The following is a 51,485-nucleotide window of genomic DNA, read 5'->3' as shown; positions in this document are numbered from 1 at the left end:
AACCTTCGGCCCAGCTCAACCTTTGGCACAGCTGATCCTTAGGCCCAGCCCATCCTTCGGCCCAGCCCATCCTTCAACCCAGCCCATCCTTAGGCCCAGCTCAACCGTAGGCCCAGCTCATCCTTTGGCCTTTTCCACCCCCATGTGGGAACCCAGCTCCAGCCCCCAGGTCAAGGCCTGGCTTTGGACAAAGCCTTGGGATCCTTTTCCTTCCTGGAGCAGAATTTTTGTTCCTGATAACCCCAAAACCTGCCCTCCTTAAAGCCAGGCTGGAGCCTCAGCTGGGAACGGAGCTCCAGGCACAAAAGGATTTTATTTTGGGGCTAGAACTCTAGAACTGGAGAGATTAATATATCTAATATCTAATATCTAATATCTAATATCTAATATATAATACAGAATACAGAATATAGAATATAGAATATATACTAACATATTACAATAAATATAATAATAAAGATAACAATAAATATAATATACAATTTTACATAAAATATAACCATTAAAATAATAAAATTATATCTATCTATTATATCTATTATAACCATTCAAGTAATAAAGTATAAATATGTAATATAAAAAGGATATAATATATATTATATGACAAAAATAATTATACAGAATATTATAATAAATAAAGTAATATTTATTATATAAAATTATATATAATAATAGAGTAATAAATAGGAAAATTTGGTTTGGAAGGAGCTAAAAATAAATCCTCCCTGTCCTGAGTCATTTCCTGTTTTCCATTTCCATGGATTGGTTTAATCCATGGAAATCCTAGCTCTTGTACTTGCTGCCTTCCCTGGACAGCAGGGATATATATAAATATATATATATAAACACGTTATTATATATTGTGTAATAACATATTGAATTAGATCCATTATATATGAAATATTGATAATATAATATTATATTATCATCTAATATAATTTTGTATCATTATGTGATATAATACTCGATTATAATATCACATATATAATATTGTATTCTATAATTTAAATATATTATACATAATATAGTATTATAGAATATACTTATACCTACGTTATTACATGCTAATTAAGATTTAGTTATGGTATTATACATTAACAAAAATTTTATTATAAACTTTATGCTATATGTACATTATGTTATAATACATTTATTATTATTTATTATTATATGTTATGTATTCATTATAATTATTAATAATATAGAACTATGATTATAATAATTATAGCATTATAATAATATAATAATATAATAATATAATAATATAATAATATAATAATATAATATATAATGATAAGAGAATATTGTAATATAATGTGATATAATATAATCCTATAGATGATATAATATTATATAATATAACATAATATGATCTATTAATATTATTTAATATAGTAATAGTATAATTAGTAGGTAATAATGATAATGATAACGATATTCAGAATGATGATGATGATGATGATGATAATAATGTTTAATGATGAAAGATAAAAATATATATTTATTCTGTATATGACATAGATGGGAAATCTATACTATATATATAATTATTATATATAGTCCCGAATAGTCCAAGCCCCGCCCCCTCGCCAGTGGCCTTGACACTTTTGTGACATCCATATATGACGTCACACTGACGTCACCCCACGGCGATTGGGGGCGGGGCCCTTGACCCTCTCCGGGCCGTACCACAGCGGGGGCTGTGGGGGGGACGGCGCTGCCCACCCTGAGTGAGGCGGGGGGGGCGCGGGGGTGGCACCGCGCGTGCGCCGTGCGCGTCTCCCCTGAGGCGGGCGGGCGGCCGGGCCGGGCGGAGGCCGCGGCCGAGCCGGGGGCTCGCGTAGATGTGCAGCCCGGGGGAGGCCCCCCCTGGGCCGGCCCCGGCCGGGGACCTGCCCCCGGAGTGGGAGACAGATGACGAGCGCATGGCCTTCCTGTTCTCGGCCTTCAAGCAGAGCCGCGAGGTGAACAGCACCGAGTGGGACAGCAAGATGGCCTTCTGGGTCGGGCTGGTTCTGGCCCGCGGCCGGCGGAGGGGCGCGGTGAGGACGTGCCTGAGGGAGCTGCAGAACGGCTTCGAGCGGCGGGGCAGCGTCCCCTTGGGGCTCGGCACCGTCCTCAGGGAGCTGCTGAGGTAAAGCAGGTCGGGCAGGGTGTGGGGGGTGCCAGGGGATGCGGCTGGCGATGGATCCGCGCTGTGCCCGCCCGGAGGGGGAATTCTGCCCTGGCACGGACTTCCCACAGCAGCTGTGGCTGCCCTGTGCCTGGAAGCGTCCAAGGCCGGCTTGGATGGGGCTTGGAGCAGTGTCAGGTGTCCTGGCATGGCAGGGGTGGCGCTGGGTGGGATTTAAGGTCCTTCCAAGCCAAAGCAGTCTGAGATTCTGTCAATTGTCGTTCATGGTGTGTGTGTGGAATTTGGGAGGCCGAGCTGGACAGGGAGTCAGAGCTCAGGAGGTGTGGGAGGACAGGAATATTCCCACAGGAATATCGCTGCTAAACAGGGAGATAATCCCTGGAATGTTTTGGTTTCGCGGCTGCTGAGGGCACCGGGGATGTGTTGAGCTGTGTTTGCAACCAGACGTTTTATGCTGTGAAATTGCAGCTCGGGATTGGTACCTCGAAGAGGTTCCAAACAGCAGGAGCTCTGTTGGTGACCTGAAAATTAAAACCAGTATATTTGAGAAGCTGTTGTTGCAATTTAATATAAAAACGGAGCTCTCCTGAAATGGCTGATTACCCCTAAAACTGACCCTCCCTGTTCATCCCCTCCTTTGATGCCTCATCAGTTTTGAGTAGAAAACTGGGAGAAACTTGAAAAACGGGAAAAAAGAGTAAACAAAAAGCACTTGGGATCCAGAGGAAGCAGGGGAGGAGTGGAAACCTGTGTGTTTCCAGCAATGAAATCTCAAACCTGAGCTGGATTTGGTGATAGAAAATGCCACTGGAGTGGAGGATGTGCAGGATATCCAGTGTTTAGACTGGCTGTGTTCAGTTCCACCTGAATTATCTCCTCCCTAGACGTGGGAAGCTCCAGAGGGAGTCAGACTTCATGGCCAGTGTAGACAGCAGCTGGATCTCGTGGGGTGTGGGAGTTTTCATCCTGAAGCCCCTCAAGTGGACCCTCTCCAGCGTGCTGGGGGACAGCAAAATCCCTGAGGAAGAGGAGGTTCTGATTTACGTGGAGCTGCTGCAGGTGAGTGTTGTGGAGAGCTTTTCCTGTGCATCTCCAGGAAAACCAGGAGTCATTTCCAGGGCTGGGCAGATCTTCCTTGGTGCTGCTGAGCCTGGAGAGGGATGTGGGGAGTGCCTTGGGGATGGGAAGGGATTTGGAGGTTCCTTGGAAATGATGGAGCTGCTCTAAGGGCTGGAGCCAGGCTGGGAGAGCTGGAGGTGCTCACCTGGAGATGAGAAACTGCAGGGAGAGCTCAGAGCCCTTCCAGGGACTCCAGGAGAGCTGGAGAGGGATTTGGACAAGGGATGGAGGGACAGGACACAGGGAATGGCTCTCACTGCCACAGGGCAGGGATGGATGGATGTTGGGCAGGAATTGTTCCCTGGGAGGGTGAGATGGAATTCCCAGGGAGCTGTGGCTGCCCCTGGATCCCTGGCAGTGCCCAAGGCCAGGCTGGAGCCCCCTGGGACAGTGGAGGTGTCCCTGCCATGGCAGGGGTGGCACTGGGGGGGATTTCAGGTCCTTCCATCCCAAACCATTCCGTGGCTCTGACAGTGACTTCTCACTGACTCCAGGAAAAGGGAGGGACACAATTCCCTGCTTGTCCAGGGAGGTGAGAACTGTGCTGGGGATCCCAGGCTGGAGCTCATTCCTGTGCAGGAGCTCTGAGCCCAGCTCCATTTGCTCCAGGGGTAAGCAGGGGATGGATCAATCCCAGCCTGGCTGGAGCTCATCCCTGTGCAGGACATGGGGCTCAGAGTTCCTCAGCTCCATCTGCCCCAGGGATGAGCAGGGATGGGACAGGCACAGCCAGGCTGGAGCTCGTTCTGTGCAGGAGCTCTGAGCCCAGCTCCATCTGCTCCAGGGATGAACAGGAGATGGGACAGGCACAGCCTGGCTGGAGCACATTCCTGTGCAGAACATGAGGAACTCTGAGCCCCAGCTCCATGTGCTCCAGGGATGAACAGGAGATTGGATGGGCACAACCTGGCTGGAGCTCATCCCTGTGCAGGAGCTCTGAGCCCAACTCCATCTGCTTCAGGGGTGAGCAGGGATGGGACAGGCACAGCCAGGCTGGAGCTGTGCTCATTCCTGTGGAGGAGCTCTGAGCCCCAGCTCCATCTGCCCCAGGGGTGAGCAGGGGATGGGACAGGCACAACCTGGCTGGAGCTCATTCCTGTGCAGGAGCTCTGAGCCCCAGCTCCATTTTCTCTCAGGATGAACAGGAGATTGGACAGGCCCAGCCTGGCTGGAGCTCATCCCTGTGCAGGACATGGGGCTCAGAGTTCTTCAGCTCCATCTGCCCCAGGGGTGAGCAGGGATGGATCAATCCCAGCCTGGCTGGAGCTCATTCTTGTTCAGGACATGAGGAGCTCTGAGCCCCAGCTCCATCTGCTCCAGGGGTGAGCAGGGATGGGACAGGCCCAGCCTGGCTGGAGCTCATTCCTGTGCAGGAACTCTGAGCCCCAGCTCCATCTGCTCCAGGGGATGGATCGATCCCAGCCTGGCTGGAGCTGTGCTCATTCCTGTGGAGGAACTCTGAGCCCAGCTCCATCTGCTCCAGGGGATGGATCGATCCCAGCCTGGCCCCCCAAATCCCCCCAGCCCACATTCCCTGGGCATTGTCGCAGCTGCTTTCCCATGGGCTTGGCTCCTGGCCCAGCCCCTCCTCTCTCTCAGTTACTCTGTGTCTGCTGAATGAGCCCCAGGCCTTGCTGTGCTGCTCTGGGTTACTGTGTCCAGCAGAAATGCAGGAAATCTTTAAAAGCAGGAGTTTTTATTTGTTTCAAACCTGGGGAGGGATTTCCAGGGAGTGCAGGGGAAGCCGATTGATTGCCTGTGTGGTTCCTGTGCTGCTCCACAGCTTTCCAGGGAATGTCAATAGCAGAGTTTTGGTTTTTGTGGGTGACTGTTTGGAGAGTTCCCTGTGGCTCATTGTGAAATTCACTCCGGAATAAAGCAGGAAGTGTCCAGGCTGGGAGGAAGGAGGTGTGGGAGGGTTTGGGAAGAGCAGGAATGCTGTGTGAGCATCCCTGGGATGCCTTGGGGTGGCTGCCTACAACAAAGGCTAGACAGAGCTAGAGAATAAAGTGGGTATTTATTAACAATAAATAATAAACTTATTAATAAAAATAATTATTAAAGAGAAATAACAACAAATCTATAAATATAGATTAACAATAAATAACAAATTGAGATATAATATTAATAATTAATTATAAGAATGAATATTTATGAATAATAAATAATATTAAAGGCTTCCAATAGCTACACCTTGGGCAGTCAGCAGCCTCCAGGATGCACATTGGTTATGAGTTTTTCAGACAAATGTGAGTTTGATTCATTTACATATCAGGGGTTAATTGTCCAATTACAGCTCCAGGTAATGAAGCAATTTACCCCCAGTTTGCTCCCCCAATTCACTTTTGTTGATGTTTTTTGGGGCCTGGGGCAGCAGAGTGTCCCTGGATCTCAGGGCTGGAGGGATTGTTCTGTGTGCCCAAAATGTGAAACCAGTAACCAACACTCTCTGTGGAGTTCAGAGGGATGCACTAAGGCAGGGCAGGATCTGGAAAACACCAAAGGTGGAATCCTAAGGCATCACTGTGATTTATTAAAAAGTTATGGATGTTGATCTAGTACCAATATCCAACTGTGACAGACAAAAACTCTGACAGTTTAAAGTTAGAAATTGTATGTTTATTGTGGGACAGCTCCCAAATACACACCATTTACAGGTGATTACAGAGTCCTTTTATCTGTACAGGTATTGAATAACCAAAATATAAATCCATATTGATAACTTTGGTACATCCCATTCCCAGTATGGATATTGATCTAGTACTGATACCCAAAAACTCTCTGACAGTTTAGAGTTAAAAAGTGTATGATTATTGTGGGATAGCTCCCAAATGCACACTGCAATTTACAGGTGATCACAGAGTCCTTTTATCTATACAAGTATTGAATACCCAAAATACAAATAGATATTGATAACTTCGGTACATCCCATTCCCAATATGAATATTGATCTAGTACCAATACCCAAAAACTCTCTGACAGTTTAGAGTTAGACAGTGGCTGTTTATTGTGGGATAACTCCCAAATGCACACTGCAATTTACAGTTGATTACAGAGTCCTTTTGGGTATTGAATACCCAAAATACAAATACACATTCACATCTTTGGTACATCCCATTCCCAATATGGATATTGATCTAGTACCAATATCCAAAAACTCTCTGACAGTTTAAAGTTATTGTGGGATAGCTCCCAAATACTGCCATTTACAGGTGATCACAGAGTCCTTTCAGGTATTGAATACCCAAAATACAAATACACATTCACATCTTTGGTACATCCCATTCCCAATATGGATATTGGTCTAGTACCGATACCCAAAAACTCTCTGACAGTTTAGAGTTAGAAGGTGTGTGTTTATTGCGGGATAGCTCCCAAATACACACCATTTACAGGTGATTACAGAGTCCTTGTATCTATACAAGTATTGAATACCCAAAATACAAATACACATTCATATCTTTGGTACATCCCATTCCCAATATGGATATTGGTCTAGTACCGATACCCAAAAACTCTCTGACAGTTTAAAGTTAGAAAGTGTGTGTTTATTGTGGGATAACTCCCAAATGCACACTGCAATTTACAGGTCATTACAGAGTCCTTTTATCTGTACAGGTATTGAATAACCAAAATACAAATCCATATTCACAACTTTGGTACATCCCATTCCCAATATGGATATTAATCTAGTACTGATATCCAAAAACTCTCTGACAGTTTAAAGTTATTGTGGGATAGCTCCCAAATACTGCCATTTACAGGTGATCACAGAGTCCTTTCAGGTATTGAATACCCAAACTACAAATACACATTCACATCTTTGGTACATCCCGTTCCCAATATCGGTATTGAACTAGTACCGATACCCAAAAACTCTCTAAGAGTTTAGAGTTATTGTAGGATAGCTCCCAAATACACACTGCAATTTACAGGTGATCACGGAGTCCTTTTATCTATGCAAGTATTGAATACAAATAGATATTGATATTGATACAAATACCCAGAATACAAATAGATATTGATAACTTTGGTACATCCCATTCCCAATATGGATATTGATCTAGTACCGATACCCAAAAACTCTCTGACAGTTTAAAGTTGGAAATCAAACAGCAATCAAAAAACAATTTACAGGTGTTTGGAGAGTCCTTTTATCCATACAGGTATTGAACACCCAAAATACAAATACACATTCATAACTTTGGTGCATCCCATTCCCTGCTTCCCATGGTAATTAGTTCCAAAGGTATTAAGCATGAGTAGTTTGAAATGGGTTGGTTGTCCCTTTCATGGGGAGGGGTCCCAAACTGAGGAAGTAAATGAAGTCTTCCTCATTCTGACCATTTTACCTTTTCAATGCAAATCTGACAAATGAACCCTTGGTAGAGCTCCCATTCCCCATCTTCAGTTGGTTTCAGAACAGAGGAGGCCACAATTGTCTGATGTTGCTAAAAACAATCATCTTATGTTGCTAAAAACAATTGTCTTATGCTCCTAAAAACAATTGTCTTATGTTCCTAAAAACAATTGTCTTATGTTCTTAAAAACAATTGTCTTATGCTCCTAAAAACAATTGTCTTATATTCCTAGAAACAATTGTCTTATGCTCCTAAAAACAATTGTCTTATGTTCTTAAAAACAATTGTCTTATGTTCCTAGAAGCTATTTATCATTTTCTATATTCTTCATTATAAACCCAGCTAACAAACATTGTGTTGACAAGCAATCAGTTATTAGTTAACTACTGACTCTTAATTAAACTAAATGGGTAGCCTGGATGAAGTGAACTCCAGTGAAGCTTATCTCTGACTAAACTCTTCACTATTACAGCGACCTGAGGAGGTCGCTTGGGGTGAGAGAAAGACAAGAATCTTGTTTCTTGATCAGAAGGCTGGATTTATTGATATATGCTATATAATACATTATAACTATACTAAATAGAATAAAGAGAGAAGTTGCAGATGCTTGCTAAGCTAAGAATAGAAAGAAAGAATTTATAACAAAGTTGTGTCTAGGGACTCTGTCCCCAGCTTGCTCCTGTGATTGGCCCTTAATTATAAACATGGGAACATGAACCAATCACAGGTGCATCTTATTGCATTCTACAGTAGTTGATAACAATTGTTTACATTCTTCTTCTGGGACCTTTTGCTTCCCAGAAGATACACAACTCTAAAAAAGGATTTCTGTGAAAAAATGTCTGCGACACTTTGCTCCTCTAAAACTATTGGAATATGAATCCCAATATTACCAGGTAGATTGTGCCTGGGCCAGTCTGACCCTCGCTGCTGGGCCAAAGGCAGCAGCTGTGGTGTGTCACCCCAGAGACACCTTTAGCTTGCTGGAGGTTGCAGCTGGGCACTGAACAAGTCCAGGCTTGGTAGGAACTCCGTTTACCTCAGGAGGAAGGCTTCAGGTGATGGTGAAGAGAAAAGGAGATGGATTCTGCTGGAGGGTTTAATCCAGAGGTTTATTCCATGGTCACACAGGTCTGAACGCGAGCAACAGCTCCAACAGAATCCCGACCGTGTGCTCTGAATACCTTTTTAAGCTCCCGGGGCAGGGGGAGGGGAGGGGACAGGTGAGCCACCCAACCAGGTGAGAGGGGCAGGGTCTCAGGGGAAGATGACACCCAGACAGGCCAATGACCCCCAGGCCTGAGGGGCATCCTTTGAACTTGACCGACGAGCCTGATTGACAGGACTCACTCAGCAAGGGGCGAGGGGGAAGGGAGAGGGGCATTGCCACACCTGGGAAGGGACCCGGAAGTCTAAAAGAGGCAATTACAACACACTGCAACAGTGCATCTTATTGCATTCTACAGTAGTTGATAATCATTGTTTGCATTCTTCTTCTGGGGCCTTTTGCTTCCCAGAAGATGCACAACTCTAAAAAAGGATTTCTGTGAAAAAATGTCTGTGACACTTCTCTCCTGTAAAGCCCCTGAATCCCCTGAGGTTTGTGTGTGCCTGCTCCCTGCAGGAGAAGGCAGAGGAGGTTTACCGGCTGTACCAGAGCTCCGCCCTCTCGTCGCACCCCGTGGTGGCGCTCTCCGAGCTGCGCTCCCTGTGCGCCGGCCTGTGCCCCGACGAGAGAACCTTCTACCTGCTGCTGCTGCAGCTGCAGAAGGAGAAGAGGGTCACCATCCTGGAGCAGAATGGAGAGAAGGTACAGGGTCCAGGTGACTGCTTTGGGGTGGTGTCATCCCTGTCTTGCTTCCATCTGCCTGGAGTATTACAGCGGCCTGATTGTTGCCCGATTGATAAAGGACACAAAACTCGGATAAGTTTTGTGGGTGCTTTATTAAGGGCCCGGGAGCCTGTGGACTAGCGTCCCAAGTCAGAGCCCCAACTTCACACACAGGTGCTTCCTTTTTATACATGCAATTCATAACAAGGTCTCCAAGAAACAGTTCCCCTTGACTAGCAACAGACCCCTTGTGATACATTCCTTAGTTCACAAACAAAATCATAAATCTTCTGCTTATCTTATTCTAAGAACATTGTATGCTGCCTCCAGACAGGTTAGCATTCTTACTTTCTTACACTAGTTTAAATATTTATTAAGTTCCTAAGACTACCTGCTAAGTTACACACGAAACCCAACACATACTATCGACGGCTACAGAACTGTTTTTAACAAACCAATTCGCACACAACTCATACCTAAACTGTAATTAAACATTTCACTAAATTTCATTTCTTTTTCCAACATGATGAGGTTGCTGGGGTGAGAGAAGGATGAGAATCTTGTTTGATGATCAGAAGGCTGGATTTCTTGATATATGATATATAATACATTATACTAAAAATGTTAGTGTTCAAAAACACATAATCACGGGGGATTATATGCGGTGCTTTTTATTAAGAGCTCTGGGAATCGGGGCATATTCAACCCAAATCTGACTCCGACCATACATCCCAAATGATCCTGTTTTATACTCTATCGTTACATAACTTTCATGTTAATTATTAAACTTATATTGTTCTATTGCATACATAAATTTAGCCCCTCTCTGAATTTCCAACATAGTTTCTCACTATTCTTCTTATGGTTATATAATAATTACATTTAATTACTAAACAATCATCACATCTAACAGTTATATAATTTATCATACTGCTTACGCAGGTGCAGTTGATCTGGGAAAGCACAAAGCCTAACATTTTAGATTCTATCTTTAACTTTTTCCAGGGTTCCACTATCAAAAAGAGTATGAAGAGAAGTTGCAGAGGCTTGCTAAGCTAAGAATAGAATAGAAAAGAATCCATAACAAAGTTCTGTGTCCAGGGAATCTTTCCCCGAGCTTGCTCCTGTGATTGGCCCTTAATTGTACACATGGAACATGAACCAATCACAGGTGCATCCTATTGCATCTCACAGCAGCTGATAACAATTGTTTACATTCTCTTCTGGGGTCTTTGCTTCCCAGAAGATGCACAAATCCCAAAGAAAGGATTTCTATGAAAGAATGTCTGTGACACTGGAGAGGAATGGATTGTAGGCGTTCTGGTGGCTGAAATGGGTGTGCTCTGGCTGGAAAGGTAAATTCCACGTGCTTCAGTGTGGGTGTAGGTGACAGGAAATCCTAATTGTGGCATGGCAGGTGGTGGTGTGAGGCCCCCAGGATGAGGTGAGAGATGAGGATTTGACTCCATGTCCTCAGAAGGCTGATAGAATGTTATGCTATATTAAATTATATGAAATCCTATTATATTATATCCTATTAAACGATATCCTATCATATCCTATAATATTATATGAAATTATATCATATTATATTATATGAAATAATATCCTATCATATGAAATTGTATGATATTATATAATATATTATAAGAAATTACATTATATCATATGTTATTATATTATATTATATTATATTATATTATATTATATTATATTATATGAAATTATATGATATCCTATTATATCATATCCTGTCATACCATATCCTGTCATATCCTATTATATCCTGTTATATCATATAATATCATATCATATTCTATTCTATTCTATGAAATAATATCATATCATATGAAATTATATGATGTGATATGATATGATATGATATGATATTATATTATATTATATTATATTACATTCTATTCTATTACATTCTGTTCTATTACATTCTATTCTATTATATTATATGAAATTATATAATATCCTATTATATCATATCTTGTCATACCATATCCTATCATATCCTATCATATCCTATATCATATCCTATATCATATATCCTATATCATATATCATATATAATATCATATAATATCCTATCATATCATATAATATTACATCATATTATATTACATTCTATTCTATTATAATATATTATATGAAATTATATGATATGAAATAATATAATATAATATAATATAATATAATATAATATAATATGAAATTATATTATAAGAAATTATATGGTATATGATATTACATTCTATTCTATTCTAATATATTATATGAAATTATATGAAATCATATAATATAATATAATATTACATTACATTACATCACATTATATTATATGAAATTATATTATATTATATGAAATTATATGTTATCCTATCATACCATATCCTATTATATCATATGAAATCGTGTCATATTATATTATATGAAATCATACAATATGATATGATATTAATTATATACTAAAACTATACTATAGAAAGGGAAGGGACACATCAGAAGGCTGGGAAAAATAATCATGAAAGCTCATGACTGACTCCTCAGAGTCCAACAAAGGGGATGGTGATTGGTCATTAATTGAAAACAATTCACATGTGTGGATAAACAATCTCCAGACCACATCAGAGGAGCAGGACATGGAGGAGCTGAGGTTTCTCATCTTCTCAGGAGAAGAAATCCTGGCAAAGGGATTTTTCAGAAAATATCATGGTGACAGTAGGTTTTTTAAACATTTATAACAATTCAGATTTAATTGAAGAGTTAAAACCATGGCAGACCCTGCAGGTTGACAATTCCCAGCCACACAAACTCCACACCTCTCGAATCAGCGTGGAATTCCATGGTTTTGAAAAGCTTTTCATATAATATCATATTATATGAAATTATATCGTATTATATTATATGATATGAAATTATATCATACTATATTATATGAAATCATATCATATCATATGAAATTATATGATATGATATAAGAAATTATATTATATTATATTATTTTATTTTATTTTATTTTATATTATAGGAAATTATAGGAAAGTATATTATATGAAATTATATGAAAGTATATAAAATTATATGAAATTATATTATAGGAAATTACATTGTATTATATGAAATTATATGGCATCCTATTATATCATATCCTATCATATCCTATCCTGTCATATTATATTATATGAAATTACATGATATGATATATTATAATTATAATTATATTATATTATATTATATTATATTATATTATATTATATTATAGGAAAGTATAGTATATGAAATTATATTATATGATATGAAATTGTATGACATCCTATTATATCATATCCTGTCATATCCTATCCTGTCATATTATATTATATGAAATTACATTATATGATATATTATATTATATTATATTATTCATATTATATTATATTACATTACTTGATAGGAAATCCTATTCTATGATATCCTATTATCTCATATCCTATCATACCATATCCTGTCATATTATATAATATGAAATTATATCATATATATTATATAATATTTTATATATATTTATATTTACATTTATAATATTATAAATAATAATATTATATATTATATTCTATGATGTTTGTCACTTCCTGCAGAGGTGCAGGCACTCAGCTCTGAGATTCCCCTTTCCCTGTAGTGTTCTGAAGCCCTTGGCAGTCTGACATTCCCATCCCCTTCCAGGGTCCAGGCACAGCTTTAAACCTCCCAGGTGTTCCCTTAAGGTATGATAGGATATGACATAATAGGATATCATAGAATAGGATTTCATATAATTTCATATAATACATTAGAATAGAATAGAATAGAATGTAATATCATATAGCATATAATTTCTTATAATATTATATAATATAATATAATATAATATAATATAATATAATAGCTTTTTGTTTCCACACTGCTGATCCTGATCCTCGTTTAACATTAATTCCTCTGGTGACTGGGACATCCTCATGACTCCAAGGCCTAAACTGGGAGTGCCAAAACTTCTTTTCCTTCCTTCCAAGTGAAATTATTCCTGCTTGAGATTTCTGGGGGGTGACTCCAGCCTGTGCTGTGCTTTCAGATTGTCAAGTTTGCCCGAGGCCTCCACGCCAAGGTGTCCCCAATGAACGACGTGGACATTGGGGTTTATCAGCTGATGCAGAGTGAGCAGCTGCTGTCACAGAAGGTGGAGTCCCTTTCCCAGGAAGCAGAGAAGTAATTTGGGGAAGGGTGGTGGGAACAACATCTGTGGGATGTAGAGCTCTGGGACACAATTAGAAGCTGCTTTCTCCTTGTTGTTGTTTCCTGTTCATAAACAAAACAGTCACAGCCGTGTGCTGGGGCAGCTTTCCCAGCCTTTGTTCCCTGTTCCCTGTGAAAACAAGGTGCAGGGAGTGTTTGCAAGGATTTGGAATGCAGTCAAGGACTTGTGGGAATCAGCAGTGGTTTGAGGGTGGTTGTATCCAAAATGCACCTTGTGGTCCCCTCAGACAGAGGGAGGGTGGTTGTGGGTTGTGAAAAAAGGAAGAAATTTCCTTTCCTTTCTCCTTTTTCCATCTTGCAGGTGTAAAGAGGATGCCAGGAGTGCTTGCAGAGCTGGGAAGAAGCAGCTGGTGAGTGGCATTGCCAGGGCAATGTCCTGGAGCTGCCCCAGAACTGCAGATCAACTTGGGGGCCTCATCCCAGGGGTGTTGGAGTCATTCTAGCCAAGTGTTAATACACAGACCACTGTTTTTATTTGTCCTTACTTTCTACACCTCATGTAACTTTTCTGCTGATAAATCTCATGGGTATTGCTTAGCTCCAGTCACAGTTCTGCTGTCTCTGAGGCCTGCCCTTTGCAGCTTTCCCAAACCCCTCTGATTTTAAGGATTCCCACACCATGGTGCCAGCAGGAATTATTGGACTCCCCAAAGTGGGAATAAGCCCAGGGGAGGGGAGATTTTCCAGATTTGTGGATGAGGCTGAGCTGAGGGCTCTGTGTGTGAGCTTAGGTGTATCTGTGTGTGTTTGTGAAGCTGAGGGCTCTGTGTGTGAGCTGAGCTCTGTGTGTGTGTGTGTGTGTGTGTGTGTGTGTGTGTGTGTGTGTGTGTGAGTGCAGCTGAGAGCTCCGTGTGTGTGTTTGTGAAGCTGAGCTGTGGTGTCTCTGTGTGAGCTGAGGTCTCTGTGTTTGTGAGCTGAAGTATCTGTGTGTGTGTGTGAGCTGAACTCTCTGTGTGTTTGTGATCTGAGCTCTCTCTGTCTCTGTGTGTGATCTGGGCTCTCTGTATGTGTGTGTGTGTGAGCTGAGCTCTCTCTCTGTGAGCTGAGCTCTGTGTGTGTGAGCTGAGGTATCTCTGTGTGTGTTTGTGAAGCTAAGCTCTCTCTGTGAGCTGAGCTCTCTGTGTGTGTGTGTGTGTGTGATTTGATCTTTGTCTGTGTGATCTGAGCTCTGTGGGTGTGATCTGAGCTCTGTGTGTGTGAGCTGAGTTCTCTCTGTGAAGCTGAGCTCTCTCTCTCTGTGATCTGAGCTCTGTGTGTGTGTGTTTGTGAAGCTGAGGTATCTGTGTATGAGTTGAGGTATCTCTGTGTTTGTGAAGCTGAGCTCTGTGTGTGTGAGCTGAGCTCTGTGTGTGTGATCTGAGCTCTGTGTGTGTGAGCTGAGCTCTGTGTGTGTGATCTGAGCTCTGTGTGTGTGAGCTGAGTTCTCTCTGTGAAGCTGAGCTCTCTCTCTCTGTGATCTGAGCTCTGTGTGTGTGTGTTTGTGAAGCTGAGGTATCTGTGTATGAGTTGAGGTATCTCTGTGTTTGTGAAGCTGAGCTCTGTGTGTGTGAGCTGAGCTCTGTGTGTGTGAGCTGAGCTCTCTCTGTGAAGCTGAGCTCTCTCTCTCTGTGATCTGAGCTCTGTCTCTGTGTGTTTGTGAAGCTGAGGTATCTGTGTGAGTTGAGGTATCTCTGTCTGTGTTTGTGAAGCTGAGCTCTGTGTGTGTGAGCTGAGCTCTGTGTGTGAGCTGAGCTCTGTGTGTGAGCTGAGCTCTCTGTATGTTTGTGAAGCTGAGCTCTCTGTGTGTGAGCTGAGCTCTCTGTATGTTTGTGAAGCTGAGCTCTCTGTGTGTGAGTTGAGGTATCTCTGTGTGTTTGTGAGGCTAAACTCTCTGTGTTTGTGAAGATGAGCTCTGTGTGAGCTGAGCTCTCTTTTTAAGCTGAGGTATCTGTGTTTGTGAGCTGAGCTCTCTGTGTTTGTGAAGCTCAGCTCTCTCTGTGTTTGTCTGCTGAGCTTTCTGTGTGTGAGCTGAGCTCTGTGTGTGTGTCTGTGTGATCTGAACTCTGTGTGTGTGTGTATGTGTGATCTGAACTCTGTGTGTGTGTGTGTGTGATCTGAACTCTGTGTGTGTGTGATCTGAGCTCTGTGTGTGTGATCTGAGCTCTGTGTGTGTGTGTGTGTGATCTGAGCTCTGTGTGTGTGTGTGTGTGATCTGAACTCTGTGTGTGTGTGTGTGTGATCTGAACTCTGTGTGTGTGTGATCTGAGCTCTGTGTGTGTGATCTGAGCTCTGTGTGTGTGTGTGTGTGATCTGAACTCTCTGTGTGTGTGTGTGTGATCTGAGCTCTGTGTGTGTGTGTGTGTGATCTGAGCTCTGTGTGTGTGTGTGTGATCTGAGCTCTCTGTGTGTGTGTGATCTGAGCTCTGTGTGTGTGTGTGTGTGTGTGTGTGATGTGATCTCTGTCTGTGTGATCTGAGCTCTCTCTGTGTGATCTGAGCTCTGTGTGTGTGTTATGTGTATGTGTGTGAGCTGAGCTCTCCGTGATTGGAGCTCTCTGTCTGTGTGATCTGATCTCTGTGTGATCTCTCTCTCTGTGATCTGATCTCTGTGTGTGTGTGATTTGATCTCTCTCTGTGTGATCTGAGCTCACTCTGTGTGTGTGTGTGTGTGTGTGTGTGATCTCTCTCTCTCTGTGTGATCTGAGCTCACTGTCTCTGTGTGTGTGTGAGATTTGATCTCTCTCTCTCTCTGTGTGATCTGAGCTCTCTGTGTGTGTGTGTGATGTGATCTCTCTCTCTCTGTGTGATCTGAGCTCTCTGTGTGTGTGTGTGATGTGATCTCTCTCTCTCTGTGTGATCTGAGCTCTCTGTGTGTGTGTGTGATGTGATCTCTCTCTCTCTGTGTGATCTGAGCTCTGTCCGTGTTTGTGTCCCTGGCAGGCCCTGAGGTGCCTCAAGGCCAAGCGGAGGACGGAGCGGCGCATTGAGGAGCTGCACTCCAAGCTGGATGCGGTGCAGGGAATCCTGGATCGGATCTACGCCTCCCAGACCGACCAGATGGTACCGAGGGCTCCTGCCCTGCTCCTTCCCTGCTCCTCCCCTGCTCCTCTCCTGCTCCTTCCCTGCTCCTTCCTGGGCTCCTCCCCTGCTCCTCCCCTGCTCCTCCCTGGGCTCCTCCCCTGCTCCTCTCCTGCTCCTTCCCTGCTCCTCCCCTGCTCTTTCCCTGCTCCTCCCCTGCTCCTCCCCTGCTCCTCCCTGGGCTCCTCCCCTGCTCCTCTCCTGCTCCTCCCCTGCTCTTTCCCTGTTCCTCCCCTGCTCCTGCCCTGCTCCTCCCCTGCTCCTGCCCTGCTCCTTCCCTGCTCCTCCCCTGCTCCTCCCCTGCTCCTGCCCTGCTCCTCCCCTGCTCCTGCCCTGCTCCTCCCCTGCTCCTGCCCTGCTCCTCCCCTGCTCCTTCCCCTGCTCCTCCCCTGCTCCTGCCCTGCTCCTCCCCTGCTCCTTCCCCTGCTCCTCCCCTGCTCCTCCCCTGCTCCTCCCGTGCTCCTTCCCTGCTCCTCTCCTTCTCCTCCCCCTGCTCCTTCCCCTGCTCCTTCCCTGCTCCTTCCCCTGCTCCTTCCCTGCTCCTACCCTGCTCCTTCCCCTGCTCCTGCCCTGCTCCTGCCCTGCTCCTCTCCTGCTCCTCCCCTGCTCCTTCCCCTGCTCCTGCCCTGCTCCTCTCCTGCTCCTCCCCTGCTCCTTCCTGGGCTCCTCCCCTGCTGCCCCTGGGCACCTCCCCTGCTTCTTCCCCTGCTCCTGCCCTGCTCCTTCCCTGCTCCTCCCCTGCTCCTTCCCTGCTCCTCCCCTGCTCCTCCCTGGGCTCCTCTCCTTCTCCTCCCCTGCTCCTGCCCTGCTCCTCTCCTGCTCCTCTCCTGCTCCTTCCTGGGCTCCTCCCCTGCTGCCCCTGGGCACCTCCCCTGCTTCTTCCCCTGCTCCTGCCCTGCTCCTTCCCTGCTCCTCCCTGGGCTCCTCTCCTTCTCCTCCCCTGCTCCTTCCCCTGCTCCTCCCCCTCACCCCTTGGCCCCAGGGCTGGCATTAACCTGGCCATGTCCCTCTGCATGAAGCTCCTCCACGTCCTGCTGTTTCTCCAAGGATCCTGCTCGGGAATCAGCTCTGGAGAGCAGCTCCCACTGTTTCCATCAGCACTGTGCATTTTTGTCTTTTATTTTGAATTTCCATGTATTTAATACCAACCAGGCTGAAGTTCATCAGCACTGTGCATCTTCATCTTTTATTTTTAATTTCTAAATCTTTAATGCCTTTCAGGCTGGAACTCATCAGCACTGTGCATCTTTCTGTATTTTATTTTGAATTTCCAAGTGTTTATCCTCTGATTTATTTGAATTTCCAGGTGTTTATCATCAGTTTTATTTGAATTTCCAGCTGTTTACCCTCTGTTTTATCTGAATTCCAGGTGTTCAATGCCTACCAGGCTGGCGTGGGGGCTCTCAAGCTCTCCATGAGGGATGTGACCGTGGAGAGGGCAGAGAACCTGGTGGATCAGATCCAGGAGGTAAAGAGACCTGCCCATTAATTAATTAATTATTCATTCTTTGGGTGCTTTTAATTATTTAGTTTTTTCCCTCTAAAGCAAACTGAGTTAATTTTGAGCTAAAGCGTCAGCAAGATTTCTGTGTCTTCTGCTTTTGCTGCAATGTATTTTAATTTATTTTAAATTTTCTGGGGTTTTTTGATCAGCGATATTGGGGAAGGACCCAGCTTTCCTGGAAAGGCTTTAGGTGGATTAAAAATACAAATTAAACATTTGGAAGCTGGAATGAGCTGTGTGCATGAAACAGCCTGACATTTTATTTTATTTTATTTTATTTTATTTTATTTTATTTTATTTTTTATTTATTGTACTTTATTTTACTTTATTTTATTTTATTGTATTTTATTGTATTTTTTAATTTTAATTGTATTGTATTTTATTTTATTTATTTATGATTTTTATTTCATTTTTAAAATTTTATTCTATTTCTTTTTAATTTCTAATTTTATTGTATTTGTTTTAATTTTATTTTATTTTTAAAATTTAATTTTATTTCTTTTAAATTCTTTATTACTTTGGTTTTTAATTATATTTTATTTGTTTTTATTTATTTATTCTATTTTATTTCCGTTCTATTTTTATTTTATTTTATTTTATTCTATTTTATTTCTGTTCTATTTTATTTCTGTTCTATTTTTATTTTATTTTATTTTACTTATTTTAATTTTATTTTATTTTTAAAATTTTATTTTATTTCTTTTAATTTTTTAATTTTATTACTTTGGCTTTTTATTTTATTTTATTCCTTTTTATTTATTTATTCTATTTTATTTCTGTTCTATTTTTATTTTATTTTATTCATTTTTTGCTTATTTATTCTATTTTATTTCTGTTCTATTTTTATTTTATTTTATTTTATTTTTAAAATTTTATTTTATTTCTTTTAAATTTTTTATTTTATTACTTTGGTATTTTATTTTATGTTATTCCTTTTTTATTTATTTATTCTATTTTATTTCTGTTTTATTTCTGTTTTATTATTTTATTTTACTTTTACTTAATTTTTTTTACTTCATTGTACTTTATTGTACTTCATTGTATTTTATTTTATTTTATTTTATTGTACTATATTGTATTTTTTTATTTTATTTTTTTTATTTATTATATTTATTTTTAAAATTTTATTTTATTTCTTTTTAATTTTGAATTTCATTTTATTACTTTGTTTTATTACACAGTTTTACTCCCACTGTGAAATCCTGCTTTGGGTTTGATCCTCCAATGAGCCATCCTTGGTGGTGTTGTTTATTCTGAAATAATCTTCACGTTCCTTGTGAAAGCCAAGGTGGAAATTTTGCACTAACTCCTGCTGCCTTCAGGCCAATTTCTGATTTTGTTTTTTATTTCTGCTTTTGATAAAGCAGCCGCAGCAGGGCACAACATGAATTTCTGATCTGGATCTCGTTGTGTTTGTTTTCCCTCAGCTCTGTGACACTCAAGATGAGGTGGCCCAGACCCTGGCTGGAGTGGGGATCAACGGGCTGGGTACGGCCGGCTTGGCCTCCTTTGCTTCTCCTTTGCCTGCTCCCTCCTTATCCTTACTCCATTCCTTCCTGCTCCCTCCTTTCCCTTACTCCTTCCTTTCCCTTCCTCCCTCCTTTCCTTGCTCTATCCCATCCCTGCTCCCTCCTTTGCCTGCTCCCTCCTTATCCTTACTCCATTCCTTCCTGCTCCTTCCTTTCCCTTCCTCCCTCCTTTCCCTTACTCCTTCCTTTCCCTTGCTCCATCCCATCCCTGCTCCTTCCTTTCCCTTACTCCTTCCTTTCCCTTACTCTATCCCATCCCTGCTCTATCCCATCCCTGCTCTATCCCATCCCTGCTTATCCCATCCCTGCTCCCTCCTTTCCCTACTCTCTCCTTGTCCTTACTCCATTCCTTCCTGCTCCCTCCTTTCCCTTACTCCTTCCTTTCCCTGCTCCCCCCTTGCCCTTACTTAATTCCTTCCTGCTCCTTCCTTTCCCTTACTCCTTCCTTTCCCTTCCTCCCTCCTTTCCCTGCTCTATCCCATCCCTGCTCCCTCCTTTGCCTGCTCCCTCCTTATCCTTACTCCATTCCTTCCTGCTCCCTCCTTTCCCTTCCTCCCTCCTTTCCCTTCCTCCCTCCTTTCCCTTACTCCTTCCTTTCCCTTACTCTATCCCATCCCTGCTTATCCCATCCCTGCTCCCTCCTTTCCCTACTCTCTCCTTGTCCTTACTCCATTCCTTCCTGCTCCCTCCTTTTCCTTACTCCCTCCTTTCCCTGCTCCTTCCTTTCCCTGCTCCTTCCTTTCCCTTACTGCATCCCATCCCTGCTCCCTCCTTTCCTGCTCCGTCCCTTTCCCTGCTCCATCCCTATCCCTGATCCTTCCTTTCCCTGCTCCATCTTTTTCCTTACTCCCTCTTTTCCCTGCTCCCTCCTTTCCCTTTCTCCCTCCCTTCCCTTTCTCTCTCCTTTCCCTTCCTGCCTCCTTTCCCTGCTCCATCCCTTTTCCTGCTCCCTCCCTTCCCCTGCTCCCTCCTGTCCCTTACTCCCTCCTATCCCTGCTCCATCCCATCCCTGCTCCCTCCTTTCCCTACTCTCTCCTTGTCCTTACTCCATTCCTTCCTGCTCCCTCCTTTCCCTTACTCCTTCCTTTCCCTTACTCCATCCCATCCCTGCTCCCTCCTTGCCCTTACTTAATTCCTTCCTGCTCTTTCCTTTCCCTTCCTCCCTTCTTTCCCTGCTCCCTCCTTTCCCTGCTGCTTCCTTTCCCTTCCTCCCTCCTTTCCCTTCCTCCATCCCTTTTCCTGCTCCTTCCTTTCCCTGCTCCTTCTTTTTCCTTACTCCCTCTTTTCCCTGCTCTTTCCTTTTCATTGATCCCTCCCTTCTCTGCTCCCTCCCTTCTCTGCTCCTTCCTTTCCCTTACTCCTTCCTTTCCCTTGCTCCATCCCATCCCTTACTCCCTCCCATCCCTGTGCTTTATCCCATCCCTGCTCCCTCCTTTCCCTACTCTCTCCTTGTCCTTACTCCATTCCTTCCTGCTCCCTCCTTTTCCTTACTCACTCCTTTCCCTTACTCCTTCCTTTCCTTGCTCCCTCCCATCCCTGCTCCTTCTTTTTCCTTACTCCCTCTTTTCCCTGCTCCTTCCTTTTCATTGATCCCTCCCTTCTCTGCTCCTTCCTTTCCCTTCCTGCCTCCTTTCCCTGCTCCATCCCGTTTCCTGCTCCCTCTCTTTCTCTGCTCCTTCCCATCCCTGCTCCCTCCGTTCCCTTACTCCCTCCTTTCTCTTTTCCCTCCCATCCTTGCTCCTTCCTTTCCCTGCTCCCTCCCTTCCCTTTCTCCCTCCCATCCCTTTCTCCCTTCTTTCCCTTCCTGCCTCCTTTCCCTGCTCCATCCCTTTTCCTGATCCTTCCTTTCCCTGCTCCTTCTTTTTCCTTACTCCCTCCTTTCCCTGCTCCATCCCTTTTCCTGATCCTTCCTTTCCCTGCTCCTTCTTTTTCCTTACTCCCTCCTTTCCCTGCTCCATCCCTTTTCCTGATCCTTCTTTTTCCTTGCTCCTTCCTTTTCATTGCTCCTTCCGTTCCATGCTCCCTCCCTTCTCTGCTCCTTCCTTTCTCTGCTCCCTCCTTTCCCTTCCTGCCTCCTTTCCCTGCTCCATCCCTTTTTCTGCTCCCTCCCTTTCCCTGATCCTTCCTTTCCCTGCTCCCTCCTGTCCCTTACTCCATCCTATCCCTGCTCCTTCCCATCCCTGCTCCCTCCTGTCCCTTTTTCCCTCCTTTCCCTTTTCCCTCCCATTCTTGCTCCTTCCTTTCCCTGCTCCCTCCTTTCCCTTGCTGCTTCCTTTCCCTGCTCCTTCCCATCCCTTTCTCCCTCCTTTCCCTTTCTCCCTCCATTCCCATTTCCCTCCTTTCCCCTTTCCCTCCCATCCCTGCTCCCTCCTGTCCCTTACTCCCTCCTTTCCCTTATTCCCTATTTTCCTTCCTCCCTCCCATCCCTTTCTGCCTCCCATCCCTTTCTGCCTCCCATCCCTTTTCCCCTCCTTTCCCTTTTCCCTCCTTTCTCTTTTTCCCTCCTTTCCCTTTTCCCTCCTTTCCCTTTCCCCTCCCATCCCTTTTTCCCTCCTTTCCCTTTTCCCTCCCTTCCCTGCTCCCTCCCCACCTTCCTGGGGCAATAACTCTTCCCAAAACACCACAGTTGGTGCCTGAAGGGAATGGGAGCAGGGATTTCTGCCATCTGACAGTTTCTCCATCTCCAAATCCTCGTGGTCCCCATTCGGGGCTGGGTTTTAGTTCAAAGCTGGGTAATGTTGGTTTAAATTGGTTTAAATCTATTTTTAGGGCAGCTGCTGCTTTGTTTTGTTGAAGTGATGAGCTTTTTCCTCTGGCCTGGTTGCTGCTGCAGCTTGTTTGCCTCTGCTGAAAGGTGCCAGAGCTTCTTGGCCTCAGTGCCAAGGAAAAAATTCTCCTCCCTGAGATCAGGACTGAAATTTCAGTCCTTTAAAAGAAGTACAGGAAATTCCTTGTGAGTAACAATGGAGGGAAGGAATAACAGCTCAGTTTTGGGTCTCAGTCTGTGCTGTGAGGATGCCACTGAATTCTCCTTGGAGCTAAAATCTTTTTTCTTTGCTCAGCAGAGATGGACTCTGAGGAGCTGGAGCAGGAGCTGGACAGTCTCCTGCAGGACTCCAGCAAGGATTCCCTGGATCTGCCTCCGGTTCCCCAGAGGGTGCTGAGTGCCCCCATCTCTGATGCCGAGCTGGAAGCTGAGCTGGAGCAGCTCTCTGTGTCTGCTGGAGGTGGGAATGGCAGCAGAGGCCTGGCAGAGCTGGGAATCTGCCTGGATCCAGGCTCTGCAGAGCTAAACCCAATCCTGAGCTGGGAATTCTGCCTGGATCCAGGCTCAGGAGAGTTAAACCCTGTCCTGGCAGAGCTGGGAATCTGCCTGGATCCAGGCTCAGGAGAGATAAACCAAATCCTGAGCTGGGGATTCTGCCCGGATCCAGGCTCAGGAGAGATAAACCAAATCCTGAGCTGGGGATTCTGCCTGGATCCAGGCTCAGGAGAGTTAAACCCTGTCCTGGCAGAGCTGGGAATCTGCCTGGATCCAGGCTCAGGAGAGATAAACCAAATCCTGAGCTGGGAATTCTGCCTGGATCCAGGCTCAGGAGAGTTAAACCCTGTCCTGAGCTGGGAATTCTGCCTGGATCTAGGCTCAGGAGAATTAAACTCAGTCCTGAGCTGGGAATTCTGCCTGGATCCTGCCTCTGCAGAGCTAAACCCAGTGCTGAGCTGGGAATTCTGGATCCTGCCTCTGCAGAACTTAACCCAGATCTGGCAGAGCTGGGAATTCTGCCTGATCCAGGCTCAGCAGAGTTAAACCCAGCCCTGAGCTGGGAATTCTGCCTGGATCCTTTGCCAGGGGTGGAGGGAGAGCTGAAGGCTCTGTGAAGGAGCTGCTGCTTGGACAAATTGCTTTTTTACATTTAACAAAGTTGTACAAAGCCAGGCAGTGTTGGAAGGGATAAACCAGAATTGTCTAAACAGGATTTGTCCAGCACTCAGCTGGAATGCTCTTCATGTGGGACAGGCCTGCTTAAGCTGGGCTTTATTTACTGATAAGGAAATAAATCATAAGAATGATAAATAAATCATATTTTATGATTTATTAATGATCTTTTTGTGTCCCTCCAACTCAGGATACCCCATGATTCAGTAACAGTGAATGACCAGAGTTTATGGGCTTACACTGAGCTTTCCCTACACCTGTCCTGGACAGTTTATTTTCCTTTTGGGAATCTGTTCATGAGCAATTCCACAGGATTGGCCTTGTAGTTTTCCTTTGGGTTGAGCAGGTTATAACCCCAATTTCCAAGGCATTCCCTGGAAATTTCCAGGGCATGACATGCTCCGCATGGAACATGAGATTCCAGGGGGATGGAACATGGAATTCCAGGGGGATGGAGCAGAGCAGGGAAGCACCTGGGCACTCTGGAATGCTATTGGGTGGTTGTGGATGGATTTGATGAGTTCTGATCTCTACTCTGTTGCAATTCCCTTCACAGATGTGGCACAAAAGACTCCCTCTGCTTCTTCTGAACCCAAAACAGCTCTGGGACTGAATCTCTGAAGAGCCAACAGAATCCTGTTGCTGCAGCTTGGGAAGTGTCTCAATGTTCCTTAACTGATGACCAGAACTTCCAAGGAGAGGGGAGCAGCCCTGTCCTCCTGGATCTGTCTTTGCTCAGCAGCAGGAGCTCCTGCCATGACAATCCACTCTGGACCTGGCCCCAGCTGGTGTTTGTCATCTGTGCCAACATCTGGTCTCGAGCTGACTCGTGACCCCAAGTCACTGCCACATCCAGGCTTCCCTCTGGGAACACAACTCCAGCCAAGATAAAAACTCTTCTGTGTCCATAGCAGTGCTCGGTTTTGGGTTTGATTTTGGTTTCTCTTCCTTTGCTGTGGCTGATGTTGAGAATCTGAGCAGCAGCAGCGTTGCAGTGGCTCAACATTTGGCTGTTTGTGTGGTTGTTTAGAACACTTGGCACATCAGTCCTGCCCTTAAACACCTGGTGCTTGTTGTGTCCCTCCCTCTGGATCCTGCACTGACAGCCAGGCACTGGATCTGCTCAGTTTGAGGAGATTTTGGTGCTGCTCAGAGAGGGCAGCAAGGGCAAGCACAAGGCAAAAGAATCCCTCTCTCTGTAATGACATTAAGGCCTTAAAAGGGAGACCTGCAAAAGATTCCCCCAGAGGAGTTTCAGGCTCTTGTGGCCGAGGCTGCTCTTTCTGCTGGCACTTGAAATTGGAGCTGGTGGCTATTTTTGTATCACCCCTGTAAGCAAAACTCCTGGGGAGCTGCAGGGTGCTGGCTCTGAGCTGCCACGGAGGGATTTGGGGTGGGAAATAAATAAAAGGATCCCTTGGGAGGGCACAGCCCCATGGAACAGCCTTGGCTTTGCCTTCAGCCCTGGCACTGCACTCCCCCAGGATTGTGTGTTCCCTGACAGCCCCAGCCCAGCCCCTGTGGATGTTTTTGATGCACAAACCCCTGAGCACCACAGCTGCAGCTGCTCCAGGGCTGCCTCTGCCCCTCTCATCTTTTGCAGGTCACTTTTAACCCCTGTGTGCCCACGGAAGCCTGGGAAGCTCCAGGAGGGGAATGTGCCCTTCCCTGGCATTGCTGAGCATGGCAGGGGAGTGCCTGGCTGCCTGTGGATGGATCACAGCCCTGTGCCCCTCCTCCTGGCTGGGAATGTGTCCCACAGCACCGGGAATGTGTTCCACCACCAGGGGAATGTTTTCTACCACCAGTGGGAATGTATTCCTGCACCACTGGGAATTTATTCCAGCACTACTGGGAATGTATCCCACAGCACTGGGAATGTGTTCCTGTAGCACTGGGAATGGATTCCTGTACCAGTGGGAATGGATTCCTGCAGCACTGGGAATTCATTCCAGCACTACTGGGAATGTATCCCACAGCACTGGGGATGTATCCCAGCAGCACTGGGTGTATTCCAGCAGCACTGGGAATTTATTCCCATAGCATTGGGAATGTATTCCAGTATCACTGGGAATTTATTCCAGTGCCACTGGGAATGTATTCCTGCACCATTGGGAATTTATTCCCACAGCATTGGGATTGTATTCCCACAGCACTGGGAATGTGTTCCACCACCAGTGGGAATGGATTCCTGCACCACTGGGAATTTATTCCAGCACTACTGGGAATGAAGTCCCACAGCACTGGGAATGTATCCCAGCAGCACTGGGAGTGTATTCCTGTACCAGTGGGAATGGATTCCTGCAGCACTGGGAATTTATTCCAATACCACGGAATTTATTCCCACAGCATTGGGAATTTATTCCAGTACCACTGGGAATGTATTCCACAGCACTGGGAATTCATTCCAGTACTACTGGGAATTTATTCCCACACCATTGGGAATGTATTCCAGTACCACTGGGAATTTATTCCAGTACCACTGGGAATGTGTTCCTGCACCACTGGGAATATATTCCCACAGCACTGGGAATTTATTCCCACAGCATTAGGAATGTATTCCAGTACTACTGGAATGTATTCCTGCATCTGTGGGAATGTATTCCCACAGCACTGGGAATGTATTCCTGCACCACTGGGAATTTATTCCCACAGCATTGGGAATTTATTCCAGTACCCCTGGGAATGTATTCCTGCACTATTGGGAATTTATTCCAGTACTACTGGGAATGTGTTTCTGCAGCACTGGGAATGAATTCCTGCAGCACTGGGAATTTATTCCAGTACCAGTGGGAATGTATCCCAGCATCACTGGGAATGTATTTCCCACAGCATTGGGAATTTATTCCAGTACCACTGGGAATGTATTCCAATATCACTGGGAATTTATTCCCACAGCATTGGGAATGTGTCCCAGTACCACTGGGAATGTATTCCAGCAGCACTGGGAATTTATTCCAGCATCACTGGGAATGTGTTCCTGCACCACTGGGAATTTATTCCAGTACTACTGGGAATTTATTCCCACAGCACTGGGATTGTATTCCCACAGCATTGGGAATGTATTCCAGTACCACTGGGAATTTATTCCAGTACTACTGGAATGTATTCCTGCACCTGTGGGAATGAATTCCCTCAGCACTGGGAATGTATTCGTGCCCCATTGGGAATGTATTCCTGCCCCACTGGGAATGTGTTCCCACAGCACTGGGAATTTATTCCAGTATCACTGGGAATTTATTCCAGTACCATTGGAAATGTATCCCAGCACCACCAGGAATGTGTCCCAGCACTTCCACGCTGCCTCTCCAGCCCCCACTCCTCAGTGGCACCTTGGGGTAATGCAATGGCGGCTGGAGTTTCCCCTCCTGTGCCCATTTCGTGCCCGCCCAGTCCCAGCCCAGGGCCAGGGTGGCACTGGGGCTGTCCCAGGGGCTGTGTCCCCTCTGTCACCGCTCACCAGTGCAGGCTCCTGCCAGGGGCGGGGAGGCTGCAGCTCTCACGTCCCCATGGAATGATGTACAATGACTTGAAGCTCTGTATTCCTTTCCTCTGGAAGTAAATGGGAGAAAATCCTCGGTGTTTTCTGCCTGTGTGTGACCAAAGGGGAGGGGAGGGACCCAGGGGCCTCCTGTGCTTTGTCCCTGCTCCAGCTGCTGATCCAGCTGTGCTGGCATCCAGGGATAGTCCTGGGCTGCTTTATCCAAACCCAAACTGAGCCCCTGCTCCACCAGACTAACCTGGGTTTAAAAACCCCATTATTAAATATTACCACATTTAATAATTTGTCTGTATTTCCTGAGCAGGCTCTGCTGCTTTTTGGGTGGCACTGCCTTCATTCCTGGTGTCATTGTGGACACAATTCCCACTTTTCTTTATTCTTCCCTTTCTTTTTTATCTCAAACCTGCACTTTGAATGCTCACAATCACAACCCTTTGCCCATGGAGAAAAGGAAATCAGTTCTAATGCACCCCTTGCTTTTGTACCAGGCAATTCCTAAAGCTGATTTTGGGGCAGTTTTCACCCAGCTTCTTGTTCTAATTGCAATTAAGCAGCCCAGACTGGGAGCCTGGTACTGGTTTTCCCTCTGCCTGAAGAAAATCGATGTAAATTGAGCGGCCTGCTGGATAAAAACCCAAATTTCCCTCTGAAACCACAATGCCTAAACCAGGAATCTCAGGCTGTTGATGCTGTTTCCTCTGGCTGAGCTTTGATCTGATCCCTGGAGAGCTCCCTGGATTTTTTACAGGGCTCAGCTCTCACCTACAACCTGGATTTTTGTTGTTCAAGTCTGACTCCTCCTCCTTTCTCCCCTGATCTCTCAGAACTTGTCCCTCCCCTGGAAATTCCTGCAGGAATAAACACTCCCCATAATCCTGGGATGCATCAGCCGTGCTGGAAGCGACATTTAGGAGTTAAACCCCAGCAGCTGCTGCTTTATTTGGAGTGGCTGGTAATTTTCTGCCTTTGATGCAGAGTGGGGGATGTAATCAGGGTGCCTGAATGGAGAATTTTCAGGATATTTTGGTGAGACAGCAGGGAGAGGAAATCAAGGGCAGCCTCTTGCTGGGTGAGGAAATTAAATATAAAAACTTCGAGCTGAATTGACACCAAACTGGAATCTTTTCATGCTGGAGAGCTGTTTAAAATAGAGCTTAACTTGAGCCTGGAAAAAAATAGCTGCTGAACTGTTGCTGATCAGATAATGCAGATCCTCAGGGGAGGAGATCTGATCCCTCCCAGGAGGAGCTGCTGGGTTGGGTTTGTGACGGCAGAACCTGCAGGGACCCTGCAGCAGGTGCGGTGCAAAATGCCAGAAATGGGATAAACTGAATCCCATCCCATGGATCCCATCCCGTCCCATGGATCCCATCCCGTCCCATGGATCCCATCCCATCCCGTCCCATGGATCCCATCCCATGGATCCCATCCCATGGATCCCATCCCATCCCATGGATCCCATCCCGTCCCATGGATCCCATCCCATCCCATCCCATGGATTCCATCCCATGGATCCCATCCCGTCCCATGGATCCCATCCCATCCCATGGATCCCATCCCATCCCATCCCATGGATTCCATCCCATGGATCCCATCCCATCCCATCCCATCCCATGGATTCCATCCCATGGATCCCATCCCATCCCATGGATCCCATCCCGTCCCATGGATCCCATCCCATGGATCCCATCCCATCCATCCCATCCCATCCATCCCATCCCATCCCATTCCATCTCATGGGTCCCATGGATCCCATCCCGTCCCATCTCATGGGTCCCATCCCATCCCATGGATCACATCCCATGGATCCCATCCCATCCCATCCCATCCCATCCCATCCCATCCCATGGATCTCATCCCATCCCATGGATCTCATCCCATGGATCCCATCCCACTGATCCCATTTCATGGATCCCATCCAATGCATCCCATCCCATTCCCTGGATCCCATTCCCTGGATCCCATCCCATGGATCCCATCCCCTGGATCCCATCCCATCCCCTGGATCCCATCTCATCCCCAGCTGAAGGGGAGATTCTTTCCTGATCCTTTCCTACACCTTCAGGTTGTGCCGGGGAGGTTGAGATTGGAAACTGGGACAAAATCCTTCATGGAAAATGCCAGGCACTGGAAGGGTGGAATCACCATCCCTGGAGGGGTTCAAAAAGTGTGGATGTGGCACTTGGGGACACGGGGTGGGGTGGCCTTGATGGTCTGAAGGTCTTCGCCAACCTTGAGTCTAAAATTTTCCCTTTGGTGCTCCCAAGGAGAAGGAGCTGATTTGTGTCTCAAAGAAGGATTTCCTGGAAGCCTCCTGGCTCGGGATGTGCCACCAGGAGCTGCCACTGCCACCCTGTGCTGTGACTTACGGAGGTGACAGATCCAGTGCCACCCTGCTGGGCTGTGACAGATCCAGTGCCACCAGTGCCCTGTGTGACAGATCCAATGCCACCAGTGCCCTGTGTGACAGATCCGTGCCACCCTGCTGGGCTGTGACAGATCAGTGCCACCAGTGCCTTGTGTGACAGATCAGGGCGACCCCTGCTGTGTCACAGGGCGCTGCCACCCTGCTCACCCGGTCAGCAGTGACAGCAGTGACAGCAGTGACAGCAGTGACAGCATCCCGGTGCTTGTTTCTGAGCTCCTGAAAACCTTCATGCCCAGAGCGGGGCTTGGGAGGAAAATGCCCCGTGGGGCACCGAGGGCAGCGCATCCCTGGGTGGGTGAGGGATCTGCCTTGAGGGCCTTGGGGTATCCTGAGAGGGAAAGGACCCGGACGCCCCAAATCCCACCCTGGGAGCGGCGTCCAAACGCTCCTGGAGCTCTGCCAGCCCCGGGGCCGTGCCCGTTCTCGGGGGGCTGTCCCGGGGTTTATTCCCCCCTCGGGGGATGAACCCTGCCCCGCTCTCTGCCCTGCTCTGCCCCTGCCCTGTCCCAGCTCCCGCCTTTCCCCCGCTGGATCCCCAATTCCCGAGGCCGGCGCTGCTCCGGGCGCGGCTGCTGGTGCCACCTACCCTCGCTGCCTGGCGCTGCAGCCGCCGCTCATTAAACCGGGGTTTAATTAAACCGAGCTGTGGCCGCGACACGGGGACAGCGAGCGCCCGGACACCCAGAGCGAGCCCGGCCGTGGCTTCAGGGAGCATCGGCCCCTGCTGGGAATGGATCGGGGCGGGTCCCGCTGTCCCCGGGCTCAGCTGGGCCGGCTCGGGGTGATGGACGCGGGTTTAGCAATCCCGGGGTGATGGACCCTGGCTCGGCAATCCCGGGGTGATGGACCCGGGTTTGGCAATCCCGGGGTGATGGACCCGGGTTTGGCAATCCCGGGGTGATGGACCCGGGTTTAGCAGTCCCGGGGTGATGGACCCGGGTTTGGCAATCCCGGGGTGATGGATCCGGGTTTAGCAATCCCGGGGTGATGGACCCGGGTTTGGCAATCCCGGGGTGATGGACCCGGGTTTGGCAATCCCGGGGTGATGGATCCGGGTTTAGCAATCCCGGGGTGATGGACCCGGGTTTGGCAATCCCGGGGTGATGGACCCGGGTTTAGCAGTCCCGGGGTGATGGACCCGGGTTTGGCAATCCCGGGGTGATGGACCCGGGTTTAGCAGTCCCGGGGTGATGGACCCGGGTTTGGCAATCCCGGGGTGATGGACCCGGGTTTAGCAGTCCCGGGGTGATGGACCCGGGTTTGGCAATCCCGGGGTGATGGACCGGGTTTAGAAATTCCAGGGTGATGGACCCGGGTTTAGCAGAGGTGGGTTGATGGACCCGGGCTTAGCTCAGCCGGTTCGGGGGGATGGACCCGGGTTTAGCAGTCCCGGGGTGATGAGTCCAGATTTAGCAATCCTGGGATGAAGGATCCGGGCTCAGCAGAGCTGGTTCAGGGGGATAGACCCGGGTTTAGCAATCCCGGGGCGATGGATCCGGGTTTAGCAGAGCTGGGTTGATGGACCTGAGTTCAGCTGAGCCAGCTCGGGGTGCTCTGGTGGCTCTTTCCCCCGAGGTGACAGGGACAGGCAGGGTCAGGGATGCTCCAGGATCACATTCCGGGCACAGAGGGAATGAATTAGAGCTGAACCAACTCGTTTTGTGCCCAGGATTTACAAATCCTTGTCCTGCTTTTCCCCACCTCACATTGGCAGGGAGGCTGTTCTCAGGAGAGCAGGGGTGGCACTGGATCTGTCACCTCCGTAAGTCACAGCTGCAGTGGCAGCCCATGGTGGCACATCCCAAGCCAGGAGGCTTCCAGGAAATCCTTCTTTGAAACATAAATCAGCTCCTCCTCCTCCTTAGGAGCTCCAAAATATGAAATTCTGGAGTTAAGGTTGGCAAACACCTTCAGACCATCAGGGCCACCCCCACACCGTGTCCCCAAGTGCCGCATCCACACCTGACTGGAAAAGGGTCTTGACTTTCTGGTGAGTTTTACCAGTTATCCCTGAAGTGGAATGAGCTGGGAATTAAGGAAATCATGATGAACTTGAAAAAGAAGAAACTTTACACTGCTTTGCTGAAAGTAAAATCCATTTATCAAGGATTAAAAAACTTATCCTCACCCTCACTGGTTCTGCAGGTGACCTGTGCTGAAAAAAGATCTGAGGCTGCTTTGTGCAGGACTTTCAAAAAGAAATAAAAACTTCCAGGTTTGTACAGGGTTTTTAGATGTGTTTTTTCATTTTTTGTCCTGGAGAAGGGATTTTGCAGTGGACAGTAAATGCCAATTTTGCACCAGCTCAGGGCAGGGAGGAGTGATTGCTTTGGGGTCATCTCTGAGCTATGACTCAGTGCCTGGGCACGGCAATCAGGCATCATTTATGCAGAAATCACAATAAATCTCTGCGCTCATTTGCATTGAGGACCCTCAAATCTGACTGGAATGATTATTTCCCCCCTCGAACCCTCTCACTGAATTCCCAGTGACTCACCCTGTGGATTCACATCTCTCCCAGCTCCTGGGCAGAGTCGGATCCCACCTGAGCCAAAGGCAGAGGGATTTGGCTCCAGGGGAAGAGCTGTGAGCAGGGAGGGGCTGCAGGAGCACAGGGAGCTCAGACCCCTCTTGCTCCTGGCAGTGAATCCCAGCCTGGCCACGGGAGGGATCTGGGAATTCTGCAGGAGCACCAGCAGGTGAAGAGGAGAGGGCAGAGAGGAGAGGGAGGAAGATTTGCAGCAGAAGATTTGCAGCAAAGCCTCCCCAGCCCTGGAGGTGAGTTCTGGCTCCTGGGAGCAGCAGAGGAAGGGAGCTGGGATGGGAGGCAGGAGGGAAAATCCAAACTCTGAAAATCCAAAAATCCAAAAATTCTGTCAGCAGAGACCTGGAAAGGACTGAGAGCTTCCAGCACTTTTCCTGGGCTGGCAGCAGGACTGGATTGCAGCTGGGGCTTTGGAGATGCTGTGGGAGCAGGGAAAAGGGAAAATGGGCTCTGGATGCTGATGGAGCCTTGAGAAACCTCAGCAGGAAGGGATAAATGGGTGTCTTGGTTTGAAAGCCAGGTGTCTGCTAAGGAAGGCAGGAACCTCCCCTGAAATGGAAAATGTAAAATCCCCTCACTCCAAATTGCTATAAATTTTAAATTAAGGGGCTCTCAGGCAAAAAATATGGGCGGGAGCAGGAATAATGGTTCTTTAATAGGGAAGAAAATAAAAGGACAAAATAAACAATGCAGTGAACTGAACCAACCCTGCCAGAGTCAGAACCCAACCTGACACGCTGTGGGTCAGGGTGTTGGCAGCAGTCCCGTTGGAATTGTGGCTCAGCCCTCCTGCAGTGTCAGGGCTGGTTCTGCTGGAGCAGGGATCCTGGACAAGGGTGGAGTCTCCTCTGAAGATCCAGGGGCAGAGGCAGCTGCTGCTCCTCTGGGGAATCCAGTGGAGAAGCCGTGCTGGTGTTCCAGTGTTGGAGCATCGGGAGGTAGGACGGTTGGGATGGATGGAGACGAGAGATCTCTGCAGGCAGGGCTTGGAATTTGGGGTTTATTGCAAAGGGCCCTGCTGGGAGCTGCCAGGCACAGCTCAGAGCAGGCTGAGGGAAGAGAGGGGGAGAGAGGATGAGAGGGTAAGAGAGTAAAAGGGGTAAGAGAGTGAGGTTCCCATTCCAATACAATAAATCTTCTTCTGTGTTGAATATTCTACTTCTCACTAACCAATCCAATACAATATAGAAATCCTACAGCATTTCCATACAGCCTATAAGAATCATTACATTGCCATCCTGTGTTACATTTTAAACCCTAAAAACTCCTCTTTGGGCCCTTCTGCCAAGCTGTAGGGTCTGCTCTGAGCCTTGGAGCTGCATGCAAGCAGAGGGTGTTGTTCCATCAAAAGGGGATCACCTTCAGCCAGCCACACCATTGTTTTCCCATTGTTCAGTAACTGAGGGATCTCAAAGCTTGCTTTCATTTCAATCTCACTTATAGTTTCCATATTCTCAAAATCTTTTGCCAGACAATCATGTTTATAAGGCTTTCCTGTTCCATCTTCCCCAACATTCCAGAATCTCCAGATTATATCCGGGTAGGAATGCTTGGCTCCTCCCTCTGGGCTCACATCTCCCAATGGGATGCTGTAGTTCTTATCAGCTGTGCAGGGACATTCAATGGCCTCTTATCAGCAGATGGTTGTGGAAGGGATAAGGAGAAGTGCCCACTGAACAGAAGACAGCTGACGAGCAGATGGTGAACAGAACACAATTTGCTTGACAGTCCAGGACAAGGGGCAGCCATGGATGGGTTTTACCCCTCGGCAGGAGGAGCTGGGCAGGACGGGCTCAGTGCCACCGGCTGGGCAGCCCAAAGCCACTCCCCGCTGTCCCTGCGGGTGGTGACAGCCACCTGCCTGTCCCTCCTCATCCTCACCACGCTGCTGGGGAACGCCCTGGTGTGCCTGGCCGTGCTCAGGTTCCCACACCTGCGCTCCAAGGTCACCAACCTCTTCGTGGTCTCCTTGGCCGTGTCCGACCTGCTGGTGGCCGTGCTGGTGATGCCCTGGAGAGCTGCCAGCGATGTGCTGGGCTTCTGGCCCTTCGGGGCCTTCTGTGACCTCTGGGTGGCCTTTGACATCACGTGCTGCACGGCCTCCATCCTTCACCTGTGCCTCATCAGCGTCGAGCGCTACTGGGCCATTGCCGAGCCCTTCCGACACCAGAGGAGGGTGACACAGCGCCTGGCCTTCGTCACCATCGCGGTGGCTTGGCTGCTGTCCCTCCTCATCTCCTTCCTCCCCGTGCAGCTGCAGTGGCACAAGGCCCGCGAGCAGCTGGGGTTTAACGGCTCTGCGGAGGAGGGGAGCTGTGATCCCAGCCTCAGCAGGACCTACGCCATCTCCTCGTCCCTCATCAGCTTCTACATCCCCGTGGCCATCATGCTGGGCACCTACGGGCGCCTCTTCCGCCTGGCCCGGCGCCAGCTCCGCGGCATCTCCTCCCTGGAGACCCCGGTGGGACAGAGCGACCACCCTCGGGAAACCTCCCTGAAAAACTCCCTCAAGAAGGAGACCAAGGTGCTGCAGACCCTCTCCATCATCGTGGGCGTCTTCGTGTGCTGCTGGCTGCCCTTCTTCGTGCTCAACTGCCTGGTGCCCTTCTGCGACCCCGATCTCCACGTCCCGGGAGCGTCGCCGTGCGTCAGCAGGGCCGTGCTCAGCACCTTCACCTGGCTGGGCTGGGCCAACTCTGCCCTCAACCCCATCATCTACGCCTTCAACGCCGAGTTCCGCGCCGCTTTCGCCTCCCTGCTGGGCTGGGGCTGCCTGTGCCGCGGCGGCGCCGTGGAGACGGTGACCTTCAGCAACGAGCTGGTGTCCTTCCACCCCGACACCTCCGGGCCGGTGTCCTTCTGTCCTGACAACTCCAGGCCGGTGTCCTTCCATCCCAACACCTCTGGGCCGGTGTCCTTCCATCCCAACACCTCTGGGCTGGTGTCCTTCCACCCCGACACCTCCGGGCTGGTGTCCTTCCACCCCGACACCCCCGGGCTGGTGTCCTTCCACCCCGACACCTCCGGCCACAGGGCTCTGCAGGGCCTCAGCCCGCCCCAGCTGCTGCCCCAGGCCGTGCTGCAGGTGGAGAGCCCCGAGGTGGCCTTGGAGAGGGTTTCTCTGGGCTCCTCCCCACCTCAGAAGGCCCTTCCTGAGTGTGGGACCCCCGTCTGGCTGGGGAGGGTTCCCCCTCTGGCCAGCAGCACCTTCCATTGAGCCTGGGTGGGGAAAGAGAGGCGAATGCTGAATGCTGAACACTTCTGTATTAATTTATAATTAATATTTATAATTCAGGGTGTTGTGTGGTGCTGGGAACTCCTGGCTTGGCACAAGAGAGGAGGGAGCACTCAGCTTTTCCCAGAACTGTTTTGGAAGAGTTTCTTGATACATGTGGCAAAATTCTGGTGCTTAATCCAGGATGGTTTGTAAAGGGGTTGGGGGAAAGCAGCCAGCTCGGTGTGTCTGTGATGAACTGCAAAGGAAAGACAACAAAGAGGGTGAAGCGACCCACTGTGTGTCCTATTATTACCTGTATTTAATTATTTCATCAAATTAATGTGTTTAATTATTGCTATTTTCCTGCAGCGGCTCTGACCCAGCACCAGGAGGGACAGGTCCAAACCTGCCAGGCTCAGGAAGGAATCCCAGTGTGTTACAGACATTCCTGTGGGCAGACTGGGAAATGGGAACGGCTCCAAACTGGTGGGACTGGGGCTGCCTGTGGCACAGACCCCCTTGTTTACCTGGCTGCAGAATGTGGCTCCTTTTTCCCTTTTTCCCTGCACAGATTTCCTCTGTAATCCCACCAGGAAGCGTCTTCCTCCTTTTCCTCCTCCTCTTTTCCCTTCTCCCATCCCAAATTCCACATTGGGGTGGGTGAAATTATTCCAGGCTGGGGCTGATCCCAGAGCAGGGATTGGGGCAGAGATCTTTTTTACCATTTTCTCAAAACCCTCTAATTTTATAGATCCCAACACTCTGTAATCCCAAAAAAACTCCAGGAACTCTGGATGTGCCATGGGTGACCTGGGGACAGATTCTGGGGTTTTTTTGGGTGAGGAGCAGAGGGGCCTGAGAAAAGTGATATTTGTAAAAGAGGGAAAGGAGGAAAAGCATCAAATCCACGTGGAAATCAGCAGATAGAGGGGAAAAAATTTGGAGTTCCTCCAAATCCAAACCATTCCATTAGGTTCCTCCTAATCCATACCAGTCCAAACCAGCCACATTTGAGTGTGCTGGGCTGGGAGAGTGTGGGAATTAACCCTGTGCAGGTGATGTGGAATTGTGCTGCTTTCCCAGCTGGAATTGCAGGGAGACAGCCTAGGATAGGGAATGACTGCTGACTTTCAAGTGATTTTTCAGCCAGAAAAAATCGGGAATTTTAGTAAGAATGGCTTTAACAGAGAAAGGGAGAAGCGAGCACGGGTGAGGATAATGGGATGTGGCTGCTGGGGGTTGATGTCTTGCCCGGCTTTATTTCCAGACTGGAACCTGCTCCTCTTGCCCGGGAAAGACCGGGAGATGTTCCAGGAAAACTGAGGTCGGTATTATTTCCCGGGAGAGCCGAGGCCGGGATTATTTCCCGCGACAGCCGAGGCCGGGGTTGTATCCCGGGAAAGCAGCTCCGGACAGGCTGAAATCAGCCCCGGCTGCTGCCCCGATCTCAGCGGCGATTCTGGAGCGCCCGGAGCCGAACGGGGACAGGGGATGAACCCGGCCCGGGAGGGTTTGGGGAGAGCAGGGCCAGGAGCGCTGCCGGGGATGGAGCCGGGGCGGGGAGGAAGAACCGGGGATGAGGGGGAAGAAGAACCGGGAGCGAGAGGGAAGAAGAACCGGGATGAGGGGGAAGAGCCAGGACAGGCCGAGAGGAGCCCAGAGCAAAGGGAACGAGCCAGGACGGGGACGGAAAAGTTCGGATCAGTCGGGAGGAGCTGGGACGGGGCAGGACGATCCAGGACGGAGCGGGAGGAGCCGGGATAGAACGGGAGGAGCCGGGATAGAGCGGGAGGAGGCGGGATGGAGCGGGAGGAGCCGGGATAGAGCGGAAGGAGCCGGGATGGAGCGGGAGGAGCCGGGATGGAGCGGGAGGAGCCGGAGCAGAGCGGGAGGAGCCCGGACAGAGCGGGAGGAGCCGGAGCAGAGCGGGAGGAGCCGGGATATGGAGGGAGGAGCCGGGGCAGAGCGGGAGGAGCCAGAACCGAGCGGGAGGAGCCGGGAGGAGCCAGACCTGGGCGGGAGGAGCCAGAACCGGGCGGGAGGAGCCGGGGCCGGGCGGGAGGAGCCAGAACCGGGCGGGAGGAGCCGGGGCAGAGCGGGAGGAGCCAGAGCCGGGCGCAGGCGCCGCTCCGGCATCCGCTGCTCGGCCGGGCCTGGCGGTGAGGACGCGGGGGGACCCGGCCGGGGCGGCCGCAGCCGGGGGGACACCGGGGGTGCGGAGCGGGGGCGCGGTGGGGCCGGGAGCGGGGATGGGCGCGATGGGGGCTCGGGGCTCGGGTGGTGATGGTGATGATGATGATGATGGTGGTGGTGGGGACGGGAGGCAGCACGTGGCGCTGGGACATGGGGGGGCAGGCGGATGCGGAGAGCGGCATGGGGGTGTCCGGGAAAGGGGGATAACGCAGGGCAGAGAGGCTGGGGGTGCACAGGGGTGGGGAAATTGAGATGGCCGGGGCTGGGGGATTTTGGGGTGCCCGGGGCTGGGGGAAATTGGGATGCCCGGGGCTGGGGGAAATTGGAATGCCCGGGGCTGGGGGATTTTGGGGGGCCCTGGGATTTTGGGGATAGCGGGGTGCAGATGGAGCCAGCGCAGGGGCGGGTGAGATTTGGGCACCCGTGGGCGGGGGTTGGCGGCTGTCCCTTCCTCCATGTGCTCGTGTCCCTGTCCTTCCACGTGCGTCCCTCCCTCCAGGTGTGTCCCTCTCCCTCAGGTGTGCCACTGTCCCTCCAGGTGTGTTCCTGTCCCTCCCTCTATGTGCCCCCGTCCTTCCCGATGTGCCCCTGTCCCTCCATCTGTCCCTGTTCCTCCAGATGTCCATGTGTCCCTGTCCCCTGGCATGCTGTCCCTGTCCCTCCCTCCGTGTGTCCCTGGCCCTCCACGTGTGTCCCTGTCCCGCCCCATATGCCCCCGTCCCATGTGCCCACATCTGGAGGATGTGTCCCTGTCCCTCCATGTATCCCTGTCCCTCCAGGTGTGTCCCTGTCTCTCCCTCCAGGTGCCTCCCTGTCCCTCCGGGTGTCCCTGTCCTTCAGGTGTGTCCCTATCCCCCAGCAGGCTGTCCCTGTCCCTCCCTCAACGTGTCCCTGTCCCTCAGGTGTGTCCCTATCCCTCCATGTGCTCCTGTTTCTCCATTGTGCCCCTGTCCCTCCCTCCACGTGCCCCTGTCCCCTGGCAGGCTGTCCCTGTCCCTCCCTGTCCCTGTCCCTCCATGTGTGTCCCTGTCCCTCCATTGTGTCCCTGTCCCCCGGCAGGCTGTCCCTGGCTCTGTGCCCCATGGATGGCGTTTTCCTGTCGCCCAGCGAGGATGAGTTCGTGGGCAGGATCGTGGAGGAGCTGGAGCACTTCATGGAGCAGGACCAGCACCACCGGTGGGTCCCTGACTGTCCCCGGGGACACCTGGACAGTGCCAGGGACACCTGGGCAGCACCGGGGACACCTGGGCAGTGCCAGGGACACCTGGGCACCTTGGGCTCGTGCTTGGCATCGATTTTCTGGGGTGAAAGCAGCAGCATTTGGGGTCCGGCTGTGGGATCCCCTCCCCTTCAGGCGGGGCTTTGTGGCCTTTGGTGGCTTTCTGCTCGTCCTGGGTTCACCTGGAGCTGTTCCCAGCCCAGTGACCTTTGGAGGCCTTGGGGTGGCCAAGCCCAGGGTGCTGGACAGGAGCTGAGCTGAGCTCCCTGCCAGCTTCTCCTGACCTTAAATATTTGTTTCAGTGGTTTTTTTTTAATAAAATATTTGGCAAAGAAATTCCCTGTGCCATTGTCAAACACTCGGGGACACACCAAGTGACATTGAACGTGGAGTTTATTTATCCATTCTTGGTTTATTCCTGGTTTCCAGCTGGGAAATGGGTTTGTGGGGGAATTTTAAAGTTTGATGGAAGGTTTATATATTTATAAATTTGTAATTTATAAAGTTTGATAGAAGCTTTATATATTTATAAATTTATAAAGTTTGATAGAAGGTTTATATATTTATAGTATGTATTTGTAAATAGTTATATATAGTATATAACTATATATATATAGTTATATACTATATAAAGGTTTATATAGCATATATTTGTATATAAAGAATGTATATATATGTATATATATATTTGTATATATATAGTATATATATACTATATATACTATATATACTAAATATATACTATATATAGTATATATATAGTATACATACTAAATATATACTATATATTGTATATATAGTATACATACTAAATATATACTAAATATATACTAAATACATAGTATACATACTAAATATATAATATATATATTTATATACTAAATATATACTATATATAGTATATATTTGCATATAAAGAATGTATATATATGTATATATATATTTGTATATATATAGTATATATATACTATATATAGTATATATACTAAATATATACTATATATAGTATATATATAGTATACATACTAAATATATACTATATATATACTAAATATATTCTATATATATAGTATATATACTAAATATATAATATATATACTAAATTTGTACTATATATATAGTATATATACTAAATATATAATATAAATGTACACTAAATTTATACTATATATAGTATATATTTGTATATAAGGAAGGTTTATATAGTATATATTTGTATATAAAGAATGTATATATATCTATTTGTATATATATACTATATATACTACATATACTAAATACATACTCTATATATATACTGAATACATACATATATAGAGTATATATTTGTATATAAGGAAGGTTTATATAGTATATATTTGTATTTAATTTTTGGGATAAATATTGATTTAGAAATGTTTAGAATAAGATATTGTGGAGAGAGAAATGAAGTTAGGCTCAGCCTGGGAGGGAGGGGATCAGTAGCAGCTTTCTGCTGGTGCTTCCCAGCTTTTCCCATATGGATACAGCAGGAAGGAGAGTCCAGGCCAACGCCTTGGGTCAGGCATTCCCCACACTCCATTTAACGTGTAAAATGTCTCTGGACATTTGCAAATCTGACAAGTCATTTGTGCCTTTAATACCCCCAAGTCCTGCTTGCCTTTTTTCTGATTTAAACCCCGTGCTGGGGATGCCTCAGGGATGAGGGTATTGAATGTTTCCACCATCCCCATCCCTCCCTGCACGTTCCTGATGCCCTGAGCCCTCTCTCCTCGCAGGGTGCTGCTGTTCCCACCCCTGTCCAGCCGCCTCAGGTACCTGATCCACAGGACCGTGGAGAACATGGAGTTGCTGAGCAGCTTCTCGGTGGGAGAGGGCTGGAGGAGGAGGACAGTCATTTGTCACTCTGCTGTCAGGTGAGCTGTGATCCCCTGGGTCAGGGCTGGCAACGACCAAAACCCTGGAATGGTTTGGGAGGGACCCGAAACTCATCCCAGTGCCGTCCTTGTCACCTTCTGGGGACACCCCCACTGTCCCAGGTGCTCCAAGGCCCAATGTCCAGCCTGGCCTTGGGCATTCCAGGGATCCAGGGGCAGCCACAGCTGCTCTGGAATTCCATCCCACCCTCACAGGGAACAATTCCTGCCCAATATCCCATCCATCCCTGCCCTCTGGCAGTGGGAGCCATTCCCTGTGTCCTGTCCCTCCATCCTTGTCCCCAGTCCCTCTCCAGCTCTCCTGGAGCCCCTTCATGCTCTGGAAGGGGCTCTGAGCTCTCCCTGGAGTCCCTGGAGCATTCCCAGCTCTCCCAGCCTGGCTCCAAAGGGTTTCCAGCCTGATCCATCAGGCACAAAGTCACTTTGTCCCATTCAGGTTCTCTATTACCAATGGCACCTCCCAGACCCCAAGGAACAGCAGGATTTTTTGGGAATTTGATGCTTCTCCTCCTTTTCCCCTGGGCTTGCCCTGCTCCCCTCTCACCATCCTCTCCTTCCCAGTCCCTCTCCAGCTCTCCTGAAGCCCCTTCAGGCCCTGCAGGGGCTCTGAGCTCTCCTGGAGCATTCCCAGCTCTCTCAGCCTGGCTCCAGAGGGGCTCCAGCCCTTGGATCAGGCACAGAGTCACCGTGTCCCATTTAAGGTCTCCATCGCCAATGGCACCTCCCAGACCCCAAGGAGCAGCGGGATTTTCCCACTTTTGGGAATTTGATGCTTCTACTTTGTCCCCAGTCCCTGTCCAGCTCTCCTGGATCCCCTTTAGGCTCTGCAAGGGGCTCTGAGCTCTGCCTGGATCCCCTTTAGACACTGGAAAGGGCTCTGAGCTCTCCTGGAGCATTCCCAGCTCTCTCAGCCTGGCTCCAGAGGGGCTCCAGCACCGTGTCCCGTTCAGGTTCTCCATTACCAATGGCACCCCCCAGACCCCAAGGAACAGTGGGATTTTTTGGGAATTTGATGTTTCTTTTCCTTTTCCCCTGTGCTTCCCCTGCTCCCTCTCACCATCCTCTCCTTCCCAGTCCAGCTCTCCTGGAGCCCCTTCAGGCCCTGCAAGGGGCTCTGAGCTCTCCCTGGAGCCCCTGCAGTGTTCCCAGCTCTCTCAGCCTGGCTCCAGCCCTTGGATCAGGCACAAGACCCTGTGTCCCATTCAGGTTCCCCATTACCAATGTCACCTCCCAGACCCCAAGGAACAGCGGGATTTTCCCTTTGGGAATTTTTCCTTTTGGGAATTCCCTTTTTGATGCTTTTCCCCTGGGTTTCCCCTGCTCCCCTCTCACCATCCCTTGTCCCCAGTCCCTCTCCAGCTCTCCTGAAGCCCCTTCAGGCCCTGGAGGGGGCTCTGAGCTCTCCTGGAGCATTCCCAGCTCTCTCAGCCTGGCTCCAGAGGGGCTCCAGCACCGTGTCCCGTTCAGGTTCTCCATTACCAATGGCACCCCCCAGACCCCAAGGAACAGTGGGATTTTTTGGGAATTTGATGTTTCTTTTCCTTTTCCCCTGTGCTTCCCCTGCTCCCCTCTCACCATCCCCTCCTTCCCAGGCTTCCCAGCGAGCCCTCCGTTGACCACAAGCCGGGTCCCCCCGCTGGCCGAGCGCAGCGCCCGGCGCAGCCCTGGGGCCGGGGGGCGCGGGGGCTGCGCCACGCCGGGGACACGCACGGGGACGGCGCCCGCGCCACCGTGGGCTCGGGCAGGATCTCCAGACCGCCCCGGAGGAAACCAGAGCGAGCCCCGTTCGTGCCCCGAGGGGGCCGGAGAAAGGCGAATTGGAGGGAGCGGGAGAGCCCCGGGGACGAGGCGGCTGCAGGAGGGGAGAACGACGGCGCCGGGAATCCCAGCCGGGAGCAGCAGGAGCTGGGCAGGGCTGGGGGCGGCCCTGGGAAGGAAGAGAGTGTCCCTGGAAGAGGCCGCGCTGAGCATCCCCTGCGTGGTGGGAAGGTGCCGTCCTTGGGGAATGGTGGCGATTCCTGCGAGCGGGAAGGTCGGGGTGAGGACTGTTCCCATGCCCCAAATTCTGCACACCACAAACACCCTCCTGAGGCGGGGGAGGAGGAACCAAGCCATGGCAGCACCATCACTGCAGAACTCAACCAACACCCACCTGAGGCAGGAGAGGAAGAACCAAGCCATGGCAGCAGCATCATTCGAGAACACAACCAACACCAACCTGAGGCAGAGGAAGAACCAAGCCATGGCAGCAGCATCATTCGAGAACACAACCAGCACCAACCTGAGGCAGAGGAAGAACCAAGCCATGGCAGCACCACCATTGCAGAACACAACAAACACCCACCTGAGGCAGGAGAGGAGGAACCAAGCCATGGCAGCACCACCATTGCAGAAGGCAGAGAATTCCAGGCCCAGCTGGAGGAGGAGAAGCAATCCAGCCGGGATTCCAGAGGGTCGGAGTGTGGGAGGAGCTGTGTCTCTTTGGAGAACCACGGTGGCAGCAGGACAGCCCCAGGTGTGACAGACACGGTGGCAGATCAGCATTCCCGGAATTCCCAGGGAATTCCCAGCCCCAGCGCTGGGCAGGTGGAGCAGGAGCCCCTGCAGAAGGTTCTGGAAGGCCCAGCCGAGGCTGCGGCTGCCCCTGAGCCGCTCCATGAGGGAGATCCGGGGCGGATCCAGGGGAAGGAGGAAGAGGAGGACAAGGAAGGCTCCGGTGTGGCCGAGGCAATGAGGAGGGGCCTGGATTTGGCTGCAGGGGACAGAGAGGGGACGAGGCAGAGCAGCCTCGAGGACGACTGCACGGCAGAGCTCCTGGCTGAGGTGATTTGGGGCAAAATCTGGGAAAAAAGGGGAAGGAGGCGCCCCTGGGAGGGGATCCCATGTCCTGGTGGTGCAGGTGGGGATGGAGTGGCTGAGGTGAGGGCTGGGCTCTGAGGGGATGAGGAATGGGCTTTTTGGTTTTGGTTTTGCTTTTTGGTTTTGGTTTTGGGGTTTTTGTTTTTGATTTTTGCTTTTTGTTTTTGAGTGACAAAACTAGCTTTTGTCCCCTCAAAAAGGAAAGAAGCCCAGAAGTTTATCTTCTCAATTAGGTAAAAAAAAGTCACCTCATAGGACCTGGGGGACTTCACCTCAAACTTAAGGATAGCCAATTGGACAAAGCCAAAAAGTCCCACCTGAGCAATTCACTAGAAAAAGAAGAGAACAAAGGAACTAATCACTTTTGTGAGGGTGTTTAACCAGGAGCAAGAACCTCTTGCACCTAAATCAGTTTTTCTTTGTAAAGGGTTTGTTATTTTGCTTTTTATTAAATCCTTTTTGTTCCCAGCACTGCCACAGAAGCCATCCTGCTGATTTCATGCCAGCTGAGCGATCTCAAATATGAAATAAACCTCCGAGAGCTTGTGAGCCCTCACTCAAAGCAGCTCAAGGGGGTGAAACTCGAGCCTGGCTCATTGCTTTGTATTTAATCCTTGTTTGGGTCTCCCCAGATCGTTGGGAACCTGTCAGTGAAGGACATCAGCATCGAGAGGATCTCTGTGGATTACTCTGGCTATGGGGAGGCGCAGGTCAGCGAGGGGGACCTGGCCCACGTCACCGAGATCTACGACTTCCCCTCGTCCCTGAAAACCGAGGATCTGCTGGGAATGTTCTCGGATTTCCAGTGAGTGACAGCCCAGGGAGCCTGGGCAGGGCAGGGAGCTGGGACTGGCACCAAAATTCTGAGTTTTGGTTTCACCTTGCCCTCTCTGTGTGCCTCAAAGGCTTTTCCTGCAGTTTAAAGCCCAGCTTTACTCCACATTTCAAACGCCCAAATTCTGAGTATCAGTTTCATCTTCCCCTCATTCTGGGCCTCAAAGGGGCTTTTCTTGCAGTTTAGGCCTGGTTTAAAGCCCAGCTTTGCTCCACATTTCTGGCAGCAAAATTCTGGGTTTTAGTTTCACCTTCCCCTCATTGTGTGCCTTAAAGGGGCTTTTCTTGCAGTTTAGGCCTGGTTTAAAGCCCAGCTTTGCTCCACACTTCTGGCACCCAAATTCTGGATTTTAGTTTCACCTTCCTCTCATTGTGTGCCTCAAGGGCTTTTCCTGTAGCTTAGGCCTGGTTTAAAGCCCAGCTTTGCTGTACATTTCTGGCACCCAATTTTTCAATTTTAGTTTCAGCTTCCCCTTTCTGTGGGCCTTAAAGGGGCTTTTCCTGCAGTTTAGTCCTGGTTTAAAGCCCAGCTTTATCCCACATTTCTGGCAACAAAATTCTGAATTTTAGTTTCACCTTCCCCTCTGTGTTCCTCAAAGGCTTTTCCTGTAGCTTAGGCCTGGTTTAAAGCCCAGCTTTTCTCCATGGCTCTGGCACCCAAATTCTGAATTTTTGTTTCACCTTTTCCTCTTTGTGTTCCTCAAGGGCTTTTGCTGCAGTTTAATCCTGGTTTAAAGCCCAGCTTTAAATAATTCTTCTGTGAGGGCAGAGCTGAGTTCCTCTCTTGGGATAATTCCTGGATTACTTGTGAAAATTCCTTCCACAGATCAATTAAACCAAATCAATTACATTTTAAAATGATATTTAAATTATTCTTTAAAACTGAAAGAATGATTTTAATTTAATGACTTCAATTTATATTTTAATAATACTGAAATAATTCTTCCTGCATTGTTTGTGCTTCCTCAAATTTCCTTTCCCGTTCTCTGGGAGTGAAGCAGAGCTAGAAAAGGATTGGAATATTTTTGAATTCCTGCTCTCAAATTCCCATTTTCCACTGACTCTTTATGAGATTTCACCCCAAAATCACTTCATAAATCAATTGGTTTTCATTGTTATGCCTGGGAAACACTTCAGAAATGTCAATATTTTGGTGCTGGAAGCCAATCCCTGAAACTGAGGTTGGGTTTGAGAGGAAAAGGAGAATTTGGGGTAATTTCATATTGTGGCCTCAAAAAGGGCACATTTAATGTCATTTTTCCTCCTTTCCCTGCCCTTTCCCCCATTGAAAATGGGAATAATGCTTTGGGAAACTCCATAAATCACTGAGAACCCTCCTGGGGCTGCTGCGTTTTGTTGGGGCTTTGTTTTTCTTGACATTTATTCAAATTATTTTCTTTTCTTGCAGTGAGAGTGGCTTCAAAATCCAGTGGGTGGATGACACCCACGCCCTGGGGATCTTCTCCAGCCCCTCCACAGGTACTGGGGGGGATTGAGGCACCAGAGCTCCCCAGCCCCTTCCCAGTGCAGTGGGATTGATTTTATTTTATTTTATTTTATTTTATTTTATTTTATTTTTAATTTAATTTTAATTTAATTTAATTTAAATTGAATTTAAATTTATTTTTTAATTTAAATTTATTTTTTAGTTTTAATTTAATTTAAATTTTTTTAATTTTAATTTAATTTAATTTTAATTTTATTCTAGTTTATATTTTGTTTTATTCTATTTTTATTTTTATTTTTATTTTTATTTTTATTTTTATTTTTATTTTAGTATTTTATTTTATTTTTTATTAAATTTTAATTTTATTTTTTATTTTTATTTTATTCTCGTTTATATTTTGTTTTATTCTGTTTTTACTTTAATTTTATTTCAATTTTATTTTTATTTATTTTATTTTGTTTTATTTTTGTTTTTTATTTTACTTATTTTATATGTGTTATTTTATGTGTTATTTTATTTTATTCCATTCTATTTTATTCTATTTTATTTTAATTTTTTTCCTGTTCCTTTCCATCCTGGATAGATTTTGGAAAGCTGGAATTTCTGGGCTGGGATGTGGAAAGTGCTTTTTAATTGCCTTGGATGCAGCTGTGTGCACTCTTAAAAATTACAAATAATAATAATGATAATCAAGAGGTTTTTCACCTTTTTTTCCCTTTTTTTTTTGTCTTTTATGACTTGAAAATATTCCAATCACCTCCCAAGGATATTGGGAGGGGGATGGCACCAAAATCTGGATAAATTCATTTTTTTGGGGGGACAAAACCCCAAGTGCAGCTCAGAGCCAGCCCTGGAGGGTTCCTCTCATATCCCAACAGGTTCTGCTCTTTTATTTGGGATTTCCCCTAAAAAGTGCCAAGATTCTTTTAAAATAACATTTTTTCAAGTTTTTGGGATTATTCCTGGTGGGGAATTGTTCCCACCACGATTTCAGCTGCTTTAGTCCAAGCCTTGGGGGCAAATGCTGAGATCTCTGAGTGGTTTTGTGCTTTTTTGTGGTTTTGTTTTGATGGGGAGATCTTTGAAGAGTTTTGTGTTGGGAATGAGGCATGGATGGGATTTTTGGGATTTTGGTCTTCAGGTTGTTTTTTATTTTTCTCTTATTAAAAGCTCAGCACTGTCTGCACCTCAGGGTACAGAGAGAAGGCACCAAAAGTCACCAGACCCAGATTCGAGCTCTTTTAAAGCTGTTTTGTCCAATTAACCCTTGGGATTTATTTTATTTCCACCTCCCTACCAATAACTCATTATTTGTCTGTCCAACATCTGCTTTTGGTTCTTTCTAATGCAGCCCCTGTGCCCCCAGCACTGCAGGAAATGGAGCAGGTGAAGAACAAGAAGGAGATCAGACAGTGCCCAAAATCCTCCAGCTTTTCTCCTGCCCACCCCCATAATAAAAACCCAAAACTTTTCCCTCCATACTAAACATTTTTTCCACACTAAACTTTTTCTTCCATACCAAAAACTTTTCCCATCCTAAATTTCTTTTTCCACACAAAACGTTTTCCATACTGAACTCTTTTCCTCCATCCGAAACCTTTTCCTCCACACTAAACTTTTATCTTTCATCCTAAACTTTTCTTCCCATCCTAAACTTTTTCTTCCACACTTAAGTTTTTCCTCCACACTAAACTTCTTCTTCCCTACCTAATTTTTTTCCACATTAAACTTTTTACTCGATGGTAAACTTCTTATTCCTCCATGCTAAACTTTTTCTTCCATTCTAAAAACTTTTTCCACACTAAAGTTTTTCCTCCATACTGAACTTTTTCCATACTAAATTTTATATTCCATATTAAACTTCTTCCTCCATACTAAACTTTGAACTGTTTTTCCATATTCATCTTTTTCCTCCACACTAAACTTCTTCTTCCCTACTTCATTTTTTTCCACATTAAACTTTTTTCTCCATATTAAACTTCTTTTCCCTCCATGCTAAACTTTTTCTTCCATACTGAATTCTTTCCATCCTAAACTTTTTTTTCCATGTTAAACTTTTCTTTCCATCCTAAACTTTTTCTTCCATTCTAAAAACTTTTTCCACACTAAAGTTGTTCCTCCACACTAAACTTCTTCTTCCATATTAACTTTATTTTCCACATGAAACTTTTTCTTCCATACTAAAGGTATTCCTCCATACTGAACTTTTTCCACACTAAACTTTATTTTCCATATTAAACCTTTTCCTCCATACTGAACTTTGAACTGTTTTTCCATACTCATCTTTTTCTACCACACTAAACCTTTTCTTCCATACTAAAAACTTTTTCCTCCACACTAAAGCTTTTCTTCCATACTCAACTTTTTCTACATTAAACTTTTTTTCCACACTAAACTTTTCTTTTCATCCCAAACTTTTTCGTCCATACTGAACTTTTTTCTCTGTACTGATTTTTTCTTCCATACTAAACCTTTTTCATACTGAACTTTTTCTTCCATACTAAATTTTTTTTCCACATTAAACTTTCTTTTCCTCCACACTAAACTTTTCTCTCCATCCTAAACTTTTTCTTTCATCCTAAATTTTTCTTCCGCACTAAACTTTTCCCTCCATACTGAACTTTTTCTCCATATTAAACTTTTTCCATACTGAACTTCTTCTTCCACATTAAACTTTCTTTTCCTCCATCCTAAACTTTTTCCTCCATCCTAAGCTTTTTCTTCCATCCTAAAGTTTTTTTCCACATTAAACTTTTCTCCATCCTAAACTTTCTCTTCCATACTGAACTGTTTTTCCACACTAAACTTTTTCCTCCACATTAAACCTTTTCTACATTAAACATTTTCCACACTAAACTTTTCTTTCCATCCCAAACTTTTTCTTCCACACTAAACTCTTTTATCCATATTAAACTTTTCCCTCCATACTGAATTTTTCTTCCATACTGAAATTTTTCCTCCATACTTAACTTCTTCTTCCACATTAAACTTTTTCCTCCATACTAAACTTCTTTTTCTTCCATCCCAAGCTTTTCCCCCCCCACTAAACTTTTCTTTCCATCCCAAACTTTTTCTTCCATACTAAACTTCTTCCATATTGAGCTTTTCCCTCCACACTAAACTTTTCTTTCCATCCTAAACTTCTTTTTCTTACATCCCAAACTTTTTCTTCCATCCTAAAGTTTTTCCCCCCACACTAAACTTTTCTTTCCATCCCAAACTTTTTCCTCCATACTGAACTTTTTCCTCTCTACTGAATTTTTCTTCCATACTAAACTTCTTCCATACTGAACTTTTTCTTCCATACTAAACTTTTTTTCCACATTAAACTTTCTTTTCCTCCATCCTAAACTTTTTTTCCATACTACACTTTTTCCCACATTAAACTTTTTCTTCCACATTAAACTTTTTCCTCCATACCAAACTTCTTTTTCTTCCATCCCAAACTTTTTTTCCCCACACTAAACTTTTCTTTCCATCCTAAACTTCTTTTTCTTACATCCCAAACTTTTTCTTCCATCCTAAAGTTTTTCCCCCCACACTAAACTTTTCTTTCCATCCCAAACTTTTTCTTCCATACTGAACGTTTTTCCACATTAAACTTTCTTTTCCTCCATCCTAATCTTTTTCTTCACACTAAACTTTTTCTTGCCTGCTAAATTTTTCATACTAAACTTTTTCCTCCATCCTAAACTTTTTCTTCCACATTCAACTTTCTTTTCCTCCACACGAAACTTTTTCCATACTAAAATTTTCCCCCTATACTAAGCTTTTTCTTCCATCCTAAAGTTTTTTTTCCATGTTAAACTTTTTCCTCCACACTAAACTTCTCCCCCACACTGAACTTTTTCTTCCACACTAAACTTCTTCCTCCATACTAAACGTTTTCTCCCATCCTAAAGTTTTTTTTTCCCATGTTCAACTTTTCCCCCCATGCTAAACTTTTTCTTCCATACTGCACTTTTGTTCCATACTACACTTTTTTTGTAATGTAGTGGTTTTTTTATGGATTTTTTGGCGCTGAGCTGTGGTGCGGAGTTTTGCTGGAATTCAGATTTAATTTAATTTTTCCGTACTGCACTTTTTCGATACTGCACTTGTTCCATACTGCACTTTTTCCATACTACACTTTTTGTGTAATGTAGTGTTTTTTTATGGATTTTCTGGCGCTGAGCTGTGGTGCGGAATTTTGCTGGAATTCAGATTTAATTTAATTTTTCCATACTGCACTTTTGTTCCATACTGCAATTGTTCCATACTACACTTTTTTTCCATACTAAACATATTTTCCCATGCTAAACTTCTTTTTCCATGCTAAAACCCCCAGGTTTCTCACCCTGTGCTGAACTCCACCACAATCCATTTCACGCACTCGTAATTCCCGTTCATCCCAAACTCTTGGCAGCTTTCTCCATGGATGAAGGTTAAAAGCAGATTCTCCCGGGGGTCAGGACAGGCAGAGGAGTCTCCCCTGGATTCCAGCCCAGCCTGGTGTGAATTTTGGGGTTAATTCCAGCCCTTTTGTGTCCCTGCAGCCTCGCAGGCCCTGGGCCGCCGCTACCCCTGCCTGAAGATCCGGCCCCTGCTCCACGCCAGCAAACAGGCCAAGGTCAAGGCCCTGCAGAGACCGAGTGAGGCACAGCTCCCTGAGCCCCCCTGGAATTCCCTGAGCCCCCCCCAGTGCTCCTGGAATCCCCTGAACCCACCCCAATGTCCATGGAATCCCCTGAACCCACCCCTGGAATTCCTTCAACCCACCCCAGTGCTCCTGGAATCCCCTGAACCCACCCCATTTCTCTTGGATTTCCCTAAATCCACCCCACTTCTCTTGGAATATCCCTAAATCCACCCCATTTCTCTTGGATTTCCCTAAATCCACCCCACTTCTGGGATTTCCCTAAACCCATCCCCTTTCTCCTGCTTTTCCCTAAATCCACCCCCCTTCAAAATTTCCCTAAATCCTCCCCCCTTCTCCCGTATTTCCCTAAATCCACCCCAACTCCCCTGGAATTCCCTGAACCCGCCCTGCTTCTAAATTTCCCTAAACCCATCCCCTTCTCTCCAGGATTTCCCTAAATCCACCCCACTTCTCCTGAATGTCCCCTAAATCCACCCCACACTTCTGGATTCTCTAAACCCACTCCACTTCTCCTGGAATTCCCTAAATTCACCCCACTTGTCCTAAATTTCCCTAAACCCACCCCAATTCCCCTGGAATTCCCTAAATTCACCCCACTTGTCCTAAATTTCCCTAAACCCACCCCAATTCTCCTGAATTTCCCCAAATCCATCCCACTTCTCCTGGATCTCCCTAAACCCATCCAGCACTTCTGGATTTCCTAAACCCACCTCACCTCTCCTGGATTCCTCTAAACCCTAGATTTCTCCTAAATTTCCCTAAATCCATTCCCTTCTCTCCTGGATTTCCCTAAACCCACCCCAATTCCCCTGGATTTCCCTCAATCCACCCCAATTCTCCTAAATTTTCCTAAATCCACCCCACTTCTCCACCCACCCTGCTTCTCCTGGAATTCATAAAAACCCACCCCAATTCCCCTGCATTTCCTTAAATCCAC

The 51,485-nt window shown here is 47.2% G+C and overlaps 3 protein-coding genes across 3 annotated transcripts; all 3 read left to right on the top strand.

Annotated features, from left to right (window-relative positions):
• Nucleotides 1–1,803: 1,803 nt before the first annotated feature.
• On the top strand, nucleotides 1,804–25,722 carry CHMP7 (charged multivesicular body protein 7). Its single transcript, XM_054294654.1, has 10 exons — nucleotides 1,804–2,134; nucleotides 3,019–3,193; nucleotides 9,239–9,424; nucleotides 13,542–13,675; nucleotides 14,025–14,073; nucleotides 16,642–16,761; nucleotides 18,149–18,247; nucleotides 19,711–19,771; nucleotides 22,878–23,039; nucleotides 24,306–25,722. Exons 1-10 carry the CDS (start codon nucleotides 1,845–1,847, stop codon nucleotides 24,368–24,370), a joined length of 1,341 nt encoding a protein of 446 aa, XP_054150629.1. The 5' UTR covers nucleotides 1,804–1,844; the 3' UTR covers nucleotides 24,371–25,722.
• Nucleotides 25,723–33,971: 8,249 nt separating this feature from the next.
• Nucleotides 33,972–35,441, top strand: LOC128949804 (D(1) dopamine receptor-like). Its single transcript, XM_054294668.1, has 2 exons — nucleotides 33,972–35,077; nucleotides 35,258–35,441. Exons 1-2 carry the CDS (start codon nucleotides 33,972–33,974, stop codon nucleotides 35,439–35,441), a joined length of 1,290 nt encoding a protein of 429 aa, XP_054150643.1.
• A 3,240-nt stretch (nucleotides 35,442–38,681) lies between these two features.
• R3HCC1 (R3H domain and coiled-coil containing 1) lies at nucleotides 38,682–50,589 on the top strand (the record flags this gene model as incomplete). Its single annotated transcript, XM_054294656.1, has 6 exons — nucleotides 38,682–38,810; nucleotides 40,611–40,748; nucleotides 42,362–43,592; nucleotides 44,261–44,433; nucleotides 45,871–45,941; nucleotides 50,445–50,589. Coding segments are annotated over exons 1-6 (1,853 nt in total), but the record flags the coding sequence as incomplete, so codon positions are not given.
• Between the last annotated feature and the right edge of the window lie 896 nt (nucleotides 50,590–51,485).

The sequence above is a fragment of the Melozone crissalis genome, unplaced genomic scaffold, assembly GCF_028551555.1.
Source record: "Melozone crissalis strain CALT ecotype California unplaced genomic scaffold, PUWL_Pcris_2 ptg000295l_1, whole genome shotgun sequence".
In the NCBI taxonomy this organism is placed as follows: Eukaryota; Metazoa; Chordata; class Aves; order Passeriformes; family Passerellidae; genus Melozone; species Melozone crissalis.
The sequence above is the reverse complement of the archived record's forward strand: the minus strand, read 5'-3'. Positions and strand labels throughout refer to the sequence as shown.

Coding starts and splice junctions, on each gene's coding strand:
- CHMP7 (XM_054294654.1), top strand. CDS start 1,845: ATGTGCAGCCCGGGGGAGGCCCCCCCTGGGCCGGCCCCGGCCGGGGAC. Junction 3,194..9,238: donor TTTACGTGGAGCTGCTGCAG/GTGAGTGTTGTG, acceptor TGCTCCCTGCAG/GAGAAGGCAGAGGAGGTTTA. Junction 19,772..22,877: donor AGTGGGGATCAACGGGCTGG/GTACGGCCGGCT, acceptor TTTGCTCAGCAG/AGATGGACTCTGAGGAGCTG.
- LOC128949804 (XM_054294668.1), top strand. CDS start 33,972: ATGGATGGGTTTTACCCCTCGGCAGGAGGAGCTGGGCAGGACGGGCTC. Junction 35,078..35,257: donor CCCGACACCTCCGGGCCGGT/GTCCTTCTGTCC, acceptor CTCCGGCCACAG/GGCTCTGCAGGGCCTCAGCC.